Source organism: Lichenostomus cassidix, chromosome 4A, assembly GCF_008360975.1.
Source record: "Lichenostomus cassidix isolate B80296 chromosome 4A, HeHo_3.0, whole genome shotgun sequence".
NCBI lineage: Eukaryota > Metazoa > Chordata > Aves > Passeriformes > Meliphagidae > Lichenostomus > Lichenostomus cassidix.
This window is the reverse complement of record NC_139485.1, coordinates 11,570,894-11,642,078: the sequence shown is the minus strand read 5'-3', so window position 1 is coordinate 11,642,078 and position 71,185 is coordinate 11,570,894. Positions and strand designations below refer to the sequence as shown.

The window sequence follows — 71,185 nt, the reverse complement described above, 5'->3', positions numbered from 1 at the left end:
TCAGCGCTCATCTGTCTTTAATTCAAAAATCTCATGTTTCCATATTCTGTCATTTGGCTCTGCAGGATGAAAGAGTACTCATTGAATTCTGGTTTGTCTGCTCTCTTACTCTCATCAGTGCTTTATCTCCCGGGTTGTTTTCTGCTTCTTTCACTCAGACTTGGGTTTTCCCTTCCAAAGGTGACTTTTTTAAAAAGTGCTTTTTTAAAGATTCAAACAGTGTTATGGTAGGGCCAAAAGAAGCAGAACTTTACCTAAGGTGAAGGTTACAGCTGTAGTGCTGTAATTCGAAAATTTGCTGAAATCATGAGATTAATGAAAAGTTATGAAGTTTGTAAAGAAGTTGGGAACACAGACTTGAGCATCTACATAGGCAGGAGGGGGTTGGGTGAAGAGAACCTGACTTCACTTGTAATACAAGTGAATTCCTGATAAAGGGGAAAAAAATAAAAGACTAGGGATAAAATGAATAGATTTGGTGTGCTGAAGAATCTCTTTCACTGTGATAACAGTTCCTTGGGAACAATGCAGCAGGGTGTCCAGCTGTCACTTCCTCTCAGGGCTTTGTCACTTTTTCTGGATATGAAGGAGTGTGGATAGTGACTTTGTTGCCCAAGCTGCATATCTTGGTGTATATTTATACTGGTATTTTTTTTGGTGACAAATCAACACTTTATGGCAAACAAAATGTGATCCTCGTTTTTAATGATTTTGGGACTGGCAAATAAAATGTGACTTTCTGTTTTTAATGGGTTTGGACCTTAAAACTTTTAATGTTGTGTGTGGAGCTGGTGACCACAAATGTTTCTATGATCCTAAGCCTTTGAGATCTTGAACTGGAAAGATTCAACCTCCAGGAAGTTTTTTCTTGTATAAAGGGCAACAGTCCTGTTTTGGAGCGGGCTCAGAAAGTAGAGAAAGTAATTAAATGGGAATTTATTAAAAAGGACTGTGGGCTGGGAACCTGTACTAGAAGCTGGTGAAGAAGACCCTTTTCCTGCACTCCAGCTGCTCTAGGATCATGGATTAGCCAGTAAAGAAAGCTGGCAGTAGCTTGGAGAGGCTGGGAGGAGGAGGGAGGCTGAACTGCAGCACTGTGGTGCTCCATCCATGAGAGCTGCCAGCAGTTCACACCTGAGAAGGGACAGACTGCAAGGAGAGGGAAGTTTTACTCATTATTTGACTAAGAGCACTGAGATGGTGGGGAAGCAGATTGGACAAACCAGCTTCAGAAAGACTTCGGGAAATGTTTTGCAAAGAAGATGCAGTAGGCTCATAGCAGCCATCAACTGCCCTGCAAGAACCCCTGCTGCTGCATGCAGGGCCCACTTGAGGCTGCTGATGCTCTGGACTTGTCTTATGGGCTTCTAGGAGTTTTCATAATGCTGCCAAGGCCTCCCAGAATGAGAAATGGAGTGGGAAATGGCAGCTCTACCTGGGCTGATGCTGCTTGGTCAAAGTCAGACTGACTGATAGCAGTCACAGCTACTATAAAAGGTTTTCTTCCTGAATAAAACAATCTCGAGAAGGCTTGAGATAACTTCCTTGAATTAATTTATCAGTGTGTGATAACCTATTATGGAAGAGCAAAACTGCATCTCAGTGAAGCTTGGAGTCACTGTGGAGACAAAGTGTATGTGTGTATCTTGAATGTGATATGCACCAGAGAGGTCATCTTCTGATGCTTTGAGTGTTGCAATTCCTTGTTTTGTAATTTGCTCAACAAGCAAATAAAAGGAACTGGAATTTTGCTTAGCAGAAATCAAAGCTGAAGAGCAGAGACATGAGCTATGGGATTCATATTTGCCAACTTCAACTCATTTACAAGAAAATGCAGATTGTTTCCAAGAGAACTGCATTGAATTTTCTCTCTTGTATGTCCTCTGCCAAAGACAAACAGATTCACATTCCACCCAGTCCCAACACTTTCATCCAGACATCTCCCTGTAGTGCACAGTCTCCTGAGGTCCAAATTTTCATTATTGTCCTTCAAGCAATCAGGAAAGTAGAACTTCTGGGCAGAGTTTCTTACTATAATAAGAAAAAGTGTGGAAACCACAACTGGCTTTGCTATGGGCAGCCTGAGTTCCACAGTGTGAAACCAGCAGCAAGGAACAATGATACCAGAGGTTTAATAGAAGCTCCTTCTGCACCCCAAACCCTTACAGAACTGCCTAATGCTATACTTTGTCTACTCGATGTATTTTTCCAACCTCAAAGCTTATACTTTTATGAAATATGCATGTGTGTTCATTTTCTCCTTCATTGCACCTTCCTGAGGGCCACTGATGGTGCTTAAAATGTGCCTTCTCTGTGTTTGTCTGTGTGTGTGATGGATTTTTACCAATGTGGATGAAAGGCAAACCAGCCTTGTTCTCTGTGTTTTCTGTAACAGTCTGGACTGCAGCCATCCAGATCCCCAAATCCCTGTCTGGTGCATGAGTGTGCAAATTGCTGCAGGAGCAGGGGTTGCCCTGCTCTTGCTGAATCCCAGTACTTCTCACTATTCCTGCTCTCTTGGCATTAGGATGTTTTTTTCTTTGTTTGGTTTTAGTTTTATAAAGAACCTACAAACTATTTTCCTCTTAGGGCCTAGACACTGTGTTCAGTGCAGAGAATCAAGAAATTTCTACATTTAAACTCTGTTGCAGCAACATGGTCATACTGACTCTAATTACCAACAGCAGCATTGCTTAATGGCTCGAGTCCAGGCACGGACTTTGGAGCTGGTTACACCAACAGAGTCACCTTTTCATCCTGGAAAGGATGAATGGCTTCGGCGTAATAGGCAGGGAAAAAACCCTGTCACTGGAAGACAGATGAGGGCAGCATTTCACTGTAATGTCAGGACATGTGTGTTCCTCTCTGAATAGATTTTCATCTCATGTTGGCTGTTAGTGTCTAAACTCCTTCCAGAGGAGCCTTGCCAAATGTTCTGGTTCTTCATATAAAAATTGGGATGCATGTTGCTGGTGACACATGCAGAATGTATAGGAAAAGCAGAGATTGTCTTCACAACTCTGACATCTCGTTTATGTTAAGGAGGTTTGATCCCCTTTTCTGATACCTTCTTTAGCATTGCTTTTGTTTGTTTGTGTTTTGGGATTTTTTGGGGGGGTAGATAACTTTTTAAAATAATTATCTACAGTGAATGGTGTATTTCCTGTTTTCCTGATTTTTGGAAGGAGAAATAGCTACAGTAGGCAATGAGGGACTGTGCTGATGAAATGACAGTGCCACAGAAGTTGGCAAAAGTCCTGCTTTTTGTGTGTTGATGCTGTTGCCTCTGCCTCTGTTGATGTCTTGTGTCATGACCAGGCTGAGGATGACATTTAGTGAGGATTATTTTATATTTGGGATGGGGAAGGAACTGTCAGGACTGCTGCTATTGGTCCTGAAGGGCTTTTCCCAGGGAGCTGGCTCTGGTCCTTGCACACATCACCAGTGTACACACAGGTTATACTTGGGATGTTTCAAGTTTGTAGCTCTGAGTTAGACAGAAGCCACAGCATTCCCACAGCCAAGGTGACTCTGTAAGACCAAGCCAGGCGTGGCTAAAGCCTCTCCCTCCTCTCACTGCAGTGCTGCAATGGATGAGTTCATATTTTACATCTTGGGCTTGCAGCTGGCAGTTGGATCCCCTGGTCCATCTCCGCATGCGGCAGCGCCGAGCCGGCAGCTCCAACCGCTCGTCCGAGTGCGAAGATTCATTAGCCTGCATTTATCAGCTCTTGCCAGGGAAATGGTGAATAATGAGCCCTGGTTCAGGTAATGAAATGATCTCCTTCTCACATCTGATTACATTGCTGCTTATTATTTCCTCGGTGTGTAATTTTGCTTCCCTGGAAACTTGTTTTGTAAACACTAATGACTGTGCAGTTGTGGCCTGAAGTTAAACCAGTGCTGCAGGAGCCTGTAGAGCTTTGTGGCCTGGCTGGTGGCTTTACTGCCTGTGCTTCATCAGCTAATGGGAGGGTGGAGACAGCTCCTGCCCCAGTGCTGGAAGGTACAAGGAGCAGCATCAGAAAAGGTGCAGCCCTTGGCATCCATCAGGAGCAGCTTATTCCCTTTGCTCAGGTACCAGTGCTGTGATTCAGCCTGACTGCCCTTCTTCCCTGGCACTGAGTGTCTCAGACAAACATCTACCATGATGCCTCTCCATTTGTAATTTGTTAGTCAAGAAAAAGACATATTCCTCTCATTTCTTCCTTTATTCCTCTTTTAAGTAACTCTCTAAAACAAGCAGAGCACTGCAGGCTGTTCCAGATGTTTTATATGGGAATACTAAAACTGTTTTCTCTCTACTGGAATGACTTGTACATCTTAAAATTGCCTCTGCTTTTTCCATGGCAGCATCCATTTGGCAGCTTGGAGTCATGCTAAGTTAACCAAATGCAGTCAGAAATCCTCATGCTTAGCCCCAATGCCTTGACTTTGCATCATGTGCTCTTTGTCCCATTTATACAACATAAGGAGGGCTTCCAGTTTTCCTAGGCAGTCTTCTCACCAACCTCTGTGTGTGCTTGGTGACACCACCCCCATTTTAACTCCTTCCTTCTCCAAATTGTCCTTGCTTGTGGAACCCCTAGCTCTCCAAGGATGGTATTTGTACCTATGAGAGATGTTTTTACTAAAGGTTAAGAAAATGAGAGGTGCCCACCTAATGTGGGTAGCCCCCTGCCAACATCTCATATATTTGTGATAAACTCTATTTCTGAGCAAATCCCTTCTTCAGTAAGACAGTTCTTTGCCATGGCACTGTGTATGTATTTCCATGATATGTGTAGTCCAGAAAATGCAGGACAGCTTTGAGTTACTGTTGAAGAAGTGAAGTCTGTTTATGTAGGATGTAATTTATTTTTAAGCAGCTCCTGGCCCCCCTGTAATCATTATTCATCTCCTCGAGATGAGTCTCTCATTTCCCTCCTCCTCACTATTGCTTTGCCAAACTCCATTGGAGCAGCAGGAGCTGCCTGGGACTCCCTTGTGCCTGGCACTGCACGAGCAAGGAGCAGAGGAGTCACCAGCACGACTGAAATCATCCCTGAGCACGCAGGCACACACAGCCAGTGGTTTAACAAGACAACCCTCCTTCACCAAATCCCCTGGGCTGCTATGCAGAGACTTGTGTGACAGATCTTCACTCTCCTGCCCTCTCCATGCTCACCTGGAAGGCCATTCATCTCTTAGGAGATGTGTTTCCCTGTGGTCCCTTTGGACACATAAAAGTTGCTGGAAGCAAATCTCATCCTCTGTGTGGGTTGTGTTTCACCCAGGAGCATTTTATGGTCTCTTTAGGAGGATTGTCAAGAAACAGTTCATATATTTGAGGAGGCACCTGGCTCTGTTATGGTTGCTGTGGTGTGCATTGCTGGTGCAAATTACGACCAGGATAGTGCCTCCCACGGTGCCACCTGAGATACATTTGCTCCTGTATTGATTGTATACATATTCAGCCAGTCACTGAAAGGGAAATTTACCTCCACAATGGAGGGGATCCCAGTGATGCCAGCCAGTTTATGGGTCTGACTGATGGTATATGACTTCTCTGCAGGAGACGAAAAAATTCAAGTCATCCTTATATTAAAACAAGTGTGGGGAAAAGACATTTCCACAAAGAATGGCTCAAACCTTTTAAATTAGTGGGGTTTTTTTTCTCTAAACTATTGACTAATGGACTGAAAATTTCCTAAATGCGTCTGTTTTTGAAGACAATGCCATTTTTCTCAGGAAAGAAAATCATTAAGTGACAAGAGAACAGCGAATCTGTCCTTGTCAGTGTGTTTCTCTGGCTCATCTGGGGAAACAGGTGTGGAAAACGTTTAAATTAAATGGTTCTCCAAACTGTGATCTGTTAAGATTTTGATGGTTTTATTTTCTTCAGGGTTTCGCACATTTTTGTTCAATAGTCCAATTGTGCGTCATTCCAGAAATCAGTGATCTGTTGCAAAGCTCATCAGTGCATTAATTTCCCTGGTAATAAAAGATCACAATGCCCCAGACATTTTGGATGATTTTCCATGGGTTCTGCAATATTCACTGCTCACATTTGGCTGCTTCCCCATGATGAAGCTGCACTTGGGGCCACCCCATATTCCAGCCCATCCACTGGCAGATGCTGGTCATGCCAAATCTCCCTGTGCTGGAGCTGACAGCCACCTCATCACCTCTGCATGACCATCCCAAACCCTGGGAAAGGTCAAACTGGGGCTTTGCCAGAGCAATGACTAACTTTAGTTTTGTTGCCATGAGCTTTGTCCTTCTGACACAAGCTGTTATAAACCCTGTCCTTTGCACCCAGGGCACCCCATCCCATCCCAGCTCTTGGGCTGGGAGTCTGCAGGTGAGCGAGACATTTCAGAGAAATGCCTTGCTCTTGTTTTGTTAAATTGTGCTGCTGGAGGATATCCAGTTGTGTGGTGGAATATTTCCTGACTCACTTAGAATTTCATGAGCCACAAGCCCATCCAGGATTGCTGTTTATCTTGTCTAGGAACCAAGACAGAGCTCTGCTGCATATTTAATTAGATTGGGGAAGGCGAAGAATTTTAAGATAAGATTATCTTCTGTTCCCCATCACAGCCCTCATGTAAGAAGTTTTCATGGCATGCAAACCAGAGCCCGATGGTAAGCCATTTGTTTTTGAGCACACTGAAAACAGCTTTGCAGAGTAATACGTTTTTTGTTTGAATACTCCTATGAATTCTTTTCTGTGTATGAGTAAAAAGATTAGTTATGCATTATTATGAAAATGAACAAGGAGGTGTAAAGAGATGTGTGGGAACCTGGGGCTCCTGGAGGATTCCTATGGCAGTTGAAAGCAGCAGAAGGACAAGTGAAGAGAACCTGAGTCCAAGTTTCTCATTGCTGCAATAATTTTGATAATAATCAGAATTAAGGCACTGGGAATAACAGTAGGATGTCAGCCAGAAGCCAGAGCAATGGAGTTTTACAAACAACAATAGAGTTTATATTGTGGCCTCTCAGTTCCAGTTCTGAAAAAGTTTTTGGAGTATGTTCAGGGACTGGCTGCTAGTCCTTGCTGTGGAGGCAGCTGGAATAGCAGAGTTTGAGGTGGCAGAAGGGATGTGAAGAGAATGCAGAACCAGGATGGAGCCCTGTGAGGTTTTCTGTTTAGTTTAAATTGCCAGCATCGGCACCATGTGCAATAAGTGTTGCAGCTACATATCATTCTCACACAGAATCCAGAAATGTTGTGAATTTGCACCACCGTAGCTGCAGACCATCCTCTGCTCTGTCTGAGCTAGTCTGGTCTTTTGTGACTCAAAACCCTACAGGTCTGTGCCCTCTCCTTGCAGTGAGGGTCAGAGGAAGCCTGGGGGATATCTGTAGAGCTGGTCAGTGTTTTCTGTACTGTCCAGGAGCTGGAGTCCTGCTCTCCTCCCAGCAGAAGGATGTGGAAGGTGGAGCAGATGGTGCTTTAGACCCAGTTTTGCTAATTCTGCATCTCTGAACAAGTTGTTGCTGCTATTCAATAAACTCCCTACCCATGAGTTTAATGGTTATGAAATACAGGCTGCACTCTGGTAATGAGTCACTGGTGGGTATCCAGTGATGGCTTGGTGTGGGGGTGACTGGATGAGCCTCCTGGGGATGTGTGGTAACCTGGGCAGAGAGGGATGTGCATTCACTGCAATAGGCACAAAACATCTCTAAGGAGAGCTAAGGTCATCAGGCTGCACACAAGGCTACCTTGGTCCAAGAGCATTCTGCATCTTTCTGCTGTTCAGGAAAGGATTCAAGTTGCTCTGGGCCAGAGGGAGATCCACAGTGTATAAAGGAAAGCTGGAATTCCTAAAGCAGAGGTGTCTATAGCTTTCATGCACTGCAGTAAAACTCAGCCTGTCATTAAGCATTCATGGTGCCAGAAAAACAAGTAGAATTCAGGAACAAGTAACTGCCTTTGTGGTTTCGTGAGGACCTCTGTGTCTTTTCACTTCCAAATGCTGGCATAATAAATCCTGAAGTGCCTTTTGCTCACAGCAGACATGATTAATACAGCTGTTAGCTGGCATGTCTGCTAGAGGAAACAATTGGCAACCCCTAGGTGGATAAGCACCAGAGGCCTGCAAACCTCACGGTTTTCTCTGCTTTTGAGAAACTAAGACATAAAATAAAAATGTTCATTTTTTTTCTCTTCTAATACATAATCAGACACACGTAAAGACAGTCACCTTTGCAACAAGTATTTTGGAGAGTGTTTGTTAAAGTGAAGATGCTCTAATGGTCTGCACAGCTGGAGCCAACTGTGACATCAGCACCAAAGCATCACATCCATCCACTGCCCACAGCCCCTCCTGCCCCCCTGGACTGGGGACTGAGGGATGTCCAGGTGTGCAAAGCTCCTTTTCCACACAGCAGGTCTTCTGCAAGGGGAGAAGGGGGTTTGTGGGGATGCTCAGAGGTGCTGACCATAAACTTCAGGCTATAAATGCATCTTTCCTCATGCCCACTTTCTCACAGGGAAATCCTGAGCAGGACACAAATATCTTCTGTGACTTTACCAGCTTTTCCTTCTGCTTCTTCCAACATAATCACATCTACTGATTTCTGCTTGTTTGCAGGTCTTGTTTGCAGCTGGAAGCTCAAACCAGTATTTATTTTCTGTATGGGTTCCTAATCTGGAAATGGATCTAATTTGCTTTACCAAATTACTAGTGAATTAAGCTGAACACATTGTGCTATGTCCAGATACATCGTGGTGCTTTCATGAAAGAGGAAAAACCATGGTTGTCACTGCTGTGATTTTCTTATTTTTTCAGTATCATTAACTCCATGTTCTCAAAAAATATAAAATATCTCTATAAATGGTAGGGTTTTTCTTGGGGCAGGAGCTGAGGAGCCAGAGCTGCATCTGTTTCACGTCTTTCATCCTTTCAGCCCCTTAAGAATAACCCTGACAACATCCCAAGCACTCTTCCCTTGCAGTCCCTCCCCTTGCTTAGACAGACTTTGATTATCTGCAATATTGCATTTGATAGTATTACTAAATAGTTCTGAAAACTTTGCTTTTGGAAACTGCTTCTTCATTTTTGAATGGAATTTTTTCCCCTACCTGTAAATCAGCTTTAGGGCTGATCCCAGGAGAGTAAATACCCCATGGCTCCAAATGAGACAAGTATTTTGCATTTCCATTTCCTGACCCATCAGTGAGAATTTTGTGCAAAATGCAGGATAAATGTCAAAGTGATAAAACAGCATTAGTTGTGGTTCATTCTCTGGTTAGGACAGCTGGTGTTATGGAAAACATTCAGCCCTATCCAGATTTTGTGGAGGGCAAATACTTTGTAGGCACCACTGCATTCCAGAGACAATTTTACTGACTAAAAAATACTACATCAGCTAAGGTTTTTGTTATAATTTCTTAGTTTACTATTTTAAACCTGTAACATATCTGAAGTGTATTTATTTGCTAGGAAAGTTTGCAGTCTGGATGTGAGATGGACTCCCCATACTGCATTTATAGATACAGACATCAACTTTATTTTCCTGCTGCCAAAACACATTTATTCTGAGATGGGGTAAACACTGCTCCTTTTCAGAAAATCTGTTTAAAGCAACTGATTTGCAAGATTATTTTGTGGCTGAGAACAATTAAGAACTCTAACAGCTTAACCAGCTGTGATAATTAGCACTCACTAAGCATATCTTTGGGGAAATACAGCACACTGTCCTATTTTAGCTCTTCCACAGTAAGGACTGAGAAAGTAATGTAAATAAGCACTGCTCTCCTGAGCAGCTCCTTGGGATGGGGAGCTTGGGGCAGAGTCTGGGCTGGGTGTGAACAGCCACAGCAGTGACTTCTGCCCGCCCAGCTCCCAAGGCGTGTCCTTTTGCTAAGCACAGGTGATAACTTGAACTCGTCATCGCGACGTAAGCAAAACCTGTTGTCAGTCAGGGTGGAAGTTCATGCTGCTCCCTTCTTACAGGAAGGGGTGTTTTTACTTTAATAACTCCTAGAAGAGTTCCTGAACTCCTGCCCAGGCTGGTGGGGCAGTGGTGGTCCAGGGCAGGATGCTGAGGAGGCTGCTGAGCCCTGGGCTGTGGCAGAGGGTGGCTCGGCCAGTCCTGTGCCCCACCAGAGCTGCTGGCAGCAAGGCAAAGAATGCCCAGGACATGGCTCTGCAGGAGGCTGATCCAGGTGGGTAGAAAGCCTTTGGTCACTGCTTCATGCTACAGCATGGAGGGAAAGGGTATTTGCAGGAAAGAGTGAGAAAGTAACTCTCACCCGTGGCTGAGTTACTGCGGTGCTGCATCTCCTGGGGTTACAAATGTGTCTGGGGCTGCAAGCACACCCAGAGCTCTGACCAGCATAGTGCACAGGGGAGAATTTTTTCTGGTGTGTTATATAGCCCTCCTCCTATGGCAGCAAATACCAGCTGGTACTTCATGTCAGGGAACATTTCAATTAAAACAGATAACTAAATGTTCCTCTTCTTACCCAGGAGTCCAGAGGAGGAACAGCACATGTCCCTGCATGTGCAGGGCTGGTGCAAGGGGAGGACTTATTCCCCTCTGCTTCCCCTGACAGTCCTTGCCAAGTTCCACCCACAGCTGTGTGTGCTTGTGCCAGGAAGTGCCCCAGATTACGTGGCATGGGCTGCTCCCACATGGACAAGTGTCCTGGCATGGACACAGTTTCTCTTCTTAACCTACACCACCACTTTCTTGGCTGTGCCTTTGCAGACCCTCACCCAGCAAGGCTGGGCTGTCTGAGCTCCTAGGGCATGGCTGGGGCTCTCCAGCATGGAGCTTTGCCCTTGTCTTCCTTGGATTGGAGCCTGTGCTTTTAGCAATCCAGTGTACTGCTTGCTGCAGATTTGATTCTGGCACTTGCTGATGTAGCTGTCCTGCTCTCACTGCACCCTGTAAGAGAAATAGGAGAAGCAGGAGATTAAATTTACCTGGGCCAAGATTTACAACTGGGATTTTTCAGCCATTCACAAGTCCTGACATGTGTGAGCAGGTCTGGGGCCAAGGCACTTAAGGTAATTTCACCATCTCAACCCAGGAAGGAAGAGATGCTCCCCATGCCCTGTTGTGTAGCAGCAGTGATTTCCTTTCAGCTGAGCACCAGCAATCCAGCAATGGGAAGAGAGTTCAGGACACTGAGAATGGGGACATCTTCATGTCCATCCCTTCCTGCATGCCCTAATTCTAGTTTTGCAGGGTCTCCCTGCCACTGTCCTTGTTGTTGCCTGTTATTGGGCTTGTTTCCATCAAGAGGAGCCAGAGTCCTTTTCCTTTGTGCTGTGGGTGACAGCATGCAAATGGCATCACCGTGGTAGCCTGATGGGGTGTAATGTATCATCATTAGAGTGCAGTAATGTGGTACCCAGCTTGCATGAGAACAACTGCCAGCCTCCAACAGGGCTGCATTTTAGCAGACCTCATCTCTCCATCAGTGATCTTAGGAGAAGCTGTTGAGGACTTAGCTCCTTGTGCTGCTGGCAGTTCGCTTAACTCACTAGTTGAGCCACTTGAAAGCAAAATGCTTGCAGGGTAAGAGGATGCCGTGGGCTTGGGGATTTCAGCCCCACATCATTTATCCCCTTAATGAAGAAGTTTAGAAGAGATTTTTAGTTTAAAACCTACCAAAATTAAAGAAAAAAAGTCAAATTGAATAAGCATCAAATGTAACAAAATACCTTGCATCAGCTGCTGAGTCTGTCACACACTTAGCTCTCACAGGATAGAAAAGTGTAATTTTGGACTTTCAATCCTTTTCCCCTTGTAACAAAAACTCTTTTCCCTTCTTGAAGCTTAACTCATTGCTTTTTACAAAATCTCTTACAGGTAAAGAAGCTTTCAGAAATATCAGGAGGCCTACAAATTTTGATAAAAAGGTGTTAGTATGGTCAGGACGCTTTAAAAAGGAGGAGGACATTCCCAGGCACATATCGTAAGTGGACCTGTCAGAAAGATTATTTTGGCTGTGAACACACAGACTGAGACCCCAGTATGCAGCATGCTGGTTTCCAAAAATAATAGTGAATAATTCTAAAAGTCGTGTAACTTTTTGTCATTCCCTGTGAAGTAAACTGGATTCACTTGTTTTAGTTATCATAAATTTCAGACTTACATGAACTGTCTTTTGCAAGACAAGTGGCTTTGTAACTCAGAAGTCACCATGGTAAGATACCATTCACTCTGGATTTTTGCATGCTTTGCTAGGTTTTACTGATTAGCAATTAATAATGCTGCATACATTTTAATAAGAAGTTGGGGCTACATACAGCTTTGGTGACAGATGTGTGCAATGAGCTCCCCATGTCTGGGCTGTGGTTTCACCTCCTCGTTGAGATATTTTGTTAAAGGATTGTCACTCAGTTTTGGAGTCCTAGTGCTTGTGACTTGGGACATCCTGGGAGCACCTCCAGCCGTCCTTCCCCTTGCAGGTGTGAGTAAATCCATGTCTGGATATTATTTCATGGATGTTTCATTGCCATTCTGCAGTTTCTTGCAAACGAGAATTGTTGTTTATATGCCAGGAGTCACTCATGGAAGGCGGTGGAGATTTTCTAGTGATGGCTAGGGTTGTTTGGCTGCTTGGGAAGAAAACTCCTGGGTGGTGCAATCATCTGCTCTGACCCAGCTCAGCCTCCCACTGCAGGCAGATGCTCATGGGGCTGGTGCCTACTGCCTGGAAGAGGCTGTGCTGTGCTGGGCTGTTAATTCCCTGAGGGTGGCATTGCCTGGCCTGGGTGGCATGGCCCCAGAATGGAAACTCTGCTCTGTCCTCCACAGGTCTGAGGTCCTTGACACAGCAAGGAACATCGTCAGGATAAGGGTTTGCTACATCATGATTGCACTGACTGTGCTGGGCTGTGTGACCATGATCATCACCGGCAAAGAAGTGAGTGTTGTTTTGGGGTGAACCAGTTCACTTAACGTATGGTTTCTGTATGTTCTTTGGAAGGAAATGCCTGGGTGACAGGTTTGACAACAAGTACAACGTATGCACAGGATCTGTATCATCCCTTCTCTAGAGGAGAGATTGGCATGGGGGAGCACAACCTGCTGATTAATGTTTTCCTTCTGACCCACTCCATCATAAACCTGCGCAGGCAATGCTCTGGATGATGTCTCAGCAGGAGGCTGGGCCAGAGGTGATGGAGCAGTTCAGATGGTGTCAATGGCACCTGGTTCTGCCTGGCACCTGTCAGCCAGGAGGCTCCTGTGGTCCTGCTTGTCTGGCCTGGATGCCACCATGGTAACCAAGAGCTGGGACACTTCTTCCTATCCCATCCCACTGCTGGGTCAGTTTGGCTTGCAAGTCCCAGTGTACCTCTAAATGATTTACAGTGTATTTTTCCTGCTGCAAATGCTGAAAATGTAGTATAACAACAAAATACATTCACTTCTATCACTGCAAAATATCAAAAAGGACAGTGGAGTGTCAGTGGAAGTGTGAGGAAATTTAGTTGTGGCAACTTTGTGCATGCAGTGATTTCCACCAACTCTTTTCCAGGCTGCGAAGAAGGATCAGACACTGCTGAGGCTGAACACAGAAAAGAAGGCCAAATGGAGGGCTGAAGTGGAGAAAGATCAGCAGGCAGCTGTTGGGAAGTCACAGTGATTTGGAACAGATTTATTTTAACAGAAGGACATAATGATTTGCACACGTGGCATATGCACCTGTCTTCATTTAACTCCTTAGAACTTTTTCTCTGAAACTCTCTAGAGCAAAGACTCCTCTGCTTAAAAACTGCTCCATGTGAACTGGGAAGCCCCTATGGAAATTTCAGCTGCTTTCTGTGGCTTCTGGTCTTTGGCACAAGGTCCAGCTGAAATATAAAAATCTCTTCTAAACTGGAAAGTGTGGGAAGGACAAATACAGGACTTCCCAGCTCAAGATCAGCTTTCCATGGTGCTGCTGGTGCTCAGGTCTCCTCACCATCAGGAAAGACACAGCCCTACATCAGGGAGCATCACCTTCTGTGCAATGCCTCCAGGGCAAACAACCTTAGCCAAAGTGACCCAGGGCAGGGGGAAAAGCTGCCTGAAGTATGTTTTGCAACCACAAAGAAGTCAATTATATCTCTGTCTCAATTATCTTTGAGCCTGCTGCTATCACTGTCCCCTCTCCCTTCCACCAGCCCCTCATGGGGTGTTGTGGCCAGGGGAGTGGGGGCATATGAGCATGAAGAGGGTCTGGGAAGATGGAAGAAGTGAGCAGACCCTGATGATGGATTTGGGCCAAAAGGGGCTTTGGGCCAGAGGAGATGGTGGTAGTGTGGAGTGATTCCTGTGGTGCAGCCCAGGGAATCCATGCCTGATGCAGGGAGCCAGGCCTGGAGATACCTCTTGTCCTGTAGCATCTCACTGGTTTTCCCTTTCATCTTCTGCTTCCAGTCATTGTCATGAAAGTTGTCTAGCACTTGCTTAGCTGTGATTTTAGTCCAGAGTAATTGTTAATACATGGTTTGCTAAAACTGAATTCTTTTTAATCATCATAGTTCATTAACTCATAATAAAACAGCTGTCCAATTACATCTAAAACAAACGCATCTCTTCACAGCTTCATTTAGAGTGTCACCAGACTCTCTGGGATGATGTTTAACAGATGGTAGAGATCCTAATGAAATATTGAAAATTACGTTTTCATGAAGTGAAACTTAACTTCAAGACAGACCCCAGTTCATGCTGTGGGTGCTGATGCTCTGAGTCCTCACGTGTCACCCATAACCCCTTGACACCTGTGGCACTGGCTGGTGGAGCTGGATGTGCTGCAGAGTCCCAAGGGACACAGCATGGCAAATCCCAGCCAGCCTTACCCCAGCTGCTACAGGAGATGCTGTAGCCATGCTCAGCCTTGCTGCAATGTCCTGAGCATCACACTGGAGCTTGGCATTTCCAAGATTTATTACTTGAGCAGTCACACTCATGCTCCAGGGGAGTCTGGAAGCTCCTGCTCAGGTCTCTGAGGTTTATTGAGTCAAAATTAATGTCTGCCTATTGCTGAAGTGTCACTGCACCAACAAGCAGCTGGCAGGGTGGGCTGGGGCACTGGCAGGTGGTCAGCAGTTGTTGGGCTATGGGGCTCCATCTTCTGTGCCTGTGGTCTTTGGGCAGTTTTTTCCCCTCTGATGCTCCCCAGGAGCATTTCTCTCCACACTGCACACCCATTGAGGGTGAGGGGGATGTTACCTCTGTCACAGCTCCAGGCTTGCAGTCCTTGTTCCCAACTCACAGCCCTGTGCAGTACAGTTCACCACAAGTGATGTCTGGTCCCTGTAGTATTCCTCACAAAGAACGTCTCATGGAAGTGAAAATAATGGTTCAGGACAAGCACGGAATGAACAAGTCTCTGCTGAGAAGGCACTTTTGCTTCACAGGTAATATGGGCTCTTTCATTTTATATGACCTGGTTTTCTTGGTTAGTGCAATAAATGACAAGAATTACCTCAAAGTTAGTGTTCATTTGGGGATAAACTGAAAGAGCTTGCTCAGTCTCTTAGAAGTTATTTTTTTTTAAATTCTTAAATGACTTTCATGTGCCCTTTTTCAGAAGGCACATGTAACAATTACAGGAACCATTTTGATGCTTGTAGACAAATCCACATCCATGTTCTGAGCTTTCCTGACTTAAGCAGGAAAGGAGATGACCACAGCAATATCTAAAGAACAAAAAAATAAATTGTGACTTGTTCCACTCTCTGCTCTGCACTCCCCTCTGCCTAAGAAAAAACCTGCTTCAGGTGTGAGCTATTATCAGATCCTCTTAAACAGCCGTGGTCTCTGCCAACAGTGCATAAAGCTGCCACCTTACACATAGTCATGAAAAAATACTTTCCTCCTCCCTGAGCCACTGTTAATGCACCATCTGAGTGACCAGATGACCCAGGTGCTTTTGGGCTCTCACAAAGAGCTGTGACTATTATACAGGAAAGATCTTTTACCAGTCCCTGTGTGATTATTCATTTTAATATCATAATACTCCCCAGAAAACCAGTCAGGCTGATTGGTGGTAGGTGGCTGCTAGTGTAACACAGGGGGACTCTCCTGTATGAACTGGAGATGCCTCTCCAACACTGGGACTTACCACTGCTTGTTAAAATCTGTTTCCATCTGTGTCTGCAAAGTCCTTAGACTCTTCTCTTGAAAAGCCTCTAATTAACAGACTCCTGAATGTATAATTGGCTGATCCTCAGCACCTTACAGTTGTGGGTTTCTTTCTTTCCCTTCCCATCTATGTTGCTTCAGTGTCACACCTGATTCTCCAGGCATTTAAAAAGGGGATGGGAGGTGTTATTGGGTAGGAGCTATTCTTCCCTTTTTAATAAGGTGCCTTGTGTTTTGCCAGCCTGGCCCTGAGGACAGTGAGAGGGGTTGGCTCCTTTCTGAGGCAGAGGATGGAGCTGAGGACGTGCTGGTTTGCTGTGAAGGGTGAGTCATTTCAACTCTCACCTCCTCGTTTATTGCTCTGTCCTGGGGGGGAAAGGATGCTTCCTCCCTTGCAGATTTTTTTCTGTTTTAATGAACTCTTGAATGGCAGTGGTTAACAATGATTAGTGGTTGGTGCCATGGAGATTTGCATTACAGTAACAATTATTGGGGAAGGTTTTCTGTAGTAGCTGAAGTTGATCTAATTCTGTTTCCATTAAAATCAGTGCTGCAGTTCCTCCTGGCTGTGGATTAAGGTTATCATCCACCACTTTTTGAAGTTTCAGTGATTTACTGAGTCTCAGCTTCCCCAGGGAGCCAGGCTGCTGCAGGGCAGAGCTGGGTGCACTGAGCTTTCTTCCCCCAATGTGGTGAGATCAAGCTTGTATAGGAGGCTCTGCATTGTGAGCATCCCAGTGTGATAGAGGAAAAAATTCCGAGCTCAGGAGATCTCAGGCCCTTCTTTATTCATTTTACCTCTTGTTTCGACCTCCTCAGGGTGCTTCTAGTGACACTTGATTTATTTCCATCTGCTACTGCAGGTCTTCTCCAGACTGGTATATTCCTGCACTTGACAAGGATTTTTTCCATTTCTTCTTGCCATTCAGAAAGACCTAATTTTAAATACTGCCCTGTTCTTTCAGTGTTCAGTCTTCCACCAAGGTGAAAACTGCTGCTTGTTTTAAATCTAAATGCACCCAGCTTCAGCTTCCAGGCATGGAACATGGTCTTCAACATGAAATGTAAAACTTTCAACCCAACTCTTCCCTGTGTATAACCAGTCACCTCTCAGCTGTTCTTTGCAGTTGTATGGCTGCTATGTTCAAAACTCCTGGAGTTTCTAACCCTTGCCTGATGGGTGTCATTGGCTTACTGGCCAGTTAAGTGATTGACACTATAGTGAATTTATTCCTGTATCAAGTAATTTACTACATTAGTAACCTCTTCATAAACAATCCAATTGGGTCGCTTTTGTTGGTTTTAGCATAGAATCAATAATCTAGTACTCTTTGCAGAAAAGAAAGGATGTAAAAGCTTTCCAGACTTTACTGGCTGCCCTGGAAAATAAAGCACAATGGCTATGCATCAGAAACTAACTGCTCTCTGTCTCTGCCCAAGGCACCAGCACCTGTGTGAGCAGCATGGCCAGCTAGTGCCTGCAAATCTGCTTCTATTCCTGGGACTGCCAAGGGTCAGTTCAAAGGAGCTTCAAGGCTAAAGGCCTCCTCTGGGTGAGATGCAATGATGGTTTGGTTCTGTAAAGGGATCTGCTCCCTCTTACCACAAAGATCCTTCCAGCTTGGAGCAGCCTTCTGCTTTCCCCCTTGCTCAGCATCATGACAACAAGTGGCTGCTGCCACCACTGGCACTGGGAACTTCATGACCACCATGATTTCAGAGCTGGCTTAAACACCTTTATCCTGCTTGGATTTGGCATGAAGTCATTCTAGCCTAGTAGGAAAGCAAGGCCAATGTTCAGTAATTTGAATTAATTAATGAATCATCCATTAATGCATTGAGGTAACATTAAAGCAATTTTCCATGGCCAAGTAGCTTGATGACCATTAGTGCTGTGTGATGTATTGCAAACCCTCTGTGACAGTCATATAATGAGTAAGTAGCTCCTGAAGGGCTCTGAAAGGACCTGAGCATTTAATTTTTCTGCTCTGTGAAGGATCCACACACAGCTTTCAGTACTGCATTAGTCCAGCTGGCTCCACACCTTCTCTGTGCATCCAAGAGCTTTCTACATGGAAACTAGACTTGGCACCTGGCTCTTCCTGTGCAGCACAGTGTTCCTCAGTGAAGGACCCAAACTTGGAGCTATTTGGGCAGGGCCTGCTGTTTGCTGGGTGTGGGAGGGATCACCATAGGGAGGAGGTCAGTCTGGAACAGGCTTTCACTGGGGAGAGTTGGGCTCACTCATGGCTCATGTATGTCCTGCAGCATGAGCAGAGTTGTCAGAAACTGCTGGTGAAACTACGCCAGAACACAGAGGGATTTTCATGCTGGTCTGCAATACACATCTCACAGATGTCATATGGTCCTGAGACTTTTTCTAAATGAAATGGGAACCAAAATAGCCTAATGAGTTACAATTATTCCTAATGGTTCATTTTTCTCTGCATGCAGAGTGTGTGAACGCAAACAGAGTTCACACAAAGCTCTATGAATTGCACCCCCTTGCACTGAGCTCCTCATCCCCCACAAGCAATTTTATCATTGTCCTGCAACAAATTTCTATGAGCAGGGTTATAATCTGTACCAGGGACATTCATTAGGCCTGTAAAGATGTCATTAAAGCAATACTGCTTCAGGGGGAATGGAACTATCTCCAGAATGGTCCCAGATTGTACTAAGGAGCAGGACAAAACCATGAAAGGCAGGTAGTTAAATATCCCAATATTTCAGTGCTCTAAGCCCCAGGAGAGGGCAATTTGACTTGACAAACAAGCATTAATGCAAATCAAAAATGTTGTTCTTTCCCACTCATTCCTTTTTTGTTCTCCTGGGAGTCCTTGTGCAGGCGGCACAGGGGATGCTGTGAGCTGGGGACTGCTGGGCACCCACTGCTGTGCTGTGGGCCTGTGCACAGGCAGGGGGATGTTGTGGGGCTGCCAAGGACTGCACAGTGAAACTGCAAAAATGGGCAAGAAGCTGTGGTGTCCAATGTGCCAATTCCCTCAGCCACTCCAGCATCTCATGGTTAGGGTTTGAGGGGTTTTTAATCTGCTTGTCTCTCATTGCCTTTGCTGAATGCACCAGGGAGAGATTCTGACCTTATTTCATGTGAAATCCAGGTGTCTGTGGACTTCCATGGGTGACAGCTGGATGTGTCCTGCTGCTGGGAGGACACAGGTGTCCTGCCAACATGCAGCTCCCCAAAGGCAGCTGATTCCCCTCCAGTGCCCTTTGCTCTGGGCCAGACTCTGACCTGGCAGCTGAGTGCTCTGCAGCAGATGGGGCCATCCTCCAAAAAGCCAGGCTGGGAGAGCCCAGCTGCTCCTGGGCTCCCAGGGCAGCAGCAGTGCAGCCACCTCAGGTGAGAGCTGCAGTGCCATGACCTGGGGCTTCCACCTGCCCCGGGGTGACAGGGCTGGGAGCAGAGCTGGCAGTGGAGGCAGTGCAGTGTCACATCCTTCCTCTGCACAAACCATCAGCACAGGCAGTCACTGTGGTTCATCACCCTCCAGACTTCCCACAACACTTGGGCTCTGCAATGTTCATCAGGTGGGACAATGGTCTTTTTGAGAAGTTCTTAATGCACAGTACCTTAGGGATGCTCTACTTTGGGAAGAACTAGGACAGAGTGTTCAGCACAGCAGCTTGAGCCCAAATATTTTGTTTTGACTCAATCAGCCAGAGTAGTAATAATAATTATAAGAATAATGAAAAAATCCTGTCAAGAGTATGGCTGCACAGGAGCCTGAGTCACCTATCTCCACATTCATTTTCTGTGCCCAAAGTTGTGCACCAGCCTGGAAAATGATTTGCAATATCCCTCAGGTTTTTTTTCCTTTACACACATATATTTACATAAAGGAAAGCAAAATCTCTGCAGCCTACCTTTATCTCAAAAGTAGGTTTCCCTTGAGACAGAGTGAAATAGCGTGGCTGTCTCATCTGAAGGGGGAGTGATGCAAATTTTGCTTTCAGCCCCGTGGAAAGAAGCTGTAAGTTTTGCACTGGGAAGAGGCAGACTACTTTCTTATTGCTCCTGGGTAACCTAACCCCTGCCTTCCTCAGCAGCTCCCAAAGCACATCACAAAGGCAGTCAGTGCCATGCCATACCTTCTCAAGGAGGGAAATCTGCACTCCTGGCAGCAGGGCTGCTCTGAGAGGGGGTAAGGGCAAGTGGACTGGCATAGGCATCACCCTTTATGTGCTCTAAAAAGAGTTGAGGACTTAGGATGAATATTCACAAACCTGGAAGGGAGGTGGAGGAAACAGCCCAAGTGTGGCACAGAGAAGAGAGGGCTTTGCCTCCTCTTCATCTGATTTCCTCTTCCCTGTTAAGAATGTTTTCATCAAGAAGGAAATGTGTTTTGAATTGCCTTTACACATCAGCCAGGGATCTGAGATTTGAGGCAGCCTCCCTTATGCACTTACCAGTCTTCTCACTGAGGCTGGCTTGGGGTCTGGATGTTCTCACAGAGCAGCTGGTGCAAGCTCAGTGCTTCCCTGCTAATGTGCTCCCTTGCTGCTCGGAATGCAGGCATCCTTCCATAAACAGCAATAAAGCCATGCACTTAACCAATAAAACAGGCCTAGGAGCTCTGACACACGGACATCAGAGCTGAGCTAATGGCTCTCCTGGAATCTAACCTCTGCGTAGGCTGTGCTGTTGTAATTTCTCACTCCACAGCGATTATCCTCCATTATCCCACTCGCCATCCCCCTGCCCTCCGTGCTGTGCTGTGTCCTGCAGCAGCTCCCAGGCTGGGGTTGATGTCCCCAGCGCTGATCCCCTGCATGCTGTGGAGTTGGGGCAGTGCTGGTCCTTGCCAGCTCGTGGTGTTTGCTGAGCATTGCTGCTCTTCCCTCAGGTTCCACTGAGCACAGGATGAGCTGTGTTTGCAGCCAGGCAAACCCAGCTCCCTCAGGGCAGGGCTCAGCACTGGGGGTGCTGCTTGTCATGCACCTTGTGTATCCTGACTAAAAATAAACCATCCTTACACATTTACCCACTCCCGTGCACACTGGCTGGGAAGGGGTGCTGCTGACAGGGAAACCTGTGTGCCTGATGTAAAATGGTGTGTTGAGATAAGCTCTGTGCTGGTTGTCTGCTTCCATAAACCCATGAGCAGTTTTAGAGAGCTGCTCTTACAGAAACACTGGCTTTGTTCTGGAGAGGTGAAGGAGCAGGTAATGGTTTGGGGTCTGAGACAAAGGAGTTGGAAACACAAGTTCATGTAAACTCCCCTGCTAAGAAGTGCAAACTTCTGCAGTTTTGAACTATGAAGTGTTTGATGCTTAATTTTAGACCAAGTGCCTTAAAAAAGAGGAGGATTTTGTGGTATATGGGATATGGAGAAGGCTGAGGTACCACGAAATCATGTCCTAGGGTTCTGTCTGATCCATAGCTCTGACACATCTCAGTCCACCCATGTCAACCTGCCAAAAGCTCTGTCCTCAGGCAGGTGACATCCATGCAGAACACCAGCCTTTATTTTGGGTGGGATTTTCTGGTGCACCTGGCTGGGTTGGCCAGCTCAGGGTAAGCTCAGCTCTATGGGGCACTTGTACTATGTATGTGTCTCTCAGATCTCCTGTGAAGGGAGAATGGGGCTCCCAGCTACTTTTTAAAATGCAAAACTGCAGCTTGACATCTATGGAAAATTAAGTTTCATGCAATAACTACTTTAGAGACTCTGATTTTAAGTGACTGGAGAGCAGCTTTTAACCTAGGTGGAATCTAGAGGTAGATTTACATAACAATTGATCTAAAAGCTCCCTACCTCCCAAAAAGAGAGCAAAGAAACCTGTTTCTGCTCCATTTTATATTTTAAGTGCTTCTAGCAATTCAGCAATTCAGTGTTTCAGTACAATTTGCAAGTTCTACAATTGTCTGCCCCAGAGTAAACTACTTCTTAGTGTTTTCTCGTGTCTCAAGTTCTGCTCAGGGGCCTGAGTGCATTTTAGTAAAAACTTTCTCCTTTGGTTTTCCATATTCAGTTGTTTGTTCAAGACTTAAGTAGTTCCAGAATATACTGTTTAATTTTGTTTCTTCTTGTGGCAGGAAAAAAAAGAAGCCATTAAGCCCAGATTCAGCTTCATGCACATGAGCAAAATAGCTTTTATTAATGCTTTTAGCTGTGATGAGTGAGAACTCCAAGCTGTCAGCTCTAACTGCAGGGAGAGTCCCAATGCTGTGCTCAGACTTTATATTAAAAAAGGATGAGAAACCACACATCAACATATCAGTGAAAAGCCCATGGAAGTGAGAACACACAATGCATTGTTTATTAATATTATGGTTCAGTAAAAATGTGAAAGCTGTCAAATAGGGAGGAGAAAGTGGGGCCTCAATTTCTATCCAGTCAGGCTTTACAGTCCCTGTTTGACCATATTTTTTCCATCTTCCACCTTTCTAAGCAGGTAGGCCAGGATACAGCCAAATGGATGTTTATTTACCTCTGAACACCTGCAGATATTGCCTCTTCCTGCAGCCTTGTCAATGCTGAGTTATTCCTCTGCAGCTGGGCAGAGGCTGAACCTGGCCTGGGTTTGATCAGGGGCACAGGAAGACAGCACTCTCACACCTTGCAGGAGCTGCTGTATCCTCTGCCAGAAACCAGCACTTCTTTACTGTTCAAGTGAATCTCTGGTTGCCATGGTTTCCAGGATGCACAGGTCTCACATCACTGCCAGGCTCCCCAGCCCTGCCGTGGGGCTGATTTGGTTTCCAGGCCAGCTGCAGGGAGCTGGATCCTCTGAAATCACAGCACCTCCTTGTCTGTAGGGATCTTTCCAAGATCACACCCACCCCATGTGGTTGCAAGGCACAAGTACAGACCAGGTCATCAACGCCTTCAGAGAAATGCGCTAATTTGATTTAAGGAAGCCTTCCTGTGCCAACATTCTGCCCACAAGTTTCAGCAGGATGTGTAAAATCTACCCTCAGAGCTCAAAGATTTTCCCACTGCTGTGGGTTTAGTGTTATAATCTCTCTTTTTTCAGCCTGTTTAGCATCCAGGCTGTCAATCAATACCTCGTCTCAAATAAAGGAGTTTGACCTTGGTTTATTTTACACCTGTGGGTGAAATCTTGTAGCTGCTAGACACAGATCATCTGTTACACACCCAAGGAACAGTCAGGTACTAGAAATACTCTCACCTACCCATGAGGATTGTGAGAAGCAGCAGTGCACATGGGAGGGTTTCAGGGGAGGCTGTCAGTCAGGAAATGCCCTCGGAACTGCTTCTGCCTTTGCTGACGGCCAGCACTGTGCTGATTAATCACTTTCAAAGTTCACTGAATCCATAATCTTGCCAGGAAATGTTGAGAAAGCAAATTTGCTCTGAACAGAAGGCAGGCTCTGAGGGTAGGACTTGCTCCCATTCTTGAATAGATGTTTGCTGGTGCAAAACTGAGTTTGTGTAGGATCCCATAAAGACCTTTATTTTTCCTTCCCTCTGCCTTTTTGCTTTTGAGGGAAGAAAATTTCATCAGTTTCCCACTTCTCTTCCCTTTCAATGAGAGTTTTGGATACAAACCTTTTGGAGAAGGTTTGGATTTCCTTCTCCTCTTTGCAGCAGGGACATGCATGAGGTGAAGAGAGAAGAAGACCTTAGGAGGACTGGAGCACTGCCTAATCCACACTGGGCACAGGCATCAGCTTTACAGGGGATGGCTCATCTGCCCTTCAACTGGAGCAATGTTTGGAGTGCAGGAGTGACACAAACCAGAGCTGTAGTTGTGATGAAGAATACATAAAAAAGGGAAGAATTTGCCACTTTGCAATTTCTTCTATGAGCAAATGGCAGCACTCCAGACCCAGCATCGTTAAACTGCTCAGGAAAAACAGGAGCTCATAGAAAAAGAGGTCATTTCCTCCTTCTGTGAGGAATTACTCTATAGCATCAGCAACTCCATCACCACCAGAGTGAGTCCAAGAGGAAAAAATAGTCAGGGAGGCAGGAAAAAAAATCCACCTCTATTTTTCTTTCCTTACCAAATTAAATGACCTGCACTGGGGAGTTTCTAACAGTTCTAAATGGTTGACTGAAGCTCCAATTTATTTCCTGTCAGATTCTCACATGCTCCAGTGTGATGAGGATTACCCTACAAACTCTGAGCAGCCTCTCCTTGCTCGGAGTCTGTGTCCCTGGTGCACACATGCAGCTCCCAACTGCTCAGGCAGTGGGTGCACTCTTTGGTTTGTTTTGTTGCTGTGGTTTTTAAGTGACCACTGTGTTTGCAGAGAAGGTTTGGACAGGAATAGATGTGGCTTTCATGGTGTCAGGGTGAGGCTCCTTGCAGCTTGAGCTGTAGCTCTGGCCAGAGGGCAAGCAGCCAGAATGCAGCTTGATTAGTGACAAGGGCCATTTCTGAAGCACTTGGTGATTTTAATGGGTTTCAGTTAATGCGAGCAGATGAGGCTGAGCCAGGAAGAGCAGCCCAAAATGTGAGGCTTGGGAAAGCAGCCTAATGCCAGGCTCTGGGGGGCAGCTGAGGTGCTGCAAACCAGCCCTGCTCTGCCAAATGCAATGCTGAGGAACCACACTGGCTGGTGGGACAGGTGGTGCAGGCAACAGGAGCTAATGGGTGTGAAGAGAGAACAAGTCCCAGGGTGTCCCTGCCACACAGACCTGTTGCTGCTCCCTGGCTGGCTCACATTGCCTTTGCTCACCTACCCTCCCATGCACCACATGGTTTGGGGGTATTTAAAATGCTCCATGGTGTAATTGAATTATCCCAGCTGTCCTGGACTTCCCATCCCAAAGCTGGATAAAGCTTGTAGAAAGGATAGATCTGTATAGACCCTGCTCCTGCAGCTCCCAGCCTTCATCCAAAACTTCTGTATCCCATGGCAGGAGCAAGAGAATGAGCCTGAAAGTCTCCATCAGCTTTTCAAACGTGTCTGAGTCCCAGATTCTAAAATTTGGCCACTACAGGAGTGTCCAAAGGGCTGTGCAGAAGCTGAAGAGCACATATTGGTAAAAACAGCATCTCTTTCCTGCACTGCACTGCTGAGAGTGGAACAGCACTTTATGGAATGCATAAAATTAGTGACATTGTGTTTTTGTTTCCTCCTTTGATTAGCAAAGCTTGTTGCAAGTGGTGTGTTTAAACAGATATTATGCAGGATGGCGATAACCAGTTTTAAGTCATTATACAAGCAGTTTAATTTGATGTTGCTCTATAAATAATCTAAGTCTATTTGCATGCATATTTTGTTGACAGGAAGATAAAAACCATAATTCCTACAAACAACATAACGATGTTTTATCAGTGGTAAAAATAGAGGAAAAATCTGCCTTTCAAAATGCAGTGGTTCAATCACTAAAAAGTAGAACTTCATCACATCCAGTCACATTAAAAAAAAAAAAAAAAGGTACAGCTCCATCCATAACCTCCAAGGAAGCAGAGAAAAGGCTCAACCATGTAAGTTGGGGACAGTATAATTTTTCCTCCTAGCTGAGAATATTGGCTGATGTCAGTGTTCTCTGGATCTGATCACTGCACTGTTAATAGAGGGTGCTATGTCCCAGTGCACCACTTAGATACACAAAGTAAATTTTATGGGGTTTGGCTGTTCTTTGTAAGACTACCACATGCTTCCAAAAGAAGAAAAGAAAGTTTCATAGTTCAGTCAAGCAGCTTTTCCAAAACAATTCTCTGTGTTGTTAGTCCAAATGCAAATCAATCTCTCAGCCTGCTGCTGTGCCTCGGCAAGCTCAGGGGTGGTGTTGCCCTGCACAGCTGCCAGCACTGCAAAGATCTGCTGCCAGTGAGTGCCCTGCTAGCACAGGAGGTGGGCAAAGCTCACAGGGAGTGGAAATAAGAGCCTAGCTTTTAAAGATGACAAATAAAGTATTTTATTTGGAAGTTTTTCAATCCCTGGTTTGAACCAGTACCTGGTTTGTATGATATAGTACATCTACATCATACAACTTCTAAAATTTTTTCCCCTCTTTCTGCTGTTATGTGAGCAAAGCTTGGCAGATGTCAACTTGTTCCAAATAGGGTGAAATTAGGCTCTGCTGGGAGTCCTGTAAGTGTTTAGAGCTGACAAATGTGCAGATCTTTGATACTGCTGCCTTGTGCAAGTCACACCCAGAGTCAACCTTCCTGGACAGCAGGGTGCAGATAAGTGCATCCCTTTCTTTCCAAGCCAAACAAGAATAAATAGGAAAAGTTACTTTTCCCGATTTTTTTCACTACCTTTTGCACAACTGTCTGTGGTGGATATTCATCCCCCTAGCAACTGCAGGGACACCTGGGCACATCCTCAAATCTCTCCCCATGCCTAAAGAGGAGTTTTTCAAGCTCATACAGTGTTAGCTGCCTTGCAGTGAAGTTTTCTCATCAAATTCCTCCACCAAAGGCTCTCAGTTGGTGCTGAGTGCAGGATCCCCAGGACAGGACATCCTGACTTGGAGGGGTGGCTGGAAGCACTCATCATCCATGTTTTGGAAGCACTCATTATCCATGCTTTGTGTGAAGGTGTTTCCAAGCCTGGAATGAAACCTGGGGTGAGGTTTAGCTGAGCCTAGCTAAACCTCAGGGCCACCAAACCTGGCCAATGCTGCAGTGATGAATTTGTAGAAAACAGCAAATTCATCCTGCAGATCTGTCTGCCAGAATCAAAAGCTTCATAAAGAAATGGACAGCAAACCAGGTTATTTTTCCCCATCAATGGTGAAGTAGAAATTCTGTCAGCAATCTTTTAATGTGCTTCTACCTTTTACTTATGAAGAGTTCAGTGTTTTTTGGAAAGAGGGAAGAGTGTAGCCTTTTGTCATATTTTTGCTAACTCAGTTTCATCTGAATGAAAGTTTGCAGCTGGTGCTGACATTTTGGAAGGAGGACTCTGCTTTTAGTGTTGGTCCATTAAGTCTCTTTGTTCACTATTTATTAGTCCTTAAGACTTTGCTTTAATTTAACAAACAATTTCATCCATCTGCAACAAATAAATAATATATAATATTTCTTTTCCAAAGGCACATTTGCCAAGTCAGGGATGTATTACCATTTTGTTGAGGCACAGCACTGGTAGAGAAAGTAATTGTATCTTTGGAGAACACACTTCATTCATTTCACAGTGGGTGGTTCTTGATTATCCAAGTTGAGTTCCTTAATAAAAGAAGCCTGTTGTTGGAAATAAGCTGGAGTTTAGCAAATAGTCTTAGTGCAGAAGTTAATAACCCGACCATTTTAGAGGCAGCACTTTCCAGATTTTAAATCTCAGTTCTGAGGCAATGAGAAGCTCCTAAAAGACAAACCTTAAATTTATTGTTTTGACTTGGATAGAGCTTCCATTTTGTGTCATCTTGAACAGAACAGAAAGTTTTTCCAGTCTCACACAACTTCAGTTTTTGCTGTTTTTAAAATAAGAAATTTCAAAGCAGAGTAGGTTCCTAATAAAGAACAAAAGGAATCAAGAATGAACAACACAGAAGTTCAACCCTGCTCCAGAGAGTTGCCTAAGCAAGGAAGTCAGCAGGGACTCCAGGAGGTGAATTTTTAGCTTGCTTGTAGCTTTTGCAAGGAAAGGAATGATCTTAGAAATGTGGAATCACTGTTAATCCAACTGAAAGATCGTGTCCCAGTCAATTTATTGCCAGTCTCCCTTAAGGAAAAAGCAGCTTCTCATCTTGCTGGTGCCTCAGTGTGTGCAATGCTCAGAGCGAGGTGGCACTGGCTGGTGGCACCATGGCTCATGTGGGACACTCTGCCTTGCAGTCATTAAACCAGATTTTTCCAAAGGGCAGCACAGGCAGCAGCTGGCAGCAGGCCTGGATAGAGGGCATTCTCCCAGCCTGGTAAATGGTGATGGCACTGTGTCTGTGCTTTGCTGAACACATCTGGGTGTGGAGTTTTCAGAAAATGCTTTTGGATTCACAATGGGGAATGGCAAGTAGCTCTCTACGGGTTTACCAGACAGCTTGGGAAGTAGGACAACTAATAATTTATCAGTAGATGAAATGCATTTATTGCACATCAGGACTTAGACTAAATTTGTCCTGAATCTGAAATTAAATATGAAAAGCAAACAGAAGAGAATAAAACCAGATCTAGTATGAGGCTCTGACTCCCACAGGCACAAAGATGGAAAATGTGAAGAATTATCCATTGCTACCCCCATCCACTCAGGAATGTTTCACTGACCCAGACAGCCCAGGAGGTGTCTGACTGACTCTGCTATTTTAGCAAACGGATAATTGATGGGTTATTTATAAATGACATTCTCATGGTTGGTTGGAGTGCCAAGGAAGTCTGTCTGGAGCAATGGCTGGAGGCACTGGAGTGCTCTGGTCCTTTTGCAGAGTTGCTGTGGTAGATAGAGCAGAAGTGCAAGTGGCCTCCTTGGGGTGCCTGGGCAGACACATCATGAGGGGTGGCTTCGTGGGTCAGTTTTACTGTTCTGGCAAAGACTGGTTTTTTCACAGCCAGGGCAGAAACCTGCTGAGCACAGAGTAGCCATCTCCTGTGTGCTGACCTCCCTGCCCTGTGGCATCCCCTGCCTGGCAAGGGTTTGCTCTGCTGCACTCTCTCACTTCCATCACCAGCATTTTTCACTCCCTTTCCTGCTTTTTCAGCTGCTTATAATTTGTCCTTTTTCAGGGCATTGCTTTTTTTATTGCCATTTCTTTTCTCTGGTACACAAAAATTCCATCTTATTGTTTGTGTTTGCCTTTCTATCTGCAGCATTATTGTGCTTGAAAGGACTGTGGTGAAATCCTGCAGTTCTCATGAATTAAATGAAGCAGTGGGAAAACAAACAGATCCAGGAGTCCCAGAGCATTTACCTGGCTTACAGCATCACTTGGGCTTTTCAGTTCACTGTGTGCTGGACATGGAGAGAGTCAAGCTCCCTGGGAGAGCAAAGACAGCAAAACCCACCCCCACCCTTCTTTTGGGAGAACTCTTGTAGAATCAAGTGTGGAAGGCTGCAGGGTATGGATATCAAGGACTTGGGAAGCCTCAAGGCAGAAATAAATGGAAGGGAACGGAAGTGAGGTGATGTAGAGTAACACAAGCACAGTGTGGGAAGGATTTATCCCACCTTTGAAAATGGCAAAGGGTGAAATGCAGGGACAATGCAGGGACATTGCAGGGACATTGCCTCTGTACAGTGCTCTTCACCTGAAACCACAGTCCAGAGAGACTTTTTTGTGCTCTACCCTATCCCAGGATTTTCTGATGATTCCAATAGCTGGTCCACATGGCAACTTCCTGAAAACCACAGATTATAAGTGCAAATCAAGTTGACTCAAATTCTTCATGTCAGATGTAGATTTTTTTGATCAGAAAGTAGAATTTCACATCAGAGAGAATCGTAGCTTCAGATTTGGCATGCAGACAGGCAAGTAACTGCTTTGCTGACGGACTAGATCCTGTGAAATAATATTCATCTGCTTTAATTTTCATGCAGCTGGGTTAAGCCTTGCCTCATTATGTTGCCATTAGGTGCATTAATATTTTTTGACAAAACTACATTAAAATTGTAGATTGATCTTGGTGTGCTGCAGAGACCATGCTGGCTTTCTAAAGTGCCTGGAAATATTTTGTGTTTTGATGTGAAAGAAGATGAAAGGGGTGAAAGTCTATTAGAGAGATATCCCGTGTGGTACTGTGACATTTGGTACACCATGATTTCAGAACAGGATTTGACACGGAGCATGGTGTGGTGGAAAGAATCCATAGTCAGAATAACTCAGGATACAGTAACAACAAGATAAATTATGTATAAAATGAAAAGATGCAAGTTCAACTGACTAAAAATTTTTAATGTAAGATCTTTGGCTTATGGAAAGCCCAAAATTTAGAAGCAAAGGGTGTGGATATCAATTTCATTGGCTGTTTGTTCTCCTGCATCCATACAGCTAACATTGAGAGTGAAGATCTAAAAACTGAATACCAGAAATGTTCTGTTGTAATGTTTTTTATTGGGATGTCCTTACTGGTTAGGTTTTAGCAAAGAGAACAGTAAGGTTTTCCTAGGACAGAGCAGCCTGGGTGCAGGGAAATCAGGGGAAGTTCAGCCTTGCAGAAGGCTCAGCTCTGCCTTGCAGCCATGGAGATAAAAAGCTGAAGTCACAAGCAGGAAAGAATTATTATTTCTAAATGTGTTGTTTTGAATAGAAAGGGCAGATTAGTGGTAATTTTTTTATATAACTTTCAGTTAGAAAAAGATGAGCATGAGATCAGCCTGATTGCCACCATGGGGGATTTGGGACAGACTCCTTGAATTCTTGACTCTGAGATGTTTTGTTCCTGGCTCTGCTGTTCAAACAGCAGTGACTGAACTGTGAGAGTACTTGTGAGTGGGTTTTCATTCTCTTGACTTAGCCAAGGGAAGCCAACAAGGACTCAGGGTGCATTTGAATCACCATTTCATGGGAAGTGTGCAGAGCAGCTCTCCCCTCTCATGCTGAGGACAGGATTGTACCCTCACTTCATCTCTGGTTTCACTAATTATCTGGAAGCATTTAGTTAGCTGTTATTTAGGGATGTAATTAAATATGGATCCAGCCTCTCATCTTCATGCAGTGACTATAATGATGTCCTCTAAAGTGCAATTTAAACTTGCAAAAAATGCAAGTTCCATGTCTGGTGGAGTCGTTGTCCTCTGTACCAGCTCAGAGCATCATTTGGGTTTCCTCCTGTTATGATTGTGAACTCCAGTTCAGGTACCTTTAGCATATTATTTACTGTATCACTGAGCACTCTGTCCAGTCTAGGGGAAAAAACACAAAAATCTACTTCCTAACATAGTCTTTGCTCTTTTTCATCTTTAAAAAAATTACCTGACCAGCTGGGATCAAAGCTAGAATATTTCTAACCTCTCTTTCTCCTATCAAGCAAAATCAAAGCTGCTGATATTTGCAGTGCTGGCTGCTGATTGAAGTGCAATTGCTCTTCATCACTGCAACCTGGAGGCTATTCACTTCTGGGCTTCTGCAAGCCAAGGGCCAAAGCTGACCACAGGGCAGGGTGGAGCAGCCTCATGGATATGAGCACTGGGTGGCTTTGCCCCTCTGGCTCAGGCAGATCAGTGGGAAAATACAAGCAGGAGCTGATGGACTGAGGGAAGAGCTGCGAGGGATTATTGTGAGCCTCAGGTGTAGAGAGAAATGATGACTGATGCTGGTGAGCAAGTGATGGTGTGTGTAGGAGGGGATTAGGAATGGGAAGTGAGAAACAAGGGTGAAAAGAGAGGGGTGTGACAGGAGCCTCTTTCCTGGGGAGGTGAAGGGCCCCAGCTCTTTGTAATGTGATTTGCTGTGTAAGGATCACCAGCTAACAGGTCCTGCTGGGTTTGCTCCATTCCTTTACTGTCAGGGTGAGCTTGAAGCACCCTTGCTTTAGGCAGGAAGACATTCTCTTGAGGCAACAGTTGAAGCAAAACTCCCCAGCCCCAAAAGTATGGTCTTGCTACTTTCTGGCATCAGCTCAGGAGATGGTGACCAGCCTCTGCTGCTGACCCCCTTCTCTCCAGCCCTGTGCCATGCAGGGGCTTCTGACCTGAACTCCAGAGCCCTCAGATTCCAGAGGTGACTGGGGGGCTGAAGCCCCTCTTGGAAAGGCAGTGTGCAGCCTGTGGCAATGCAGAGGGTGCGGTGGGATGGGAGGATTTGTGTAGCAGACGGGGCTGGCAGGGTGCAAAGGGGACACTGCCCAGCTGGCACTGGAGGGCAGCCTGCCCCAGAGGAGAATTAGCTCCTATTAGAACTAAGCTTCAACTTAATTATTTTAGCTACACTGGGATAATTTCAATTAGCTCTTCACATCTGATGCTATCTCTCCTGTTCTGCTTAGGCAGCATTTGCCCTGAAATTTTTTTGCTCTTGTGCTGGTGTTTGCCATGATTAAAAGTCTCACCCATACTCTAGGTGCTTTGTATTTATGTTCTGAGTCTCACTGTTTATCAGATTGTTCAGGATATTGAGACAACTTATTGGAAGCAGCTTTTTTTTTATTAAATTGCATCTGTGGTGTAGAGGTGAGACTTGTTTCTCTGCCTCTCTTACCTCACCAGCATCAGCTCTCAGCTGGACACTTCCTCTCGGATGATTACAAACTTTCTCAGTTCCTGTTTCTCCTTCTCCCTTGGTGGTCCTTTATCAGCTGCATATCTGTAGTGTCATGTGTGATGTATCTAATGTGCAGACAATAACTCTTCATGTGGGGTATTGGGGGGAAAGAGTGCTTTGAAAAAGAGGGAGATTAAATAAAGAAAATTAGTTCTGTGAGCCTTGGTGGAAGTGACCTGTTCCTCTGGGGTGAGAAATATTTAAAAACTTTACCCAAAAATATTTGCTTGGACTCAGGGTCAGCTGACAGTTGCACAAGGGCTTTGTGGATGTGTTGTCTGTTCAGGAATGGTGCTGCTGACTGCCCAAATCCTGCTTTGTACTAAGGTTAAAAGAAAAAACAAAACCCCACTATTTTTGTTTCTCTTCTCCACACCATTTACAAATCTGGGATGACTGTATACTCCTCACTTTTATTGCTTCCTTATTTGCTTTTTTAGTTGATTTCAAATTCTAGGGGTGATGCTTGAAGATCTCATTTTTTAAAAATTACTTTTAATTTTTAACACGTTATCCATATAACTACAGGAATTAAGCCGCTCTGCCTTTTCTGTCCTGCCCCAGGAGGCCAATTTTTACATAGATGGCAATGACCTCTTTACCCCACAGAAGGGGGCTCTGCAGGAGCATCTGTTTGGATTTCATCAAGCACAGGAACTCTGCCCACATGAGGCTGGAGACCTCTGCTCACTTGTAGTTATCTTCTGTTGGTTTTATCCCAACCAATCTCCCAAGAGATTGGAAATGTCAGAGAGATGTGATAGTGTGATCTGAAGGATTGTGTCTGTTCAATATCAAAGCAAACTTGTGGTTGTCTTGTAATAATTAAAAGCGTTAGCTCAGCTAATCAATATGTCTCAGTTTAGCTAACTCTTGCTCAAGTTCAGACTTTCTCTTTAATTAAACTTGCTTCAGTGACCTTTTATCCCCTTGCTTGCATCAATAATGCCACCCGTTTGCATATATTAATGCAATAGGAAGGATGCACTCAAGCCAGCTGTATGGAAATCATGATTGAACAATTTTATGAGGAAAAGGCTGATTTGACAGGAAGGTTCATGATGCATTTGCAAGAGAAAGGCAGACTCAGCTAGGAGAAACTAGTTCAAGTCCTTCACAGGAACTACAAGCTTGCTGGCAGTGAGTGTCCTGATTCCTCATACTGTGGATGCTGTGGTGAACTTCCATGGGGTCTCGACTGGTTTGTTCCTTTGTCACGGATCAGCAGGGATCCCATCACTGTAAGTCAGTTCTGGCTGTGCAGAATCCAAGACCCTGCATGACTACAGTGAAGCAGGTCTGTATCCAAAGCCACACAGTAGTTTCAGTACCACATGGAAGGTGATCTACCAGGTCACCAGTCTGCTCTGACATGTCCCTTCTCTTCTGCTGCCTCTGGGAGCTGCCCAGATTTACAGACTGGGAATTTACCTCTTTTTAACTGTTTGCCCTGTGTGCAACTGGATCGATCCCTTTGCAAAGCAAACCATTTCCTTTGACTGTAGCAAATTTACATGCTAAATGCTCCCATAGTCAGGGGCTGAGTAATACAGATGACATTTTGTCTGGCTGTGGATTTGCAGCCTCTGTTGGTACAAACCACCTGAGATCTCTTGGCATCCCGCAGAGACATCCATTTGTCTGTCTCATTTCCTCTACCTAGTAAACACAGGTTAATCTTTCTCGAATGCACAGCTGGAGAATTTCAAATGGAAATAAGCCTGCTTTGTGGGAGCCAGCACAAAAATCCCAGTCCTGCATCCTGACTCGGTTCAGGGGGTCTTAATAGACCCTGGCCAAGAGGCTGGTGAGTGGGATGTGTACCCAAAATAAGCATCATCTATTGAGTGTTTTAAAGCAGGATGTTTCTGCTGGGGTGAAGTGGGATGTGGTGCTTCTCTCTCCCTCCCTTTCCTCTGCTGCTGCCCATCCTGCATGACAGCAGCCACCAAGGTCAATGGAGAAGACCCTGTTCTAGAGGCTTTATTGCAAAGATGATTTTGCAAAACGTTAATTTTACTGCGTTTTTGATGAGGTGAGAGTGAGAGGCACAGGGCCTGTTGTCTGCAGAAGGCTGTCTTGTTCTGTCTGTCCCTGACTTGCCATCCAGGTGTCCTAGTCCCTCTATTTTAAGATGCTCCTGAATGCTCTGTTACATGATTTTCTACTGTTTAGAACTTACCTTGTCCTTTGAAAGGTACAGCCATCTGTGCTCCCCTTTCTGGAGGCTCTTGCTGTGAGCTATGCTAAAGATTCAAGAGTGTTTAAAGCTAAGGATAAAACTCAGAATTTCAGAAAAAGTTCTGAAGAGATTATTATTATTTACTTCTTGTTAGAAGTGCATAAGGCATGTAAGTTAGCAATTAGTTAGCATGCAATTAGTAAGCATTAGTACTTACTAATACTAATTAGTATTACTAATTAGTTAGGAAGCAATTAGTTAATTGCCCCTTATAGGCAGCAGGGGGTTTGACATTGAGCAGTGACCCACTAGCATTCCTGCCTTTCCCAGAGGATCCCTACCTCTCAAAAAGTAAAAGCATTTTTCTTTTTGTAGAGTTTGACAAAATGCTCATCTGTAAGAGTTTAGCAATGTTGCTGATATTTTTTGACAGAATATGAAACCTCGATGTTCCCACCTATAGAAAATCATTTCCAGCTAATGCTGGCAGGTGTAAATAGGTTGCAGAGTTGTTCCCAGGGTATTTCATGCCACAACTAAATGTTTTTTAGCCCTGAAAAATCTGCACTGAGCTAGAAAGAGCACTGCATGCTCCCCTGAGACAGCACAGACTGTGAGCATCACTATTCCTTGTTGGAACAGACCTCCTTCACCCCACAGAGCCAAGGGCTCCCCCCTCACCCAGGCTCTGTCAGCAGAGAAACTCAGGGGTGCAGGGCTGCTCCCTCCCTGCCAGGCTGAGCAGGCACAGGGGGATCACTGTGGGCACCGAGGGTGTGAGCAGAGCTTGGATCAGCCAAGGCTGTGCCCCTCTGGGGCTGGGGTTTGACAGCAGCAAGGTCACCCTGTGTTTGCAGCTCTGCACCGAGCAATCTCCTGTGCCACTGAGGCGAGATGAAATTCAGGGCTGCTCTGTTCTGCTTTCAGCTCGTTGAAATGAAGCCTGAAGGGTGAAAGGCAAATGAAGCAAAGGCAAACAAAATATTTTGCATGAATATTTTTGTAAGCTCTTAGGGGGCTGAGGGCAGCATGTCCCATATCCCTAGATAATGGGGCCCTGAGCAATTACAGCGTGGGCACAAGCTGAAAACTGCACTGGGTTGGCTCAGCTGAAATATAAAACAAAGAGAGCTGGGTATGGCTGCTCTGAAATCAAAAAGGAGGCTCATCTTTGCATTGATTTGGGCTGAGCTGTGCTCCCTGCTGCTGTTATCTTGCCTTCATAAATAGCTACATACAGAAGTCAGTGTTTTGGGGAAACACCGTGAGCCTTTTCCTGAGACTCCTCTGTGATGACAGTAGGGTAGGCAAAAATGAAATCTGCTAAAGTGACTGTGCTTGATCTCCCACGTCTCCTGAACCTGTGCTCAGGTAGGTCTGTAACTGCAGACAGTGCACAGAGGAGCCTGCACAGCCCAGGGCAAAAGTCCTTTTGCCACCAAAGGGAGCAGACTGGAGACCACAGCAGCTGGGCGTGTGGGAGGAGATGAAATACAAAATTCCCACAATGGCATGTGGAAAGGCAGGTAATGGCCCTGCAGAACGAGCTGGGTATCAACTGCTGGAAGGAAATGGGCTTCCCATTTGCATAAAATATCTTCTTTTCTATGTGTGCCAGCTGGGGGCTGGTAAAGCCATGGATTATATTTAGCAAAATGATATGCTCCTTACCTGGGCAAGGTCTTTTTATTCTCTACCTCCCCTTTTTGACATTAAAATTAAAGCAGAGTAGGATCTTTTATGTCACTGAATAGGAAAGCTGTAATTAACTAGTCCATCATGATTACTTTTATACCTGAGATCATTAAAGGTAAGGCAAAGTCGCAGCTGCTCCTCTGATATGCTGCCATGCTATTGAGAGTGCAGATATATTTTGAACATTTTCCTGTGAGAGTGCCAGTTTCACTGAAAGTTCCTGCAGCCACAGGCTGCCTCCTAAGCTGGGAGCTTCTGTGCTCTCTCTCTCTCCCTAATTATGCAACTCTACATCCGTAGTTTGGTATTTAATTAGAGAGGCTTTTTTGTTTTGTTTTGTTTTGGATCCTGACCTCTTCTTTTTGCTCTGGATCATCACAAAAATTTATTTGGTGCAATATCACTTCAGCTAATTACAGACTTTAAAAAAACCCCCTTTGTTTGTGTTACTACAGAGTTAAATGCCCTCTGGTTAGAAGAGAGTCTTGGCACTTCTGTTCAGCAAAGGCTGTTTGGATTTATTAAGTCATGCAAAACTAACAAACAAGATTAAATAGAATAAATGAAAAAATCCACTCTGAAAAGCCCTGCTACTCCTACAAGAAGTGGGAGAACTCACAGGGTTTGTGGTTAATTTTAGAAGATAGCAGTTTTGTCATCTTTATTATGATCCTTGGAGTTCTTGTGTATGTGCCTTTCAGCTGCTCCCTTAAAAATGTTAAAAAAACTCACCTCTGAAGAGCACCAGGGTCTGTGCCTTTGGCTCAGGGCTGTGTTTTTAGGGCAGCAGGGACAGGATCAGCAAGGGCTCAGCAGTGCACTAAGACGGGCAGCACTGAGGTTCTCCGACACGGGCAGCTGCATTTGCTAATACTGGCCATCAAATGTTAACTAGGTCATAAAAATGTCTGTGGGTTGGCCATAATTAGTCTCCTAATGATCTGCTATTTCAGTCCCTTCTCCAGTGGCTTCACAAAGGTTGTGTTTACGAACACGTGTCAGGGTTAGCAATCATTTTGTTCTGAGCGATGGCAATGGCTGTGGGCTGTGAAATGATTCTTCAGTTTTTTAGGGGTTGTTTTGGTCAAACATTTTCCTGTCATTTGGCATGAAGCAATGGTTGCAGGATGGCTTAGGTTGCAGGCAGACAACTACACTGCTCCTCTTGGAGCTAGACAGCAGTAGGATAGCAGTCAGATATATTTTTACAGCTCTTTCTTACCTCCATTCCCCCGGATTTATACATCAAAGCCTTTGCTTTTGAACACTTGCAGCTAAATAAAACCCAACACAACAGCTTTCCTGTGCCGGGGAAAGCTGTTCTGAGATTTTTTTCAACCTGGCTTACAATTTTCAGCAACCAAAAAACCCAAGTGAATGTGGTAGAGACAGCATTTCCTAGGCATAGGGCGGTGTGGGAATGTCTACGCAGTCAAAGGCAAGGAGCTTCTTAGTTAGACAGGCATTGCACATAAATAAATGTTTGCTAAACAAACCTTTCCCTGGGCATTACCCCTCCTGCCTTCTGGCAGGGAGTGCTGTGTGGTGGTGAAGGGGACCACAGGTGAGGCTGTGTGCCTGTTTGTTCTGCTCCCTGGGCCACTGGAGCTGTCCCACCCTCCCTGTGGAGCTGTGGGATTTGCCATGTGGAATTTGCTGTGCAGAGCAGCTGCCTGCAGCTCTGCCCCATCTCCCTGCTCCCACCTGAGCACACAGATTTCGTGCTGCCAGAAGGGAAGGAGAGGTCATATGGTGACAGCTCTTGTGAGGTTTGCCGTGGAGCTGACTGTCCCTGGGCAGGGTGGCTGAACCCCACTGTGGTTCACTGTGTGAATTTGAGCACCTGGGCCCAGCTCTGCAATTTGGGCAGGAGCCCAAGAGGTGGGATTGAAGCTCCCAAACTACCTGTTGTGAAAGGAGCTGTGCAACTTTCACAAAGGGCAGCTGAGGACAAAGATGTTTCCCTGTCATAGGTCTGGGAAACTGTTGCGCAAAACATTTTGTTGTTGTTTTTGCAAAGTTTTTATATATATTGAGTGTTTTTCCAGATGTGAGGCAGGATGTGACAGCTTATCCTTCCACTGCTGTTCCTGCTCCCTGGCTTGGGGCAGTGGTGCTCTTGACCAGTTTGAGCCATTCCAGAGGCTGCCCCAAAATCCAGCCTTCTGCACACACCATGCTCCTGGGTACCTGTGCACAGGTCAGCCACACTGCTCTCCTGTTGGGACTTCTGCTGTCCCACAGGCAGTGAGTGCCCAAGCAAAGCCAGGCTCTCCTCCTCCCATCCCTCCCATCTTGCTCCACAGAGGGTGACGTCTGCAAACTAACCTAGCTGGAGACCAAACTGAAGCCCAGTGAAAGCACTAAGGGTCTTTCTGCTGCCTGTGTGACTCCTGCCTGCTTTGGGCAGCTTCTCACTTCTTATTGCTTCTCACCCTTATTGCACCTCTCCTGGCCTGGCCAGTGCAGTGCTGCTGTAACCAGGCTTTAATGAAGCATGAGCTTGATTTAGGCAGAGACTGTGTCCCTCTGCACTGGAGCAAGGAGAGGAAGCCTTGCTGTGACTGCCTATGCAGCCCAGCTGAAATGACCTCCAGGAGGAGTGCAAAGTAACACCCATCCTTCAGGGGAGGGAGAATCGAAGAAAAATAACTCCTTGGCTCATTGAATTTGGTACCTCTTGTTCTCATGATTGTCCAGATTTGGAGCACGTGTAGATTCCTGGGGGAAAGTAAATTAAACTCTGGAAAAAAGAAAAAAAAAACATTCTTCAGAATGGCTCATAAAAATGCCTTCTAACAGGAGTGCAATTTCTGCCTTTGTGTCCTCTGGAGCTAAATGATCAGCCATATTATGTGCTGTGCTTCGTTACCCAAGAACATTGCAGCAACGAGCTGGAATAATGAGTGCAAAGCTTCGTTCAGAGGGTAGCTGAGATTCTCAGAGCTTCAAAAGACCAGGTTTATTAATGAGAAATACTGAAACACCCTTATTTAAGGAATGTATATCTTCTAGGATGGTTCTGAAAGTTGCAGCTAAATCAGCTGAGATGTCAGACATAAAAAGAGACTGTGTGATTCCCACTAATACCCTCTGAACTGTGTCTGTCTTGGCTGCCCTTCCTGGCAGTCAGCATTTTGCAGTTCTCATTTCCAAACAGCCGGATTTGGCTTTATGTAGGAGATCTCTCCACCAGCAGTGGGAACAGAAATAACTGACATTCCAGCAGCAAAATGTAAAGAATGTAATCAACTTTGCAAGCTTTAAAATCCTTTCTGGACGGGTGAAATGGTAGTGCCCATCAAGCTATTCTCATCTCTCTTAGCTTCTTAACACTGGTTTTCTAGCACCATGTAATCCACAAGAACAAGAACAATATCCATTTCCACTGCACAAGGCTGCCAGGCTGCTTTGTTCACGTGAGCTATTGTGTAAAGAAAGATTCAGTTTGCCCTTATCTCCTGCGTCTTCTCTGAGCTAAAATATTGGCATTAGTTTTCAAAAACTACATTTTGTCTTTGCAGAAATGAATTTATATGTGTCTTTAAATGAATTTTTGTAAGTTGTCTTTCATGATAAACTTTGAAGCATATCATCAGCTAACTGGCTTTGTTCCCTTTCTTCACACAAACTGACATTAAGAAACTTGAGGCTTCATCCTGACAGATCTTGTGACATTTGTGCTCTCTCACTGAGCATTGTGGACACAATTTTGTCCCTTCTGGGATTAGTTCTACTTTACCAAATCACTCAAAGATTATCACTTGTACCTTGTGTCCAGTATGACTTCTAATTCCCTGGTCTATAATTCTCACAAAGTACTTGATTAACTTCTGAGGTATTCTGTATAACGTTATTCTAAGTCCTCAAAGCAATTTAGCAAGCCTTGCTGCCTTCACAGTATTAATGTTCTCTCAATGTTGCATTCTGATGATAAACCCTATTTTAAATAAATAAGCCCACAACACTGAGTATGCATTTTGATCAGACTAATACTGATCTCCCATGCATTAATATGAATGAGCAGGATTAGCATGGGAAAATTTGCAATTGCTGTAAGTGCTGGAAGTCTGAGTCAGACTAACAGTGTAAAAATTTTGCCTTGGCTTGTTCATCCTTAAAGGGTTTTTTTTTTCTGTTATAGCCAAGCATATAAATGCAGTCAAAGGCCAAGAGCATGAAATATACTTTAGAAGTTGAAATTTTCGTTATATAAGTTGGAGATGTGATGATTTGCAGGCATTTTTTATTCTTAATTTCCTACAAGGTTGGGTTTGGGGTTGTTGATTTTGGGGTTTTGTTTAGGTTTCTAAAGTTATGTTGTTGATGGTGATTTGGTTCTTTTTTTTTTTTAATTGAAACATATATTGTGAGCTGGCAGGGGTTGGAGTGTGGGATGCATGTGGATGGTTCAGCCTGGAGATAAGGAGATGGAGCAGAAATTGATTTCCACCTTCACCTACCTGAAGTGTGGAGCATAAGGAGAGCAGAGCAAGGCTCATCTGCAAGGTACAAACTGAAGGGCCACAAGGTGCCTTCTCACCTCATTCATTTCATGGCTCTATGAATTGAGCAGGTATTTGTGTGCAGAGCAGTGGCTCTAGATGTCCTTCTAGCATGACCCACAAAACACCAGGAATGACAAATTTCCTGTGTCCCAAAGAAGGTGGGGAGGTGGATGTGCTGGGTGTGCTGTTCACAGCCAGACTGTGACCAACTGTGGTCTCTGAGCTTATCCACCCCAGTCTGCAGAGGAGCTCCTGCCAGGGCCAGGGCTTTCATGGCTGTCTTGCTTTCATGTCCTGTGCATCCATTCAGATTGCAACCTCCTTCTCAAACGGAAACATCAGGCAAACTTCTGGAAATTGAAGTGACAAATGGTATTTTTTGCTTCTTCACTTTAAAACATCCTTCTTTAAAACTCCAAGCAGCTGCAGTCTCCTTGCCCAGGCAGCTTAATTGTCAACTCTCTGGTGAGCCAAGCTGTCCTGTTTAGGTCATTGCAATGAGGAAAGGGCTTTGTCAGAGCATCATCTCTCACGGGTGAATGCCATGGCATTGACAGCTCTGAAATGGAATGAGCTTCACTGGTGCAGCTGTGTGTGCATCACTGCACTTCCCACTGCCCTGACACTGATTTACCAGGGGTTTCTCTGCCACTTAGGAAATAATGTATGTGGAGCTGGAAATTGGAAGGTTCCACAAAATGTATTTGCTCCCAGAACTCTCCTTTGACTGATTGCTCCCTTCTCCCTCTGAGCATATATTAACTTTTGTTATCAAATATACATCAAAGCATTGTGTGTTGTTACCACCCACAAATATTCTCTATCATTATTAAACAAATGAGATGCAATTGCTGGATGAAGTTAGTGAGAACTGCCTAGCTGGAGAGAAAGCAGGGGGAAAGAATAGAAGTCTCTCCTCTTTTTGGGTCTTGGTTACTGTGCAAGGGACACTGCATAATTAGGACAAGGATTTTCTTGACATAACATCTTAGGCTGTGCTGTCAGACAGTGCACATCTCCCTCGGGGTCTGGAGCAGAGGTAGAAACACAGAGGCAGACACTGGCTCTGCCAGGAGAAGGGCTGGCTCTGCAGCAGGCTGGCTCTCTGCTCCCTGCCCAGGTGAATTTGACCTTTTACTTTTTGTTTTTATTTTGTGATACTGCTTGTCTGCAGGGCTGGGACTGATCCTGGAACTGAGGGTGTGCTGGGGAGCCAGGGCTGTGCCACCTTTCCGTGAGGGAGCAGAGTGCAGGGTGTTTAAAACGACTTTCAGGGATACTGATGGTGTATTTCATGTGGCTGCCAGTGCCTGCTGCCTCAGCAAGGGGCTGCAGATGCCTTAAATCATATATTATGACTCCACCACAACTGTGTCATTTTGACTTTCCACGTGTTTCTGCAGAACCAATTATATGCATATATATAGGAATAGATTCCACTCCCTAGGCTGTTGCTGGGAGCTTAAGCTACTCAAAAATCCTATTTTCAGAAAGAAACAACGTGAGTACAAGAAAATTCAGACTCTGAGATCTGTTTTGGTGCTTCCAAGGACCACGAGTGCTGGTTCCTACAGAAACAGTTTTGGGAGGCTCTACGGTGGCACTGCTTATGCAGACCCACTAAACAAGTTTCTCCATCACTGACTTTCTCCAGTGCAGGAAGTGCTGCAAGCTTCTTTCCTGCTCCTGGAAGCATCAGCTGCTGAGAATGGCTGCTGTCTCCAATCCCTTTTGCTTGCTCAGCCAGGAGAAGGCTGAAAGAGGGCGAGCAGCAAGAGGGTGCATGTGGGACAGCTTGCCTTTCTTCCTCTCTGACAGTCTGTGTTGGTATATTTGGGTTTTGCAGCAGCTCTCCTGGACTCCAGAACTGCAGGAAAGTGGACAAATACTGCAATCTCTTAGCAAGCTCTGAATTTTGTGCAGCTCTCTATAGAGAAATTAAATACTTGCAGGTGCCATTAAAATGCTGAAGGCACCAAATATTTGTGATGATGACCTCCCATGATTTTGTAAAATATTTTGTGCTATTCTAGCCTGCAGTGGAATACCAGGCTCCTCATGAAGAGCAGCCTTGCTGCACACCAGGCTGCACCCAGCCAAGCTGCTGCCTGCTGAAAGGAACCTCTGTGTTTGAAGGTTCCCTGGCAACCAAAGTCTCATATCTGGTTCCCTTTTTAATATTAATTTAGCTTGGTAGTTAAAGGGAAAATGCTGGGAAATGCAAAATGTGAGGCATTAATGGGTTAATTAGTGGGATTTATTTTCTTGCTATAGCGGTGAGAGTCTCAGTCTGCAGGCACAGTGAGGTTTCTCCAGTTTCTTTCATGATGGGTCAGAGTTAAGCCCTGGGTTTCTCTGGCATCTGGGGACTGGAGTTAGGAGGTGGATTTGTGCTTACAGCCCATGCAGTGAGAAGTCAGGGCTCTGTAAAGATTTTGGAGGGAGGTACAGCAGAGAACCTACATTGCCTCTGTGCTGACCTTTGCAATCAGTGACTTTGGCAGAAACACCGTGGGACAAAATTAATTCCCACTTTTTCAGTGGCGAATAACCCCACTGCAGAGGAGGTAATGCTGACCCTGAGCCTCCATCCCTCCTTCTGACTCACTCAGTCACTCCAGACTGTCCCCACATTTCCAGGCAAAGGGCATGGAAAGCAAATTTGCAGCTGCCATGGGGACAAGCCAAGCCTGAAGCAGTGCAGATTTACCAGTCAGGATGGCAGGGCAGTCCCTTTGGATCTGTTTGGAGAGTCTCTCCATGTCCTCAGGAGGATCCATCATCATGAAGAAGACCTTGCTGGTGGAAGCCCAGCTTCCAAATGGACTGATGTCTCTGAGTTGTGGGGCTGCAGCCTGTTCTTCCTCTCCCCTTGCCAGGACAACCTCCACTGCTTGTCATGAGGAGTGTGTGTGACCACAGAGCCAGAAAAAGGCAATTTGGGATGCTGGTATTCAGAGAGCAATGTGTGAACTCAGGAAATTGGACCATGGGGTGAGAAAGCAAAGCTCTTGCTGAGTGCAAAGCAGTGGGGAACACGGCTTAAGGAAGGAGGGAAAACGGGTAATGAGTCTGTTATTTCCTGGCACTGAATTCCTGCTGAAGAAGCAGAGCTGAGAGCATGCAAAGTGGTCATAACCAGGTGCAAAGTCTTTCCAGTTCTTTGCTTTTCTGGACACTACCTAATTCCCTGATGACATCAGGGTAGGGGAAAACACTCTGCCTTTCCCAGAGCTGAGTTGGGTTATGTGATGCTGGATTGTAAATTTCAATTGCTCTAAATATTAGTGATATTTGGAGGTAAGATGGTAAAATTTTTCAATACGGGGTTTTTAGACAGCAACTGTAAAAAATAGCAAATTATTAACCTGGGGCTAATATGAATTGAAAATCAGATAGCTCTGCTAAAATTTGCCAAACCCTGGAATTTGTGGGCACTGCTAAAACAGATGCAAGCTGGAAGCAACCTTGAGAATTGTGATTATGCTCCCACCCTCCCCTTCCTGGAAGATTTGTGTGTGCCTGGGTGTTGAAAGCAGTTCAGTAGAGGAAGAAATTGTCATTTTGAAGCTGTGCTGACATCTGAGAAGGAAGTGAAACAGGGTGTTGAAGGTCCCCAGGGCAGGGAAAGCAGGAGAAATAGAGAGTGTGCTGGGCTACCTGTGCTGGTGTCTGTGGGTGCTTTGCTGTACTTTTTCCTCTTAATCAAGGCTGCTCTTGGTTTGCTTCAGGCTGGGATTGAGGGTTTGTGTTGTATGAAGAGGAGAGTGAGTTTCCCTGGATTATTACAAATAATGTGAGTGGAGAATGTGCAAAGTCACACAGGGGCACTGCGGCAGAAACCAGGATAACACTGTGATCTCCTCAATCCCTGTACAGCTCCCAACAGCAAGGAACATGAAGGGAAAAGGGCACAGAGATTTTCAAGCTGATTGAAATTATCCAGATGCTTATGCACTGGGCTTCTTAGCATGAAGGGTTTCTGCACCCCCAGTATAACCAGTGTGAAGCTCAAAGGAGCAGCAACCTGGGCCATCTCCTTTTTTTTTACTGTGCTTAACAGCAGTGAAAACCTCACAGCAAGAAAAGGGATTTGCATGATGAAACCTTAAACAGCTCCAGTCCTTCACCTGGAGTGATACACTGGGTTGTAATGAGATCTAAGTTTAGAAAATCCAATTTATACTTTAGTTTAATTTTCATTAAAATGTGCTTTTCAGATTTGTACTGATAACTCTCAGATATCATGAAACACTGGAAAGGGCACTCATTTTGAGCACTTTTATAGTTGTCAGTCACGCTGACTAATTCTCCCAAGTTGTTATTGAATGGGTTTGTGAAAGTAGCCACCTACATGAATGTGGGATCAAAATCTCATCTGCTGGAGAGACTGAAAATGATATTCCTGATTTGAGTGGGAGCAGGACTGGGCAGGTAGAGGGACTGCTGCTCTGGGGAGCACATTGCTCACTGCCTGATCACAGGTAATGATTTTCCTGCCAGGGCTTTTTGGATTAGGCATATGAAACCAATTAATGTATGTGATGCTGGCAAGAACTTCAGTCTGAATATGGTCACCCCAAAGTGATTTGGCCATGTCCCATTCTGGAGGTTTTCAGAGGTGCATTTTAGAGGTATGAATTACTGGTCACTAACTGTACAAACTGCATCTCTGATGGGAAGGTTTGCTGGCAAAGCATTCCCAGCAAACTGCCTCTGATAGGGGCTGGTAGAGGGAAAGTGGATGAGGTAAAGCACAGGAAGCAGTAAGGATGAACTCATTTTCCTCCACTACTTATAAATTAATGCCAACATCCTGTGAGGATCTCACACGATTTCAGTTCACGAGCTCAGACAGCATTAATCACAGAGCCCTTCACCATGACACCAATACATACCACAGGAAGAACAGGAGCTCTGTAATCAGCCACCATTCCATAGGGACACAGAGCCTGGCTATCCAAGACGGTGGATATAGTCTTCTTCTGTCTTTAAAACTGCAATTAGACTGTTGGAAGACCTGTAGGAGACAGTTCTCCTGTGGAGGAGCAGATATTTATGCTCCAAGAAGCTGCCCCCAAATTGTCTTAAGTAACTAACAGAAGTAACCTACCCAATTACTCTCTCATCACTGCATTTCAGAGGATTTCAATAATCTCTGATGACAGGCTCTAAACATAACACGATTATCAAGACAGGAATAATGTCCTATTTCAAATAATGTCCATTACACTCCTGAATGTAAAATTAAAGCTGCTGGGAGATAAGGAACACATGGTGATTATGTAGTGAATTTCTTTGCTACTGGAAAGATTTTCTTTTTGGGTTTGCAGAGAGGAAATGTTTGTTATCTCCTTTGATCTGCAGATGCTGAGTTGTCTTCGAGTGGGAATAGCCATTTCTAGTTGCTTTAGAATTTCAAGAAGCATTTGATCCAGAAAGGTACTAGAGATAAATTCACTGAGTTTCAAAGGGTATAGATAATGCATCACATGCAGGAGGAAACACCACTGTTGTTCCCTGCAGGATTAGACAAGGCTATCATAACATCATCGGGGATTTGAGAGCAGGCATTGAAACGTATTTGTTCTGTCACTTATGAGGAATATTTGATGAAGCTTGTTTGATTTGATTGTTTCACTACTGTGTGAGCTCGTTTATCTGATTATGGTATTGACCACTTTCTCATTGTATTGAATTTTAATAGTCCCAAGATTAATTAGATGTGCATAAAGAGCAGCTGTGAGAGATGTGAATCTTTTGTTCTGGATTTTTTCCCCTACTGTTTTGAGAAGAAAGAGATGATAGATAACTGAGTGCAATCAAAGTGCAGTCATGCTCTTGATTAACAACATAATTAGTTAAAAATCTGAAAGTTTTGCAGGGAATATCTGAACTTGCTATTAGGGCTCTGAACTGACTAGAGAGAAAGACCATGTTTGGATTTTATTATTTATAAATATTAGTGAATGTTTTAATAACAAAACTTGTCTATTTTTTTCAGTAGGAAAATCAGTTAATAATAAATAAACAGACAAACCAGGAAGGTATGTTTGTTTTATTGCTGTTTAAACCCCAAAAGGGAAAGTTTGGTCCCCACTCACTGCTATTTTGCAGCTGGATTTGCTCTAGTTCCCTTAATTGCACCTCCAGTCCAGTGTTTCATAGAGATGCAGACAGAAAAGGGCTTTTTTCTTTTTTTCTCCTTGGGGATCAGAACTTTCTCTTTAAAAGAATTCAGCTCAGGTGGATGCTTTCAATAGGTGCAAATAGAGGAGGGATGGTACAGGCTGCAGAATACAGACTGGGGGATGCAAAGGAGGCCATTAACATTTTAGCTAAGGGTTAAAATGTATACTTTGTCTTTTTATTTACAAAAAAAAAAAAGTATTTCTTGTTTAGCTGTTAAAATGATGAAAAAAAATCTACCAGAATAAAACTGGTAAGAAAACAATGAGGTTTTAATGAAGACTTTTTTGATAGGTTCTCGTGCTTTAATGAAAACTTTATTGCCAATTAACATTTGAAAATACCTGTTTTCACACTGAGTGGAAATTATGTCTAACATTATGTATGAAAAAAAAGAAATAACAAAAGAAAGAGAGCATTTCAATGCCTATTATTTGTGAATATTTTGTTTACTTGCCAAAGATAACACACAGGATAGAGAACTGCAAATCTCTTGTTTACATTTTATGTAATTATATGCTTTTACTTTCTGCTTTAAACAGAATAACCTTTAAAAAATCCTGTAAGCCTGTGGTATGGCACCAGCTTGATAGCAATGAATCTGTATGAGCTTACAAAATATCTATTTGCTGTTCTAGAGGTTTATGCTTCCAGATTCAAGTATCTCCATTTCAAAATACATCCTGTATAAAACTCTGAATTCTGTTGGTTCATCTGCAAGTTTGCAGTACGTTCCTTACAAGCTTTCCACCTGTCAGTTTTAACTTATCAAATTCCACTTAGCGGCACTGCTGAGAATCATAAAAAATAGTAGACCAGAAAGTTAGCAAACTTATTGTTTTGTGCAAGGGACATTATTGTTTTCAACGTCTGGAGAAAATCAGCCTCAGCCGTAATTATTTCGCAAAAAAATTTGATCTTTTTTTAAAATGAAAAGTAGGTAATTTTTTTTTGGTTTGTTGGTTTTGTTGGTGTGGGGTTGTTTTTTTTTTTTTTGGTTGTTTTTTTTTTCCCCCATACTTTTTCATGCCCATAAATCCCAAGGCATTTCTTGGGGGACAGATGCACCCTTTTCCAGCAGTGGCTCAGGGAGGACAGGAGGGAGGATTGGGGGTCAGGAAAAGCCACACCCGTTTGACTCTGCTCTGGTGCTGTTAATACTTTATTTCAAAGCCTTTTCTCCATCCCAGTGTGCTGAAGCACAACACAGAGGGCTTGTCCTACTCATGCTGAATGTCTGATAATTAGAAATTAACTGTGCTTGCAGCTACTACTTGGTGGGCTCATAAAAATTCCTTTTAATTCCGCACAGCCCCTCAGTATGCAGGAATTCTTCAGTGCACCATCTGCTCAGGGCTTGTGGACATCTGCAAGTTACCTCTCTGTGACAAGGGTATCTGTGAGCTGGGTGTCTGCAGCATCCCAACTAGCTGAAACATTGCAAAGCCGACTACTGGTGAGAATGCAAAGGGGATTCTTGCACGAAATGAATGTGTGCTATGAAATAAATTACAGGGACATACTTGCAACTGTTTACCTTCTGTTAAGCTTGTTGCTACTGAATTAATTTTGGAAACATGGTAATTTCATTCTGGTAAAACTAATGTATGCATGGGATGTGTTTTTAGAGCTTCAAATCATTTGAGAACACTTACTTTTCTTAATTTATCACCTGCTTTCTAAAAGTTTTAATTTGTAGTTTTTCTACTGTGCAATCAAAAACTTATTATTGAAGGGGCTGTCACTCAAAACTTCCTCCTTCCCTCCTGTGATGTGCAAAATGAGTTCTCTGTCAAATGTGTCAGTGTAATTCACTGGGACCAGCTCTGTGGCAGATCTGATACTGCTTCCACAGCTGTAAAGCCTGAGAAACTCTGAATATTCACTGCAATTATCTGATCAGCTGTTATCCAGCCTCCCGTTAGCAAAACCAGAATGTAACAACTGCTGGGTGGATTTACAGGCTGCTAACTAGCCTCCTCTTTAAATTGTCCTTAAAAAGTAGAGTCATGTAACCCAGGAGCAGAGCTGGGATGAGGATGCCCTGACTGTAAGGCACTGAAAGGCCACTGTTATACTTCCCTTTCATCAGGCAGAGAGAACAGATCGTTTGAGCTCTGTAATCTGTTGCTGTTGATAGCTGACCTAATTTCTGAGTGCAGAAATGGCTTAGTAGCAATCCCATCTCTTTGATAAAGGAAGTGAATAGAAGTGGTGTGTTGCTGAATGACCTCTGCCAAGAAGGTCAGCAAGTTCTTAAGGGAAAACGTTTGATAGATGCTACTAACTGTACAAGGCTTCTGCGTATTGCTTATTGACGGAATCTAAAATGAAATTATTTTCTCTCAAGCTTGAAGGTCATTTCCAATATGTCTTGGCACTAAACTCAGGATCACCTCAAATGAAATGCCAAGAGCGGAAATGAGAACTTTAAAATCTTCATATGCTGTGATTACAAAAAACAAGCCAATAAAGGAAGCACATTTAACGAGACTCACAAATGTCAGAATACAACTTCAGGACATAGCCACATCCATGACTAAGGCTTTACTCTGTGTGTGCTCATATTGCACAGCTGATAGACAGAGAGGCAAATTGAACCTCACTGACATCCTTTATCTATTTAAAATAATTGCTTCCAATACATTGCAGGGGAAAGCAAAGTGGATGTATAATTAGACATATCCCTTGGTGGAAAGTCAGTCTATAGGCTTGGATGTCTCTTTATTTTTAACATTCCCAATGCCATCTGGAGGTTATTCTAACCCCCAAAAGTAAGACAGCTCTAAACCAGCTTCAACAGGGCTGGGCCCTGAGGTTCAATTATTGTGCCTGGTGTCATGTCATAACTCATTAATTTTCAGAAATATAAACTTATAATGTAATACAGCAGGCATAAATATTTTTGGCATTTGATGGGGGCGGGGGGGAGAGATTAGAACACAATGAGAACAGAGCTGTACTTGGAGTGGCCTTTTTGGACACAAGGATGAGATGTCTGCTTGTTAAGGGAGCAGCCAACTGCCAGCCGTGGCTGATTGCATTGCCTTGTGTCTCTGGGAGGTATTTTTCTCTGATTCCACAAGCTGTAAAAATAGCCCCTGTGAGCCTGGGTTCAGACTTCCTGCCGCATTTGCACATTCCATTAGCGAAATAGGAAATTTGCTATTACAGCACAGAAGGTAAAATAGGGTAATGCATTTTGCTTTAATGTATGTGTGCACACTTCTAGAGCATGCCCTGCAGTTTTCAGTGGCTTTCTTTCTCTATCTATTCTAGTGGCCCCTAAATATCCTCTTAGCCTGCTACACATTTCAAGGAAACTGTAATATGCTAGATTTACTGTGATAGATTTGGGAAATCCTGAGAGACCTTTGGAGATCCCCTGTTTCTTGACTCTGTCCCTGATACCTCCACAAAGATGCAGCCTCCTTTCCCCCACTTCTGCAGCTCCCTGGGGATGCACAATGCACTCAGCAGTGATAGGCAGAGGACAGATATCCTGAGGGACAGGGTCAGTCCAGTGCCTGTCCCCCAGGGGTCTGTGCTCAGCCCTCCTGCCCCTTGTGCCCCTCAGATGGTGTTTCTAGCAAAGCCTTTAGAGCTGCAGCATTCATGGGTCAGCTCACCTTCCTTTCAGATGAGGCTGGTGACTCGGAAAGCCCTTATCGAGAGTGATGATGCATTCTGCAAGATGGATGGAGAAATTCTTGCTATGCATAATGTATGTTTCCCCCCAAGGACAAAGCTGAAAGTAGTTCTAGGATGCCAATGATGGGGATGAGATGGAAATTCCCACCTCGAATTCAGATCCACAGTGCTGTTTAGCAGCTGGAGACTCCTGGACGTGGGGAGGCTGGAGTTTCCCAGTGGATGTTCTGCTGCCAGGATGGAGTTTTGGGGCAGTTTTGAAAAAATATTTCATCATCCTCAGCCAGTCAATTTTCTTGACTTTTTGACCTTTAAATCCAATCTGTTGCATCCAAATTAGCTGGCACGGAACAAAAATACAATACTGGCAAATTAGCTGCCTTATAGAAGCAGTGGGCAAAATTCCTGCTTGCAGAACAAATCTGGAGCAAATTTAGTGGCTTTGTGCCAGATCTGAACTGAAAGCAAAAGGGGGCTGTTTGTTTTGATGCCAAATTAGTGTAAATGTTGTACAAATTGTGTCCTTGCAAGAACATCACTCTTTCTACAGACACAAATATTTACATGATGACTATGTAGCAGAGAAACTGTGGCACTAAACTTTCAGGCATTTGTACTGGAACAGCCACATAACATGCTTTTATTCCAAAAGATGCTGCCCTTGTAAGTCTTTGCACCTCATTGTTTTTTATGGCCAACTTGTCATTTTTGTAGATAGTAATAAATGTGACCATAATGTATCTACAAGGACACAGTAATTAAATATATAATTAATTTTAACACTGAGCAGTTTAAAGTTCTGTTCAAACTGTAGGTGATGTGATACTACATTTCAATGCTGCTCTCATTAAAGATATTACAAGGAAAAAATCACTGAAAAGCCTCTGGCTACCTGTTGGGAGAGGGGGTGTGAATTTTATTGTCCATCTAATTACTTGGCTGAAGACTCTGAGATTTAAAATCCCATTTCCCACCCCAGTAGGGATGTTAGATATTGTTTTCTGGCCCAAATCCAAACCAAAGAGTGAATTTCTGCATACCAACATGCCCCTGCTGCTACAGCTGAATGTACTTCTTGCTGGTTTGTCCTGAAAATATAGTGTAGTGTTGCTTTTGCTGTCTGCTCCCCAGCAGGTGATGTGACAGAGCACCTGAGCAATAGAATGAGTGATGTTTTGTCAGTCCTCAGAGCCTCTGCCAGGGAACCCTGGTAGGTGCAGACTGAGGGTCTGTAACTCCACCAGGCCATTACTGAACTTTTATGGTCACTGGGAGCCAAAGTGAACCTGGTGTGCAAGGGTGGGATGCAGCTCAGGGCTTCTGCATTGGCCAACAAACACCAAAATCCTCTGGAAAAGCTCTGTATGAACTGATGGATAATGCCCATTGCAGGGAAAACCCCCTAAGTATTGCTGAGAGAAAAAATCGTCACATTTTAAATTAAATGTATTCATTTTCTGTGCAATTTTGAGCTCAAAGACAAAATGGTAATGTGGGAAATGGCATTGTCAGCTGTGGGCAGCCCTGAATTTCTCCAGCTCCATCCATGGACCAGGTGTTGCACCCATGTGGAGAAACCTGCTGGGAGCAACACTGCAGCCACCTTGGAGATCCTTGTTGAGCTCAGGGCAGGGCTTGCATCTCATCTCTCATTGTCCAGACAAATCTGTGGGATTTCCTATGCAGAGCAGCACAAAATTCCCAGAAACACAAAACTTATTTGGCCTTTTATTTGTGGGTAATGCAGGTATTATTGTGGAGATCTGGTCAGTCAAATTGTTGGGACCTGGAAACCTCACCATGAGGGCTGCAGCCACCCTGCTGATAGATAAAGAAGAAAAAAAATAGTGAAATACCTATTGTCTCATCTCTCGTTGCCTAGTTTACATTTTCCCTCCAAAGAATAGTAATTTATTGAACATTCAAAGCTCTTAATTAAGTATATGAAACGAGCACTCCTTCTCCCCCTCTCTCTCTTTTAATAAGGTTTCTAGAGCAAAGCAAAGGTGTGAAGTTGGTCTGATTCTCCTCAGAGGATTAAGGCAAATTGTGTAAGTTATATTCAAATCAATTAATCTTTTCAGATAGGTCCTAAATCATGCCATCAATCTATTTGATTCCACAGGCACAATCCTGAACGTGCAGCTGCCTTGTGCAATAAGCCAGGGAGATGCTCGGCTGCATTCAAGGGAAATAAATTTAATTATAAACACATCATAGAGTCAAACATTTCCTGAATTTGGAATTCAATGTCTTGTCAGCCTTCCAGCAGAGAAGACCATCAAACTTTAATAGGGAAGTAGACTCTGAATTTATATGTACTGGCAAGCACCTTGACCAGAAAACCATTTCCTCTATTTTTTTTTAACGTTTTAAAATCTAATTTTATTTTTGTCTTCAGTAGAACTATCCACAGTGTTAGATAAAGCCAAGAATGCAGTTATTGGAATGTGTCAGAAAAGAAAGCAATACAAAAACCTACCTGGTCCCCATGGCCAGAGCATCACACTCAAAACACTGAAGGCAGCAGAGGGACTGGAGGTAAGCAAAGGTGAGATGCAGTAGTGCTCCAAGGTGCTCACAGAGGCTGAGCAATGTGCTTTAGAGTTCTCAAAAGCAGGCAGCTCTATTAGTATATTATGTATCATAAATCTGTAATGGCAGAAAACTGTTCTGTTAATAGCTTCCTTTAGTTCAGAATCAATTTTTAATCTTCACTTTTTGCAGGCTTATTATTATTAAAGCCAGTTTCATACCAGCTGGGGAGTTTCAGGGCAGCTTTGGCCCCACTTGGGGAAATAACTTATATTTATTCACATGGCAGTTTTTTATTGACTTACCAGGTCCCACCAAAAAATTTAATTTCTCCCATCTTCCGTGGTTTGCTTTTAGCTTGTTTTGTAGTTCCAGTGTTGCTGGAGCTCTAGGCCTTGTAGCTGTTTGAATCCTAACCCTAGTCTGAACAGCAGCAGCAGCCTTCTGCTGAGGTGAGGTGCCATGGGTGGTGCCAATGACAAAAATTAGAAGGGAGCAATTTTGGGGCAGTGCCATGCTCCCCTTGGCATGCATTTTACAGTAGCAATGCCAACCAGTTTTATTTATAACCAACCCAAAATTTTGCTGGTGTCAAGAGATTTTGGTTGTTTCTACATTGCCCCTTTCTTGGTGCCTGTGTGGGTTGTATCTGTGTGGTTTTGTATTTTCCTTTCTTAAGCTGTTCTGAACCTCTGCCTTGTATGTCATCAACCACTGAGACAGAGAAATTCTGAGCTGAGGAATGAGAGAGCCAACATTTTCCTCCTGCCAGGGAGATGCTGTGAAGGGGAAGCTGGGGGACAGGCTAGGCTGGCTGGGGAGCTCAGCCCTGAGTCCCAGGGCAGTGCAGAGTCCCTGTGGTCACTGCTGATGAGCTACTCATCCTGCACACAGGTGGGAGGGTGGCAGCTCCCCTGCAGCTCCCACCGTGACTGCAGCACCTCTTCTGCCACAGCAGCTGAGAAAAGCTGTGATGTGATGAAAACAAGCAAGCCCAGAAGCCCAGGGGCAAAGCTCAGGGGAGCAAAAGGCCACAATTTGTCCAGTGTGTAATACCTGCTGCATCCCTTTCCCTGACACCCTACCAGCATTAGCTTTTCATGTTATATTTTAATTTAGGTTGTGACTGCTTTTTCTAAGTGCCCTTTAAATATGCTTATAATGCAGAGGAAGGGTAGGAAATAGAGAGAGGTAATTACCTGTTCAACCCTCCACTGCAATCCCATGCATCATCTGGAAAAATCTCAGCTTAAGTCAGAGCAAAGGAGAGCCCAAGCACTGCTTATTGGCTTTCCTGAACATGTAGCACCAGTCTGGTGCTTTTTTTTTTTCACCTGATACCTTGTTAATCATTTCTCCATGCTTACCTGGGGTGGTGGCAGAGCAGGTGAAGGAGACCAGAGTCCCACCTGTGTGCGCTGCCTGGTCCCTGAGCAGCATCAGGAGCCATCGTTTTTAGATGATATCTATGTGGGATTTGCCTCTGTCTCTGGTAACCTGGGATACCTCACCAGCAAATTCAGCTGCTTCCAATTTCTACCTTTTTTTTTTTTCTTTACACACTTGATAGCTTCCCAAGAAACCTCAGGCTTTCATTGATGAAGCACTCAGCAATATTCATGATAGTATTTACTTTTGAAAAATTTCTGTTACTAAAATTGTAGAGTTTTTAATTTATAAGAAACTAGGTATTATAAATGAAAAGTAGGCGCTAAACTAGATACTTTTTGTTAAAAATAGTTGCCAAGTGTTTCAGTGATGGTTTAAAAGTGTTTTCAAGGGCATCTCAACACAACAGTAATTAAATCCATAGAAATATTTTCCAGAGATAATTATTCTATCTGTAGATAATACAGAAAACTTTTCCAAACTCTAAGTGACGTCTTCATTGTTCTAAGTGCATAAAACTAAAGAGAAAATATATCAAGGTAGAGATGTCAGTGTTGTCTGTGATTAAGCCCTTTAACTATAATCTTTTTACCTTGACAACAGCAAGGATGAGCAGGTGCTGCCAGGGGTGGCAAGATATTGTCTGACAGTGTAAGAGTGAATGGCTGTGACTGCTTGGGGACACACATGCTTGAAGATGGTCCAGAAACTGGACACTGACCACTGCTGCAGGCTACCTTGTCCCACAGAGGATCTGGGTGATGGGATCCTCATGATTCATCTGCTAATCTCTGGGGAGGAAAGCTGAGTTATCACAAATTATTTCAGCCTGACTGACATACAGAGGTCTCAGGCTGTCAGTGCTAAAATGTCTTCAAAATATTTTATAATTACAGATGACAATCTCCTAACGCAAAAAGCGTTGCATTTGGCACAAGAGAAATCTGTATTTGACCTCCTCCTGATAGGGACAGATATGTTTCTAAGAGCTGAAAATGAGTTATTTTCCTGGGTGCAATTAATTCTGGCTGGGCTACAAGATCGTTTACTCTTGTCTTTGTAATGGAGGACAGCTTGATAACAGCAGGTGCTGCAGGGTAGTAATATGAATTATAATAAAATTTGGTGGGAACTGAAGCTACTTCACACTAAAAAAAAAAAAAAAAAGGCAGTGCTTTTTCTGGAGAAAAGGAAACTAACTCTGGGACCAATTTGCAGAGGAGTTGTGGTCAAGTCATTATAACAAGAAATTTTCCCAAACACAGCCAGATTTGTCTGTCTGAAATCTATGCTCTGGATCCCACAGCCACAGGACTTGTGGCAAAATCTTCTTTAGACAAAAATTACACTAAAGGAGAAGCAAGAGCTGTAACAAAGTGGAGAATATTTTCCTGATGCTCTTTTCCACCGGTGCAGTCCCTGAGAGGATCTGTTCCCCCCTCAGTGCTGGGCTGATTTGGAGTGACAGGTTTTCATTACAGCTTTGTCTTTATGGGTGTTGTGTGCCTCAGAGCCTGTCTTGTGATGGTTAGGTGTAAGCTGGCAGTGCCCAGAGGCCAAACTATCTGCCCTCTCTTTTTGGGCCACTCAGAGCCAAGGGAAATCCCTTTAGGCCCCAAGTTTGGCAGCTGGGGTTGCAGTGTGTGCCTGGAGCAAGTTCAGCACCTGGAGCAGACAAGTGGCTTCAAGGCTTCATTTTCAAAGTAACTTCTCAGAGTTACCTGACAGAGCTCAGGGGGAAAGTGCAGCTTTCCAGACCTTGGCACTTGCTTGGGGACAATCTTTGGAGTGAGATTTCAGCTTTATCTGTTTGAGGACACTGGGGGTCAGAGCAGCTAATCAGCATTTTATTAGATCCAAGCGACAAATGTTCCAGTTTCAGCAGCACTACATTTAGGTGCAACAGCAGAATTTTGACCCCTGATTCGGAGGAAAATGAGAGAGCTTTTGCCTTCAAGATTCATTCTGTTTTACTTGGCTAATACACCAAAGCCAGACTATGAGGTATATTGTTAAGCATTTGCTTGTAGCACTTTAACTATTGCTAATTATTGCCCTGCACGCCATGTAACAGTACCACTCTCCTTCAGTTTATCTTGGAGAAGCAGCACCAGTTAGTGCCTCTACTGGTAACTGCTGTCTCAAAAAGGAAGTCTTTGGGGTACACAGACAGATCTTTTCAGTGTGTTTAGCTGGAAATTGTGCCACAGAGAAAACCCAAGAGAGAAAGCCATGAAGCTGGGGAATGGCTCTGGTGGAGGTGGAAATGGAAAAATGGATTTTCAAATGGTTATCAGGCTGCTCTGTGCCCTTAGAGGAGTTAGCAGGGGGTGATGGTACACACACTGTGCTACTTCTGGTAGGGAGATAGAAAGACAACATTATTTTGCTCTGCAAGCCCACTGTCAGGTCAGTCAGTGAGGTTGTGCTCCAAGCATGGCAGCATGGTGAGGCAGCTCCTCTGCCAAGGGTGGAAAAGCAGGACCCCGACTTCCTCTGGTTAGGTTAGATAAATCACCCTGTGAAAGGTGTCAGGCTGTGCCTTACACAGTCCCAAGAAAAGCACCAACAGCTCTTCTGAAGGCAGAGGCAGCAAAACCCATGGAATCATCACACACTTGGTTACTCCTGAGTCCACACTCCTGGACTCAGTCACACGGCTGCACACAGAGTCATCTCCAAGAAAACTGCCTGGCCAGTCTGGGTGGAGACAAGGAGGGCTATAGATACACCTAAAAGGCTTCTCTCCATGCAAATAGTCACCAGCAAACACTGGTTTTTTAGCAGGAATGGATTGCAATCTATTCCCATTCTGCTGCATTAAATTAACATGACAGATTAGCTCACAGCAATGGCTCGTTGCGGGGGAAGATGTCTGGAACAGCTTGCTGGGAGTAAAGTTCTCTGAAAGTCCTGCAAAAGGCTGTCCTGTGACTAGTAAAAGGCCATCTTTTGACTGGTTTTGAGTGGGGTCCTCTTTGTCCATGACATTTTAGCCTAAAGACATCATGCATTGTTAAATCCTCTTCCTCCGTGCTCCATCCTGGAAGTCTCAAGGAAAGAGAAGAGATGTAAATCAACTCCTACCCTCCCTGCAATGCATAAGATGCTTATTCCTCTTCTTGCTAAGCCCTGAGTAGTCAGGAAAGTGGTGTGTGTGAAGGAAATGGGGCTTCTGAGGCGTAACCAAGCAGAGCTGCTTTCAGGGCAGGGCTTTGCACAGAGATGATTCCCGGTGGTGCAGCAGCGATGGAGAATTATCTGCAAGGCAGCAGATTTGCCACCTGATGGTGGCTGTAATTAAGCACAGCACCTGTATGTAGAGGCTGCTGGGAGAGACTTCTGAAAATACCTTCCAGGAAAAGTTTTCCCACCCACGAGGCAGGAACTCTGTCCTGTGCTTTCCTTTAGATGGAGCCTGGCTGTGAGCAGACTGGTGAGCACAGAGGTACTGGGGGAGCTCAGGTCCCCTCATTGGTGACTTGGCACCTCCCTGGCATGGATATAGGTTAGGATTCAACCTCCTGGTGTCTTTTTCTGCTCTGCTTTAGCAGCTGTAGGGAGTGAGGGGCTCTGCTTTCATCCCATTGGAAAACAGGAGGGTGGAGAGCACTGCTGTGATTCTGGCCCTTTCCACTTTTCCAGACCTCTGGAAATTGATATTTATTAGAGATATTGTCAATCATAATGGATTATCTTTCATTCCCATCACTAAAACAATTCTGGTGCCTCATCAGTCACATTATTGCCACTTACATTTGAAGCTAATTGATTCCCTGTGTTTATTTTCTCAGGCACAGATAAAACATCACTCACTGCCAAGCAGAAGTTTCCTCCACCCCCAGCCCTGCTCTTTCTTCACCAGACGTGGTGTCTCCTCTCTTCTCCTGATCACTTAGGGGCAGATGAAGACATCCATCTCAAGAGTGATGAAACACTGTGCTCTGCACATCCCTGAGGGGCTGGTAAGAACAGACATGGGGAGGTGACACTTTTCTGTAGTGACACCAGGGTCCTCCAAGGGCTGCTCAAAGAACACAGGAGGAGCAGAAATCCACCCTGGTTCGTGGGCAAGCATTAATTAGCCCATAGCAGATGCACTGACACTTTCTGTTCTTTGCTTTGAAAGTCATCATTTCCAAATGCAGGAGGAAACTGAAGACAGGTCAGAGAGGTTGCCCCCAGGCAGCCAACCTTGCAAATAGTGATTTATTTTGGCAGGGAAAAGGAGGAAGAATGGATTTTACTCTTGGGTGTCTGTGTTTAAGAAGAGGATTTCATTTCCTTATAACTCTCCCTTATGCCTCTGAAATCTTAAAACACTTATAAAAGTATAGATATATAGAACAATAAAAAAAAAGTGCCTTTTTACTTGTTTTCTATATAAACAGGATTAGGGCTCAATTTCCTCTTTCAGCTGAAAGAGTTGAAAAGCCAGTGCAGCCTACAGCCTTGTAGGGAAAAAGTCTGGAATCATATCCAAGTTTTTAATATTTATCAGATGACAGTTTCTTTTCTTGTTTGTTTCAAAGAGTAGGACATAAATAAAAGGAAGGGCACATTGCTTTGAAAATTTCAGGGAAAAGTGTTGAATTTTACATTTCTATAGCAACATGTGCATTGGTAATGTGCACACAAGGAGCTTCAAAACAATTATAGCAATCTAATGTTAGAGATCAAAAACAAAACAAAGCAGGGAATCCAAGCATGTAATTTGTTCATTGTTCATTTATCAGCCTCAACATGAATATTTTTGTATCTGAGACCTGGACTCAGGGCTGAGTTACACCATGTAGTCATGGAGCCTTCCTTTGAAAAGAGCTGTTTACATTAAAAAAAAAACAAAAACAATAACAACAGCAGCATTCTTCTAACTGATCACAGCTGAAGCAAAACAGTTTTATTTCCAGCAAAAGAAATTTGTTAAGAGAATTAGTGGCTGTCTGAGGCATCAAGCTGTGTGTGATAATGAGATGTGTTATAAATAGTGTCATTAATTCACCTGTCCTTCTAACACATGCCACTCTAGTTAATGTACAAATCCCAAATCCCTCAATGCAAAATGCACTGACCTCCTCATTAAAGTATCTCATGGAGGAACCTGGTTTGCATGTAGCTGCTGTGCTCTGGATCTCTGCTCTGGTGCTCTGGATCAGGAATAATTACAGGGCAGCATTTCTGCTTCTCAGGTAAGATGCAGAAGTAGTTCTGTCACCAGAAAATAAGACTTTCCTCAGGTGCCAAGTGCCTTTTCCAAGTGTTGGGATGTGTTCTGGGGCAGCACATCTCCCTGTGCCCTGCAGGAAGACTAGTGCAGGGATGCTCCTGCATCCTCCAAAACCTCTGCATGTCTTGCAGCATCCCTTGAAATCTTGCTGTCAGGGCCCTAAAGATAAATACACCTTCCTCAAGCCTCTGCTTACCCCACTACAGCGACTTTTTTTGGCCAGGGAAGAGCCCATGCTGATAGCAGCTGGCCCTTGTCTCTAAGGTCCTACTGAACAGGGGGACTGCAGACTGTTCCTGCAGACTGGCTGTTTCCCTTGCAGGCAGCCTCTGGGGTTTCTCTCCTGTTGGAAAAGAAACACTCTTTATGGGGAACAGAGTTGGGTTGCTTGCTGTTCCTGAGGCTGCACAGAAAGAGCCCAACACCTCAGTGTGCACCATTAGTACTGAACATCCTTGTACCAGCAGGAAACGCAGAAAAGACCCATTTGTTTTTTCCTTTTTCACCATTTTTCTTACAGGCCTCTGAAGAATGAACACACTTCTGGAAAGTGCCTGGAGAGAGCAGTTATCGTCAACACTTGTGGAGTTTCCAGTGAATCCATCCTGCTTGGCCTCTGGGACACTCTGGGATGTCACTGCCACAGCCATGTACAGCTGAGGCAGCAGCCATAGGAAAGTGCTGTGGTAAAAACCCACAAAGTGCACTTTTGTTCTCTGTCAGCATCACATGCAGCCTGAGTAATATTTGTCCTGTTTCCATTTTAAGAGATTGAATGCATTGGGTGTTCTCAGCAGGCAGGCAAACCACGTCTCTGCTGTATCATGGCTTTTGTTGGTGACAGTTTCCATGGTGTTGGTGTTCCCTCTCAGTCTCAGAGCACCATTTCTTTATCACCAAAGATGGTGTTTAAATTGCCCATCTTGTTAATAAATGAGACCCTGGTAATTATGGGCTTTTCTAAATAATCTAATAAGGATGCTTCTGCTTTGATGAGGGGAGTTTAACTGTAAAAGCAAGATTTATAATGTGCTTAGAGAAACTGGGATTAACAGGAATGCCTTTCCTGGAGTGTGAAGGTTCTCTCTGCCCTGTACAGTCAGAGCCCAACTTCTTGACGGGCAAAGGAGCTACTGGTTTAAATGCATTAAAGTCATCAGGTCTCTGAAACACATCAGCATTTGCTTGTGCAGAGACAGAAGGATCAAGCCTGTGTTGGAAGAGCTCCCTGCCCAGGATTTGTAGGGGATAATTCTGCTCTGAGTCTGCTTGTCATGGTATCATGATATAGACTTACAAATCATGAGGTGCGGAAAGTAATATAACTGGTGTTAAGGTTTTTTTCCTTTTAGGATTTAAGTCCTCAAAATGCACATATTTAGGGCTTATTCTGAGCTTTACAGAGAAGCAAAGGAGATGCTGAGATTCTCCCTGTGATCACCTGCCTCTGGGATCTGCAGCTCCACAGATGGTACCAGGTATCAGAGGAGCTTTTGAAATCACAGGGGTTCAGAGCTGGCTTACCCATCTGCAGCAGATAATGTGTTCCCTATGCTGACAGGGAAATGCTACTGGTGGTGTGCAAGGATATTCTGTGTAATTCCCAGGGCACACGTTCAAAAAAAGAAGCCATAAATCCATGGCAGAAATGTGGACAACAGGGACCCTAGTGACCTCCAGGACTAGGGAGGACTCAGGGCAAGTGGAGTGAAGAGGGAACTGGACTGTAATTTTTTGGGCTGAAGAGCCAAAAGTCAACCCAAAGCTCCAAAACCAGCTTTACATTGCAAATAACCAGTCTGTTAAGCATTTACAGATTCCTCACTACGTGAAATTATTCCCTTCTTCATCTGTACAAAAGTAGTCTGGTTCTGCAATATGATTCTGCTGGCTGGCCAGGGCTGGCTTCAGAGTCTGTGATGGGGTTCTTGTTGGGTTTCTGCAGTGCTGGGATGAAGATGAGTCTGTGTTGACTGATTTAATTCCTGGTCTGACCTCAGCAGTTCCTCCATGGATTAGGTAAGACATTTTTAATGTTTATAACCTGGTCCTGAGGATAGTGGGCTCTTCATGAGAGTCGCAGGTCTGCCTTTGCCCTTCACATTGCTCTAAGAGCTGCCAGTCCTGGAAGTGACATAAAACATATATAGCCTTTCCTGGAAGGTGCTTTTATATTGGTAGATGTCACACACCAACTGGTTTATAAATATAACATTAATGCCTAAAAATGGTAATTATCACCTTTATATTTGGTTAATAATATTGTTTTAAAGTGAATTACTGACACCATATATTATATTCTTCCCCTACAGTAAATGGTCTCTCTCTGCTGTATTTTATTACTTACTGTAAATTCATTCAAGCAGTATATTTTGCTTGCAGTAAGGTACTCTTAGTTACTTTTTCTGTCCAGGATAAATTGAGACAAATTTTGCCTGTGCCTGGGTTTTGCTCATGGCATCCATCTTTGCCCATGAAAAGTTACAGCTGGAGTTGAACAGGACTTGAGAAATGATAATATTGTACTGCAGAAAGTCACAGCTCACCAGTCCGCAGTCAAGCTGTGTACAGAGGCCACATTGAAGCAGCCAGGAGTTTAATAGGAATTGAGAAACACAAAGGAATGTGATGTATTCTCTAATGTTTATTCTGATAAAGTAATAAGAACATTACAAGAAAATGACACTAGTTATTTACCGTGGCATTGTGAGATTATACAGCAGCATATCATCACCCCAGGCACCACGGCTTGTCACTAGTTTCTATTTTTGCCCTTGGAGGGCTAAGGATTTATTGCTAGAGTTATAAAAATGTCGCTAGAGTTGTAGAAATGTTGCTAGAGTTATAGAATACTTTTTTAGAGGAGAAGACTTCAAATAAAAGATATCTCCATCCTGTTGTTGACAATTCCGTGTTCCCAAGGCTTAGCAAATCTCCCAGCTATGACCACTGTGTTGTCAAATTGAATAAAAGCCTTCAGGCTGGCACCAATTGCCTTCCTGCAGAACTTGTGGAGTCCCTGTGAAAACTGTTTGATTGAAGGCTGTGGTTTCACAGCTCTTACAGTGGGAATAAGATGTGACCTTGAGGTTGGTTGAGCTTTGCAGTCGCTCTGGGGAGACCTGCCTGTGGAAATGAAGTCTCCTTATTTCCATGCCTTTTAAGAAATCCTACTAGCTGCCCACAGATGCAACATTTTTATGGGTCCATCTCGGGTCTGGTTTGCACTTCCAGCTCTGGAAGCCCCAGGATCAGTCCATGGCATGGTCCAGTATCTGTGTTGGGGTGGCTGTTGGCAGATATCCCATCCAGCAATGTCTGCTGTGGCAATCCAGGGCAGTAGCTCAAACAGAGAGCACATATAGGTCAAAAAATAGTAATTATTTGGGTCCCCCACATTATGGGGTTGCCTGTGGCCCTGGATGGGTCATCAGCACTCAACATCCCAAACACTTTTCCTGCAGCAGTGGAAAGGTGAACAGTAGAACTGTTCTCTTCTGCTCCCCTCCAAAATGTCATCATTTGCTCCTCACTAACATCAAGTATTTTATTTAAAAGTGTTTAAATATGCAAAACTCATTTTAGATTTGTATTATCAGAATTTTTAAGTGGACAAGGGTGCAATTTTCTCATTACAAGGGAGAAATGTCACATTTTAGCTCAAAGAGAGTTTTTAGTGCGAGGTTACAAAACGTAGGTAATGAAATATGCAGATTTTAACAACGACAGTGAAAGAAAGCCTGGCAGTACTACATGTTCTCAGAGAAGCAAACCTCTCTTGTCATTTTAAATCCACCTGGAATGGGAAGGGAAACCTTCTGGGAGGATTAGATCGTCCTGTGGCAGAGAGGTTCAGAACATATCTTTGGGCATAATTCCGGGCACTGCTGGAAATCCCATTCAAAGTTGACTCTTTGAAGCCAAGCAATGTGATAAAACCTACTGAGTTTCCAGTTCCCTCTGTGAGAGCTCACAATATGTTTTGCTCTGCAAGTTTCCCTTATTTTCTTATGATACTGATGAAAGGGCAGGTGTGTATGCCAGAGGGCACTGGAGCACTCATGGAAGATGCCTGGGCTCTGCTGAGCTGTCTCCATTGACTCGCTCTTGTAAAACCTCTGAAGGTTTATTCTGTCTGCATATGTTGCTGAGAAGAGATCAGCAATTCCTCTGGAGATTTTAGCATTCTGTAAGTAAAATAAAATTATTTTTACATTATGGGGCTGAGACTTGAAAGCCAGTTGGGATGGATTTTGTTTAACTTCCTTATTTAAACAGCTCGTGCTGTTTGAATACTTATACTTGTCTTTTTATTATCCCACCCATGTTAGTGGTAAGTATGTCTATATCTCGTATCTTTGATAAAAAATAAGAAGGTGGTATGTAGGGATGCAAATAGGTATTAGTTCATGTCTGATGTTGAGAGAGTTAATATCACAGCCTCCTAGCCCAAGCAGGGCATGAAAATCTCAGGTGCCACTGGGTCACTTTTCAATCCTTGCCACCCTTCTCACTGCTGATTTCTCTTGTGGTTGGTGTCTTTTTTGGGCTCTCAAGAGCGCTGGGATCACCATTGCACTGTTGCTACCTTGCAATAACCCTGCACCCACTACAAGAGCTGTGAAGGACAAGGTCACCTCTGACACACACAAAGCCAATTAGGACTTATAGAGCACTAAACTCCTTTTCTTCAAGCTATTTCATTTTATTGATCAGACACATTTTATTTCCAGATTGCTCACTCTTGGGAACCATCCAGGTTTCCTAGTGTGAAGGACTGTGTAAAATATAATGATTCAGCACTCCCAGTGTGGCTGTCTGTGGATTTTGTTAACCTTTAAACTACATTTAGGATGCAAGACAGGACTTGAAGAGCACCATCATATATGTGATGTTCTTCTGAAAGAGCTCTCCAATTTGCATTTCCCTCTTATCCTACTTAAAATCAAAACACATCTGTCACCTCTCTTGGTTAAATCGTAGGATTTTCCTGGAAGGGAGATTCCCAACATGGAAGAGAGTCCAGCAATTCACCCTGTGCATGGAATGATACTTAAATAACTTCTTCCAAACATTTTTGTCCAGGCTGGTAAGTTTTTCCTTGTGGCTAATGAGTCTCAGCTCTGACAGGTGGCACTTCAGTTGAGAAGCTGGAGCTCACTCTCAACTCAGAAAATGCTGCACAGCTAAATACTGTCCCTGCTTCTTTACCAGGCTTGTGAGTGCTGACTCCAGGCACACACAGGCATTTCTTGGAGTCCCTAGCATCAGCAACACAACTTTACTGGCAATTTAATGCCTTTTGGCACAGGAAAGATGTATTATTTTTGCCTCAACTGAATGAGAGACTTAAAATCCCAAGAAAGGAAATACAGTGATTCTAGATCAATAGAGAGACATATACAGTAAACATTTTAGTATGTTGTGCAATAAAAAGAGCCCTTATGTCTTATAAATACAGATGCTTAACTTATCATGTGCATGAATTATAAGTACACATACACAGCTCTTGAGCATCCACAAACTGCTTGAAGGGCACAGACCTGAGCAGGTTTGCAGCCACTGAAACTGCCTTTTTATGTGTTTTTCCCCCTTAGTGATATAAATTGGACTGAGAGTGACTCTGGGAAGAGCCAGAGTCCATTTTCCATTGTCCTGGACCAGGGTGTACTGGGGGATGCTGGGCAGAGACACCCGTACTGGTTCTGTGCAGGTCTGGCTTGTGTTTAAAACCAGCAACAGCCATTCTCATTCCCTTAGGTAACACAGAAATCCCTCTTACTCTGCTGATGACACACAGGTTGCCAGGATATAGGGAACAGCAACAGAGATGTGTGACTGTAGAGTGACAGTTGGAGCCTCTCTGTGTGAGGGATCTACAGAAATATCTGCAGAGCTGAGGCACTTGAGCTCTCTGCAGTGATTATCCTAACCAAGCCAGCTGTGCCTTCGGGGCCAAGTAGTCCCACAGTCCCATGAAATTCAGCTGATGGAAATCCATGCTGTCACACTTCATTAGAGGATGGCCAGGGACAGGCACGGGGAGAAAAAGTTAGGCTGGTTGCAAATGCCTCATTTCCTTGAGAAATCAGACAAAAAATCTCCCCAGCACACGCAGACTGGGTGGGAGCAGCTCTGAGTGTGTGCAGGAAGAGAGTGATGGGCAGCCAAGTCCAACCAGAGTGGAATGCTGAGAGCTGCTGATGTGAAGAGCCTTTCCTCAGCACCAGCCCAGCCTCAATCCTGTGGATTTCCATGGGTTTTCTTTTAATTCTTCAGTCGTCATCTCCTCCTTTGAGGTTGTTATGGCTGCTCAGCTCCCTTTCCCCAGCCCATGAGAGTTCAGCCCAGGGAAGCACCAAGCCAGGAGGTTGCACAAAGCCACCCAAGTGCTTGCAGGGCTGCTGGCTCTGGGCTGCCAGAGGCCATCTGCAGGGCCATGGGCCACCTCTCCTGTGGAAAATGTACCACCAGTGCCTTGAATCTGATGTGAGATGTTGTGTTTCTGTATATCACAGAAATCTGGTGTTTAATTGTGTGGCAAGCTTCAAGTGACCACACTTGCTGAGTATTATTGTCCTGGTCCTGTCTACAAGCCAAAGAAGAACTAATCCAAACAGATTTCTCCCTTTGCTCACCTGAGGCTCTCATTCTTCCTTCAAAACAAATTTTCTTATTTCTTTCAAGAAACAATACCTCTAAATAAGGTAGTAGAGAATATATAATGACATATGAGAATATTTCTGTGGAATCCATCATAATCTCATGTTCCCAATTGACCTCTTTGCCTCAGATTCCCTTCATCCCCCCTCCATCCTCCCACCAGCCTCCCTGTTTGTTCTTTTTCATTTTGACTGCCCACTTTCACATTAATTTTGGCTTTCCTTCAGTCTTTTAATGCAGTATCTATTCCTTGAATTTACTATAGTTTGACATGCTGTTTCATGAGTCACTGCTGCGGATAGAGTTTGAAGCAGATTAAATCACACAAACTAGTTCTAACAGCTCCCTAAATCTAATTTAAATTTATGCTCTTTTTCCCTCTGATAAACCTTTGTGGATTCTTTGCTCCACACACTCCCCCTGAACAATGATGAAGCAAATACACGTATTTTTTGCACGTGGTGATGACTGTGTGCTGGGGATGGAGGGGACCCACAACTTCCTCCCTTTTCCCTGTGCATGGGTGCTAAGATAACCCACCACAGAAAATCTGAATCATGTTGTCCTCCTCAGAGTACTTCTCTAATCCTTTTCTCCTCCAACTAATTTAATGTTATGACCCAAAGTGAGGAAATTCAGTGGTAGCAAACTGAAGTATGCATCCCCATTAGTATCTTTTTACTAGAGAAATGCTGCTTGGCAGCAACACTTATTCCCCAGAATTTTTCCGGGGCCAAAAATTACTTTTCCCCAGCTTTTTCTCCATCACACTTTATTGAACTTGTTTTCTCTAATACAGTGGGAATCATGCTGGTGTTTAGAGGAATCCATGCTCTCCAAGAAACAGCTAAATTTTCCATACAGCTCCACTTTGCTTTGGTGTTTAATCATCTTCAGAAATTGTTCTTAAACTTGTATGTGCTACTAGGAACATTAGTCTTTAAATAACATTGTGCTGTGGTGGTGTGAGATGATTAGATTGGCAAGGATTTCTGTTGTGGTGTCATCATAATTTTCATTAGTACAGTGAATTATGACAGCTTGTTCTCTGCTCAAATTGATGTGATTACTACTCTGAAACCCTGGCACATTTCACTAACACCTGACATCTGGAAGAGAAAGGTGGGAGGCAAAGCAAGCTCTCAAAGTTGCTGTGTGATGCACACTGATGGTCTCTTCATTTGTTCCAGCAGCTGCTGCAGCCAAGGGTAATGGCCTTTGTTGGTCAGCAGAGCTAATGCAATTCTTGTGATGATAAACCTAATAGATCCTGTGATTAGTGATGGAAAATACCATCAAATGGTGTGTTGTGCTGAATAAGCAGCAGCAGCTAAGAGCAGCACATCCCCATTTAACTAAGGTAACGTGTCAGGAACGGCTGGATGAGTTGGAGAATTATTTTAAAAAGAAGAGAAAGCATGCATGGAGCGTACAAGTGTACATCAAATTGAAGGCCTGTATCAGAACAGAAATTATTGTTATAGCTTGTTAAACAGAAGATAGTTCTACCAGCAAAACTGTAAAGGAAAGCATTTCTAGCTCATCTAACAAGGGATAAATGCTAGCCCTTGCATGATGGTGAACCCTGGCAGGCTAGGGCTGCACAGATGACATTGCTTCTGCAGGAGCTGCACGGGTAACAGCTCTGCCTTGTGCCCAGCTGGAAAGGGGGCACACATGTACCTGCTCTTCTCTGGTGGGTGCAGCTCAGGTGGATGTGATCTGAATGTGAACAGAACCACCTCACCCCTGTTCTGCCTTTGGTGCAGGCCAGTGACATTGTCAGATCACTTTTCTTTGCATTATCAGAGAAATTCCTCTCCTGCAGCATGAGGTCTCTCACCAGCAGCTCCAAATGCAGATGATTGGCAATGATTTTTGGTGCAGACATATACATTCCAGCACTCCTGACTGGTGATGATTCTTTGCACAGTGATCTTGTTCCCTGCGGAGTCAGCAAGTCCCACGCGCTGCCAGTTCTATGAGTGTCCGACAGGAAAATCTGATTTGTACTTCCACCATTAAGCTTCTATTTCCAGCCCTGAAAATTATGCTGGGTGACAACAGGCAGCCCGGCTCTGTAAAACAGTGTAGACAAGACTGTCACATTGCTGCCTTGGCAGAATAATCTGCTTTGACACTGAGAAAACCACTGCACGGGTGCAACCGAGCCCTGCCCCAGCCAGGGACACTCACGAGTGAGAAACACCAGTGCTGCCACTGCAAGAGCCCAGGGTGTGCCACAGGTGACACTGCTGCTGGGGACTCACCCAGAGCCAGGAATCTCCAGGCAAAGCCAAAGCACCTTCACAGGCATTTGTGTGTGAGCTACAACTCTCTGAAGGAAAGTCCCAAGACACCAGAGGTGAGGTGTTCCCCACAGGATGCACCTGAGGCTGTTGGTGGCAGCTGTGCCAGTGGCAGGCTCTGGCACAGCCATGGGGGGGTGAACAGCAGCAGCTCTACATCCAACTTTTCTTACAACAGAGTGAGGACTTGTAGCTGCCATTATCACAGATATTTTCTCTATAGCTGCATATTAAACTTTTAAGGTAGTAACCAAAACCCATTAATCACTAGCATATTTCTCACTACTGTGCTGGCCAAGGATTACTTCAATACTTATTTTAATGGATTGCTCAGCTATGAACGATTTTAAGGTTAAAGGTCTTGCAAGACTCTTTTTATAAGCTTTCTGAAATCTAATCCATCACTAATTTCCATATGTCTTGCACAGCACTAGGCTAATGTAATGCATCACCACTTAAATCCCTCTCTGATAAAATTATCCCAGGTATTACAAAAATTCAAAGCATTGTTCTTAGCTATGTGAGCCTTTTTCAGATGTCTCACTAGCTGAGACATAAGCCTAATGTGTTCAAATTTTTTTTTCCTTCAGGACAGCTGGAATAGGGAGTTTAAGATGACACCTGGCAGCTTGGATTTTCCACATCGGCAAATGTCACAAACACAACTTGCTTTTTTAATGACAGCTCTTAATAGAGAACAGCTAACTTCCTACTCTTGTGACCCCAGACTTATTTTTGGCCCCAGTTCCAGTGTTTTTAATCCCACAAACCAACACTTTTCCTCTAATGTCATGTAAAACACTGATGTGGCTCCTTTGCTCTTTCATCATTGATTTCCTCAAATAATTTTGGTATTCTCTGCTGCACAAAATGTACAACCACCAGTCTAAGCATCCACAGAACTCTGCCTCTGACAGTTGCCTTGTTGGTTATCCAGCTATGATTTTCACAGGGGGGACAGGGAATGGCATTATCCAGCTAATCAACTGCATACTCAGCTAAGGCCAGACAGCTTTCTGCCTTCTCTACCCTATCAAGAAATTTCCTATAAGTGGTGGGAGAAGGTTAACACAAGAAGCTGAGCCAGGTCTACCACAGTTTATGTTACAGGGAAAGTTTATGTCCAGGGTCTAGGAGAAGCAGGCAAAAACCTGACTTTTCCAAGAAGCGTAAGAAAAACTCGAAAATACAAGCCTGTTAGCACATCACAAAGTCAATACAACACCTGAAAAAGTATAAAACTGGAGATAAACTGGAAAGGAAGCACTGCTAGTACATTGGAAAAGACATGGTGATGGAAGTCTTGTATGTGAAGTCAAATACAATGGTTGTGGCAAGAGAAACCATTGTATCAAAGCCTGCAGACAAGAAAGGACCAGAAAAAATAGCACGTGAAGTGAGCAGTGAATCAGACAAGGTAGCTGTGCAAGTTTCTGACATCATTCCAGCAACAGCAGAAAAAAATTGTGTACATGCAGCTGTCCTCTGATGCAAGAACATGCTCGTGCAACCCACAGGGAGCAGCCCCCGAGGAGGAACTGCAGGAGGTCACCTGCAGGGAGGTGAGTAACTGTGGGTAAGTTTATTGGATGCTCTGTAATGCAGCTGTCTCACATCTGGGCTGTGCCAAAGCCCTTTGTCAAGCCAAGCTGAGCCAGCAGTTCAGAATTAATGGCAGCTGCTGAAAGCAAAGGCAGACATGAAATTACAGAGAAACCAAAGGTCTCTGAAGTGTCTCTGAGGAGATTTGTTGTTTTAACCTAATATACCTGACACCTTAAAGCCCTTGAATACCAGCACCAGTACAGCTGCACTGTAGATGAAAGGAATACAAAATTCACCCTTGGCTGGGTAAGTATTGTTTATTCAAGGCTGCTTGGTGTTTCTGGGCGCTGAGGAATTTCAGGTATTTCTGAAATTATGAGATGCTCATGTGCTTCACCAGCAGCAGAGTTGGTTACTTTCTGAAAACAAGCTTTGTTGGGGCTTGCAATGGGGAAGACTCATTCCACTGGGCTCTTCACTGGAAGTCCCATGACATCCTTAAAATTGCAAGCTTCCAGCTGGGTTTCTGAAACCAATATATTTCCAACAGGTGCTTGTTTTATTTACAGGTTGCCATTAAAGTGAAGATTTGCATCACATTATTAAAATAATGTTGCTGAGCATGATGTGACCAGAATATCTATTCATGCCTCATGGCCATAAATGATTTATGCCAAGCCCACCTCCATCCTTCCCCCTGTACTGCCTCATCTGTGCTGACATTTCCTCGTGAATATTTAAGGTGATGTCTGCTCTCATCTCTTGTTCAAAATCAAACACAAGCACGCTGCAGCACATGATGGGCAGTGGATATTCAGCACACAGCACACAGGCAGGGAATGGACACAGAACTGGGTTATTTGCAAAAAGATAATAGTGAAAATGCTGCTTTGGGGTGTGGGTTGTATAATTCTCATCAATAAGCCTTTGAAACTTTACCTAAAAAGTGATGCAAATATTGTAGCAGCCTCTCCTTATTTCAGAGCAGGAATGTTTGATGGGGCAGGAGTTAAGTGGGGTGATGGCATCAAATATGAAGGGCACTGGGTTGGCTCAGCCTCCAGTGGGAGATTCACCACCCCAGAGCAACAGCTGAGCCTTTCAGAGATCTTCCCTCAGTG

At 44.2% G+C, this 71,185-nt stretch overlaps 2 protein-coding genes and 1 long non-coding RNA gene across 8 annotated transcripts in view; 2 read left to right on the top strand and 1 right to left on the bottom strand.

Moving 5' to 3' along the window:
- The window catches only part of SLC6A14 (solute carrier family 6 member 14), a 21,923-nt gene extending 21,453 nt beyond the window's left edge, over positions 1-470 (top strand). For all 6 annotated transcript variants that reach the window (XM_085060526.1, XM_085060523.1, XM_085060524.1 and 3 more), the window contains one exon: positions 1-470. This exon is cut by the window's left edge and continues 890 nt beyond it. The gene's annotated coding sequence lies outside the window, so the exon portion shown is untranslated.
- A 9,406-nt stretch (positions 471-9,876) lies between these two features.
- Positions 9,877-14,527, top strand: LOC146437475 (protein FAM162A-like). The gene is made up of 4 exons (XM_085060531.1): positions 9,877-10,162; positions 11,818-11,923; positions 12,769-12,877; positions 13,493-14,527. The coding sequence occupies exons 1-4, from the start codon at positions 10,036-10,038 to the stop codon at positions 13,598-13,600; spliced, it is 450 nt and encodes a 149-aa protein (XP_084916657.1). The 5' UTR covers positions 9,877-10,035; the 3' UTR covers positions 13,601-14,527.
- Positions 14,528-51,242: 36,715 nt separating this feature from the next.
- LOC146437474 (uncharacterized) lies at positions 51,243-54,354 on the bottom strand. The gene is made up of 3 exons (XR_014852335.1): positions 54,299-54,354; positions 52,879-53,048; positions 51,243-52,217 (listed from the first exon to the last, which is right to left on the bottom strand). It is a non-coding gene; the product is annotated as an uncharacterized LOC146437474 (long non-coding RNA).
- Positions 54,355-71,185: the final 16,831 nt, after the last annotated feature.

Bases quoted from the DNA above. Each gene is read 5' to 3' on its own strand.
- LOC146437475 (XM_085060531.1), top strand. From the start codon at position 10,036: ATGCTGAGGAGGCTGCTGAGCCCTGGGCTGTGGCAGAGGGTGGCTCGG. The intron at 10,163-11,817 runs GTGGGTAGAAAG...AATCTCTTACAG, and splicing joins TCTGCAGGAGGCTGATCCAG to GTAAAGAAGCTTTCAGAAAT. The intron at 11,924-12,768 runs GTAAGTGGACCT...TGTCCTCCACAG, and splicing joins GACATTCCCAGGCACATATC to GTCTGAGGTCCTTGACACAG.